Here is a 72,089-nt window from a genome sequence, read left to right on the forward strand (position 1 = left end):
TATTTTATACTAGGTTAGGTTAATAAAAGGTTAAGACTGACCCATAGGGTTAGCACAAGGTCTAGAAACATTCCTTACAGAAATATGGTATTTTATTTGGACTATTCGTAGAAACGTGGGGTTACACAAATTTTGGGGAATACCAATATTCATTGATTTTACTTAATCTTAATTTGTGACCACAAAAACCCCATCCACTCCTTTACATTTATCTTTTTTTAAATGATGGAGGTTTAGGACCTGTAAAGACGTACTTCTACGAGGTGCTATCCCTTCTAGACCTACGGACATAGTAAATTATAAACTGGATGCTCATTGGTACAGGGAACCAAAACTTTCAGCTGTCTATCTTGAATAGTAGCTGTAAAAAATAGATTTTTCCTTTTTCTTATATGCGGATGGACATTTGATTATAGGAATAGCTTCGCTACAAAGAAGAACATTTAAATGGCAAAGCTATCATTTAATTAAATATTATTCCCTTCACAAATTCAGAAATAACGGATAAGGTAGGTATACTTTCGTGCTTTTAAAAGCGAAGCTTTTCTACATTAAGGTACGTCTGTCCGTGACGGACAGCAATTATAATTCATATAGGCATGTTTGAACAGTCCTATTAGAATTAATACATGGTGATTCCTGTAACAAATACAAATTGGTAAGCATAGCGACAAATTAATACCATGATTATTTAATTATATTTTTTTAAATCAACTTATTCACTTGATTTTTTGAAATATGGACTTAAAATATCTAACTAAAAGAGCCTAAATAACATTTAGATTGAAAAACTATGTCTTGTGTAAAATTATTGGTAGAAAAGCTTTGTGCACCCCAATCAAGAATTACATAGTCTCCAACGAATGAGAGAACCTGTTTGTAAAACTTTAGGTACCATACCCAGGGACAAGGGAATTGTATTCTGACAAACAACTCTAAAGGAAATTTCCCCACAACCCAATTCCCCTTTTCCTCCCCTTATTAAAAATTGGAACAAAATTTTTCTATTGTTTGGACTTTTAAATTAAAGTTAATTATTAAAAAAATATCATATTTAGTGTTTTATTGATAATTGTTGTTCATTTAATTTCTAGTTACAAGGAAATGAGGGTACAATGGGTTGTTTATAACACTAGAAACGTTTTGTTATTCGTTGGCTTAACAACTTTGGTGATTTTCATTGAATATCGATTGGTTGGTTTATTAAGTTGAGTATCCAATCCCTAATTGTAATCCACAGAAGGGGTAATTTTGTGTATCCTTTTTTGGGATGTACATTATTATTGTTATTACTGCGCTACTTATGAACCTAATTGTCTCTGTATCTAAATGTTAAATTGTTTACAAGTTATGTGTTAGTTTTTATATATACAAACAAATCTAATGGCAATTTTCCTTTTATTTGTAGTGGACCCCTTTTTAATTGTTAATTAGCAATTAGGGCCTTTGCCCCTTGAGCCTTATAGGGGGCACTTTAAAAAACAGTGGTAAGAGCCTAAAACGGCAACCTACTTTAGCTGAAATAAGTCTTTCCCTCAAAGAACCATCCGAGCACTAAATCCTCCCCTCTTATCTTTTTAAATGATAGGAGTGTGTAGTTTTTTTCCTATGCCTGCCCCCTGCCCCTGGAGGGCCCTAACCCTGTGGAGCCTAACCCAGCGGGGCTACCCAGTCCCAAATATAACTTAACCGAAAGTAATGAACAAAGGAACAATTGTGCTCGACAAGGAACTATATACGTCTGTCTTTACTAGAACCTAAATTTTTAAATTCATCTTTTAAAATATCAAATTTCTTACTTATATAAAACAAAAAAGGTTAGGTTTTTGCATTCAGTATAGAAAAACAAGGATGACAATATCCAAAAAAAAAAGCAAAGCTCTGAAACTGTAGGACAAACAACCATTAACACGAGTATAGTGTCAGAACTGAATAAGCAGAATATTAGAAATATTAAGTCAAAACAAAATTTTAAGTGAATTTGTTGCAAAACTTCTTAAATACAGGATAATGTTTAAGGACTTGATTATAAAGATGCTTCGCTTTTAACATTGTACCTTGTGGTAATAGGAACCAGTATTCCAAAAATCAGATGAAAAGAATAATTATAACATCTAATTTGTAATAAATCAGCATCTTTAAAAAAGACTTGCTGGTAACGGTTATAGAGTTGCAACGCTTCCTAAATCATGCCTAATTATTATAGGAACCACCTTGCAAAGTTTGATATCGATAGGACAATGCTAACCTGTTTAAATAAACGAAAAAAACTAACTGTCCTTGACGGACGGACCGGCCCTAATTAAAGAAAATCTTCTCTTTTAAAAACAGGGAAGGAGTTCCAATCAGAAATAAAAGGAAATTAAAATATTTCAATTCATTTAAAATCATGTTTATTTTAGCAAATAAACTTTGATTCGCATTTTTTTTCATTGATATATTTTAGAAACTTAAAAATGTTAAGATCCTATATACACAGTTACTGTTATATAGATAAACTGGCGGCTGCTGCTCCAAGTATTTAAGAATAACAGAAAACTAGCCTAAAACCAATCTGGGACCAAAGAAGAAAACTCAATCAGTTCTTTATTTGTTGAAATATTAGTAGTGAAATCAGCTACAATATTACTTTACTACTTTTTATAATAGGATGATTGATAGATCAATAATAGATTTATAGTATAGATGTATATACCTCCCCTCCTTTTCAATGACTTTTTTGGTCTGCTAGCAAATTGTTTTCAGCTACTTGGCAGTGTTAATTTTCCCGACACCATAGATGGATTTTCAAAGACCCAATTGAGAGTCGGCACAAGGTCATTGGGTTTAACCCCTTCTCCATCTAGTGTTTTACTATAATGATCAATAGATAGATTAATATAAGGATAAATATATGTTGGATGTATGACACTTTTAAGTAAAAATATTATTCCTTACTATAAAGAAGCTCGCAACTAAAAGAAATAACCATAAAAGTAAATAAAGTTCTTTTAGTGTTAATATCAATATATGATAGATAGATATTGATAGATAGAAAGATAGAAAGATAGAAAGAGAGAGATTGAGACTTAAAGACAGAATAAGATAGAATAAAAGAAACAACAGTGAACTTGAAAAAAAGACATACATACAGAAAGACAGTGAGCGAAAGAGACAGAGAGAGATACAGACACACAGAGAAGGAGAGACAGAGAAAGACGGTCAGAGAATGGGAGAGTGAAGGAGACAGACAGACGGACAAAGGAAGAAAAAGAGAGAGATATAGACAGATAGACAGGTAAACAGGCAGACAGACAGACATTCATATAAACGGACATACATACATATAAACAGACAGACAGAAAAACAGACAGAGACAGAAAAATTGAGAAAGTGAGATATATAGAGAGAGTGGGAGAGCAAAAAATAAGAAAGAGGGAGCGAGAATGGGACATAGAGAGAGAGAGAAAGAGAGAGATAAAGACAGGGAGAGACAGACAGACAGACAGAGAAAGACAGATAAACAGAGACAGACAGAGAGAAAAAATAGAGAGAGAATTAGAGAGCGAGGGAAAACGAAAGAGAAAGAAAAGAAATAAAAATTAAAGTTGTTATATAATTCCATTGATATAGAATTGAACTCCCACCTCCTCAAGTGCCCCTAGAGACGTTGGAGATATATGGAGTGAGTGGGAGAGATAAGACATAAGAAAGTGAGAGAGCGAGAATGGGAGAGAGAAGGAGAAAGACAAAAATTGAGATAGAAAAGATAGAAAAAAGGAGATAGAGAGAGTGAAAGAGAGAGAGAGAGAGATATATATATAGAGAGAGAGAGAGATATATACATATATATATAGAGAGAGAGAGAGAAAAGAAATAACAATGAAAGTTGATGATATATAATTCCATTGATATTAATATCGACAATATATTTAAGTGCGAGGATCATTTGTTTTATCACCTCGTCAAGTAGACACACCACACTATCTAAAGGGTGTACAAAAAATATGGACCTTTTTAAAATTGAAAATGCGCGGCTTGTGTTGATAGTAGAAAAATGTTTTCCATACGGTTGGAAATACTAGTAATATAAAATCGATTCCTGTGCTAAGTATAGTTTAAGAGCTACATGGTAAAATGTCCCTACTGACTTAAAACTTGACTTGCGAGTTAATCATAAAAGATTAAAAGTATATATTGTGCAAAAAAAAATTTGTACATTTTAAAATTTAATATGCGCGGCTTGTGTTTATGCATATCGTTAGAATCGTCTTAAACTAAATTTTTTTAGAAATACAAGTATGCTATTTGTAGTTTGAAGCTTTGTTGAAAGATTTAAGAAAAGTTAAAAAACGTTTTAAGTCAGTTTGGATATTTTACCACCTACCCCTTAAATTATTTGTAGCACAAGAATCTTTCTTATATTTTCAAAAAAACTAAAGCTTTTGGCGGTTCTAACAGTATGGAAAACATTTTTCTACTATTAACACAAGCCGCGCAATTTCTATTTTTAAAAGTCCGCATCTTTTTGCACACCCTTTAGTCAGGCAATTTCTCTTGGTAGGTTAGTGGTACCGACCTCCAAAATAGGTTCAAACCCTCTGAGGACCTATGAGAAGCTACCCTGTAAAGGAGAACCATATCGATTTAACGGTTAGTGAGATCCTTTGGTACAAACAGAAAGACAGACATTATGTTAGTTAATTATAGGGATTTGTAAAAATTGTCTTATCGATTGTCATGATGATCTCTCTAATAAATAGTTACGATTTAGAAATCGTAACAACTCTATAATCGTTACCAGAATGTCTGCACCTCAATTTAAAACATGTTGATTTTTTACTAATAGGACAACAATTTTTGGTTTGATATAATTATCCTGATTCATCTGATTTTGGGAGCAATGATTCCTAGGACAGCAAAGTACAATATCATCATAGGTAAAACTGGCCCCTCCCCCTGAACATCCTCTCCCCCCCCCCCTGATCATTAAGGGTTAAAATCACCCAAATTATCTTTAAAACACCAGAAATGGATGTGAATGGCGAAATTTGGCTTCGAAATAATATAAAATTAAAGTTATGTTTAAAATTTATTTTATAATACTTAAAACTAATAACATTATTAACAAGAAAAACAAAAAAAATGAAAACATTCATTTAATTCTCACTTTAACTCCTTCATATTCATGTAGATTAAATTCCTCAATAATGTCCAGAAATGGTTTGTTAGGTGGGCCAGCAAACTTAATGTTTCCATCATGAATAAACAGTGCAAACCTTGGTCTAGAATTAAGAATTAAGTTTCTACATTTTGCATTGTATCCCTGCTTTTTTCTTGCAATAGCAGACATTTTATTTAACCAATCTTTCTTATCAGTATAAAATAGAACATTTTTTTCCCAGGAAAGAATGTTGCAAACTTCATCTAAATCAAAATTATGTGGAATGTGAAACACTATAATCTGACCAGATTTCTGTAGAAGATTTTGGATTTCATCTAATTTAATTTCATGAAAAAAAGAACATGTAATAGAACTTAATACATAAGAGACTTTATTTTCCAAGTATTTAAACATATCTTTTCCTTTATGGGTAAAAATAACAAGATTGTCAGTAAGTTTATTGTTGAAAAATTTGTTCAATACTGCCATGGTAAGGCTAGAATCATCTAACTTGTATATATTTTTGTAATGAAAACAAGTGTATATATAATTTTGAAGATTTTTGTCTTCAATCATATTCAGAAATGGGTGATTTGTTGGGCCAGTGAACTCCTGAATGTTTTCATCATGTATAACCATAGCAAACTTTGGCCTAACATTCAGTATTAGGTTTCGTAAGTGTGTCATATATTTTTCTGGTATTTTTTGTTTCCAATCTCTATCACCAGAAATCAACATAATATTTTTTGCAAAAGAAAGAATGTTACATACTCTATAGAAACTATCATGATATGAAAGTTCTAAAAATATTATCTGTCCAGATTTTTGCAGAAGATCATTGATTTTACTTTCCTCAGGAATTTCATAATCAGCTAAGAATGAACATGTAATACCACTTGATACATCAGAAACTTTCTTTTTCAATTGATCAAACACAGCTTTGCTGTGAAAAGTCAATATGATAAGGCTTTCTTCCAGATTATTGATGAAATATTTATTTAAAACTCCAATGGTAAGGGAAGATGCATCAAGATTGGATTTATTATTGTAATAATGGCAATCAATTGTAACAATGTTTAGATGATAAAGAAGATTAGAGTCTTCAATCAAATTCAGAAATGAGCCATCAGAATGGTCTTCATGTATAACCAGTGCAAACTTTGGTATAGAATGAATGAAGTTTTTCAGCTCAAGTAGCAATGACCCGTCTTGCTTACCGGCAAAAATTAGAAAAATTTTTGCCAAGTAAAGATTGTTTAATAATTTAAAGAATAAGAAATTGTAGTTTAGAACATCTAAAAATATAATTTGTCCAGGTTTTTGTAGTAGGTCATTGATTTCTTGCTCTTTCTTTTTTATATCAAATTCATAAAAGTAAGAACATTCAATATCACTTGATACTCTAGAGATTTTTCTTTGTAATGATTCAAACTTGTATTTATTTCCTGTTTTTATATGAGTCACAATGATAAGATTTTCTTCAATTTTATTGTTAAAATACTTTTTTAATACTGCCATGGTAAGACTAGGCTCATCTATCTTGTGTATATTCTTGTAATGTTGTCTAACAAGTATATTATCATGAAGATTAAGATCCTCAATCATATTGAGAAATGGGTGATGAGGTGGGCCAGTGAACTCCTGAATTCCTCCATCATGTACAATCAATGCAAACTTAGTGAAAATATTTATAATTAAATTTCTAAAGTATTCCATTTGTGTTTTAAACAACCCAACACCATTTTGAGCAAATATAAGAATATTTTTTGCCAAAGAAAAAATATCACATATTTTGTAGAAATCATAGCCATATGATAATTTTAAGAATACTATCTGTCCAGGTTTTGGCAGTAAATAATTGATTTCATATTTCTCATTCATACCATTTACAAAAAAGAAAGAACATGTAATATCACTTGATATGGCAGAAACTTTTTTTTCTAATGATTCAAACACATCTTTGTCTTCAGGTGTCAAAATGACAAGACTTTCTTCAAGTTTTTTGTTGAAATACTTTTTTAAAACACCAATGATAAGGGAAGATTGATCAAACCAGTATATATTCTTGTAATGATAACAATCATGTGTTAAAATATCGAAATAATCTAAATAAAAATGAAGATTAGAGTCCTCAACCATATTAATAAACGGATCATCAGGTGGGCTAGTAAAATCTTCAATGTTTCCATCGTGTATAACTAGTGCAAACTTAGGTCTAATATTTAGTATAAGATTTCTACACTTTGCATTGAATATCTTTTGTGTTTCATTTGACCAATCTTTCTTAATGGCAAACATTAAAACATTCTTTGTTAAAGAAAGAATGTTGCATACTTGATCCAAATCATAGTTATCTTGAATTTGTAAGAATATAACTTGTCCAGGTTTTTGTAATAGATCATTGATTTCACTATTCCTATTCATTCCATATTCATGAAAGAAAGAACAAACAATATCACTTGATATATATGAGATTCTCTTTTCTAACAATTTAAACATAACTTTTCCTTCATCAGCAAAAATTACAAGATTGTCTTCAAGTTTATTGTTGAAAAATTTGTTTAGTACTGCCATGGTAAGAGTAGGTTGATCCAACTTGTATATATTTCTGTAATGTTGACATGCAATAGTAATTTTGATAAAATTGTGAAGATTATGGTCCTTACAAATTTTCAATAATGAATCTTCAGAAAAATTGGTAAAATTCTCAATATTTCCATCATGAATAACCAGTGCAATCTTTGGTCCAGATTGAAGAATTAGATTTTTACTTTTTCCTTTGAATTCCAGTAATAAGTCATTTGACAAATCTTGCACACCAGCAAACACTAGAACATATTTTGTCAAAGAAAGAAAGTCACATACCTCATCAAATTCACATCCTTCTAAGATTTGCAGGAATATTATCTGTCCTGACTTTTGTAGAAGATTGTTAATTATACTTTTCCATTCTTTGTATTTGTGATTCATAGGGAAGAAAGAACATACAAGATTGCTAAACACATCAGAAACTTTCTTTTCTATTATTTCAAACACATCTTTATCTTGATGGCTCAAAATAACAAGATTTTCTTCAAGATTATTGATTAAATATTTGTTTAACATTCCCAAAGTAAGGCTGGAGTAATCAAACTTGTATACATTCTTGTAACAGTAAAAAACACATTTCAACTTGTTTTTAAGAGTTGTTTCTATTTCTGGTATGAGTTGATGAAGAGTTTTATCTTCCTTGAATCCTGGAGTTGGTATTAGGTTAAAACTAATGTCTCCTAAAATAACAATCTCTAAGGCTATTGTTCTCAAAATAAAGTTTCTACGTTGGGAAACACTAACTGGGCTATCCAATACAACAATACTGTTTCTTGCTTGAGCTCCATGAAAGCTGTCAATTGATGTGCAGAATATCCCTTTGGGATTCCTTAAATATTCAGTCAGAGTATTTAATGAAGAAAGATGCATGCAAGCACAATAGTTTGGTATAATTTTGGTAATTGTTTGGTAGATATTCATTGCAAGCTCTTTTGTTGAAGTTAAAACTACAATATTTTCTTTCTCAATATCAGTAAAATACTTTTTTATGGCAGCAACAGCTAATAGGCTAAAATCATACATACCATTGCTAATGTGGAAATAATTTTGATTTCCTTTAATGTTTTTATTAGGCACTAAGGTAAAGCTTTTATGAAAACTAATGCTATTTGCTGCCTGTAAAACATTCTCTGAATTTCTCATATTTGATTTCAAATGAATATGTCTTGCTGCAAGATTTTGTTTTGAATAATCAATCCAAGTGTTACTCAGTAAACTTTTCACAGCATCAACCTTTATTGCAATACAGATTGTTTTAACAGATGAATTTAGCCAAAATTTTAATGAAGGAACCATTTCATCAATGAAAATGTGTACAAATTCATTTTTGCTAAGATAATCATTTAGTGAATAATTGAGTACCTCTTCAGTTGTTGTGATATTTTCCTTAAAAGAAGCTTGATTAAAGAGGCTATGACAGGATATTACTTCAATATTAACATAATCAATAAAATCATTGTGTGAAATGAGATCCATAATTGTTGGTTCCATATAATCTTTGATGTCAAATTTTCCATTGTCAATCAAAAGACCTGTGAGATTGATATATACTATTTTATCATCTTTGTTCTGATTAGCACACTTTTTAGCTCTTTCTTTTAGTACAAATGTCTTGCCTGTGCCATAGTCTCCATCAATGACAAGAACAGAAGATTTGTTGTGTACTGCATTGTACTGTTCTGTATTGAGCATGTACTTATCATCATATTCTGTTTCACCTGATATTCCTGGATTGTTTCCTGTTATAGATCTCTCAATCATTTTAGAGTTGTCTAAAGGAGATATGATAAGTCCATTTTTTACAAAATCTTGTAGGGAAGAATGTCCTATAATTGTTGACAACAAATTTTCATAGTCTGTTCTGCTCGTATTTTGATCTATATGACAGGTCAAGAATTCAATCCAAGAAGATATATCAAATATGTCTTTATCTCCTAGAATAAATGTTTTGCATTGTTTGCAGGGACTATCAGCATCTTTATCTTCCTTCAGGTAAGGAACACAGACTGCTTTGATGAATTTCCAATTTTCAGAGAGTTTTGAACCAAATAACTTTAGGAAGTAAGAAAAGTGTTTTTCAGCCTGATTTGAGGCTTCATGAAGCAAATTGAGTTTGTTGCCTCTTTTTTTAGGTCCAAGCTTCACCTCAATGTTTATAATAGATTTGGTAGTAGGGAAGATGACCAGTATATCCCACTCCTGTTTTTGTTGTTGTAGACTCAAATTGTAGTATTGATAATTATAGTAGCTGTCTAATTTCTTCAATGGAATTTCTCTAATGTTTGGATTTCTTCCTTCTCCAGTAGACTTTAAGACCTGATTTGAATTATATTTTACAGAATAATTATAATTATCATTTTTTTTTTAAATAATAAAATTAGCAAAATCTGAAAATTTGTATGAAATTATACTTAAGAAAACAAACACATAAATAATGTTATGAATAATGTAAAATATAAGTCCCTGCTTAAACAGCCAGCTCTTAACATTTTTCTTGTTCAATTCACCTTCCTTCCATTTTATATGTTCTTCTATTGTCTGTATTAGCTCTTCCTCTGATATATCTTTAATATCAAGGATATTTTTGATCTCATTTTCAAACTTATTCAATGCAGCAAACATATTTTTCCCTCTGTCATTCTTTGCTTTTTTTAATAAAACTTTAAGACAATCTTGGGAATTGAATCCATTCATCACCAGACATTCCATCTTTGTCTCTCTTGTAAATCTTACAATCTCATGGTGCAGAAGTTCTTCACAATGTTTGTTCAAAAACTCTTCATCTTGAGACTCTCTGTTTGGAAGTCCAATCACTGATGGCTTCTTTGGTATTGTCCAGTTATTAGGAATAGCAATCACTTGGCAGTTTTTATCATAATAAAATTCAGCAATTGTTTCTTTGATTTTATTGATCTTTTCTTTTACTTTTAGGTGTTCACTTGAACCAGCTGGGCCATGAAAGTTTATTGTAGTATTATCTATATCATCAAGTACCTTAGAATATTCAGGTTCACAATTTGTCAAAGGATATATTCCAAGTTTGAGGGTGCAAGTGCAGAAGGAATCATAAGATGGTTCTAATTTCTTAAGGGGATTCTTTTTCACCTGAGTTCTGCTAGGACCTTGAGACTGAGATTCCTCTTGTGAGTAAAATGTTTTCAGTTCTATATCTTGTTTGTTTTCCATCATCTCTATATGGTTGAAAGCTATGTCTGTATGATCTTCTTTGGGATTGGTTAAATCAATTGTCGGTTTAGACATATCCATCTCTTTTTCTAGGTTTACTTCCATTCTAAAAAGAAAACAAGATTATTTATTGCTATTAGTTTTTTTTGAAAATGTATGACTTTTTAAAATGCAAAGAAAATAACTGTCCTTTCGGAAACTGGCATAAAAACTAAGTCAAAAATCATAAATTGGTGGCTGATCCGTATGATGAAATTTAACCTTTTGTACATTAAAACTATTGGTTGAAAATAAGAAATAAGAAATTGTGATTACAAAATTTGGGTGATATCCCAGTATTATCTTTCATAATTTCATTATGTAATAAAAACATTATAACTTTGAATACAATAATAGTTAGTTATTTAATAGAAAATTATCTGTAATATGATGCTATACATGATTTTTAGTATGGCTTATGGCTTTTGAAGACTGAATTTTTCCAAATTTTCAAAAGCATACTTACTGATTTAGTTCTTTTTCTTGCCTGATTATTCTCCATCATCTTAATTTTTCTCTTCTTCTTTTGCAGAATTGGTTAGATAAACTGTTCAGATACATCCATTTCTTTGATCCGGTTTCCTATATTAAAATATAAAAAAAAGAATTAAAAGAAAGAATAAAATGGTAATAGATAGAAAGGAAAGGAAAGAAAGAGGGTTTTGGTTAGTAAAATACGAGTAAAGAAAAGAAAAATGAAATAAAGAAAAAAAGATTTTGTAAGTAAAAAAATAATGAGAGAATAGTTATTTCTCGCATCGTATTATAAACAGCTTTCCGCGTATATAGAATGTACAATTATAAGATTAAAACCAGTTTTTTTAGCCCCGAGGTGCTTAGGGTATAAAATTTAAAAATTCTTTTCTACAAATACACTTTTATCTACGCATTTTTTTAATAGAGAAGCATTTTTTATCATGCTTGCAATGTTGAACTTTCAAAATTAGAAAAGAAATAAATCTTTAATCATTAAAAAAAATTCTTTTAAAAACCTTTTGATATAATATGTTTTAGTGGCGAAGCTAACTTATAGTTCTATGTCTGTCAGTTGTTCAGTTTATTCAGGGGCTGTGATTCAGTCAATTAATTCTATTTGAAATTGCCGAAAATTAGATATTTTGTTGATGTAAAACTTTTTTTAGATGTAGCTAAAGGTAAGTTGGTAAGAAGGGGAGAAATAAGGGAAGAGGGTTGTGGGGAACTTTTCACTAGAATTGTTTGTCAGAATCATATTACCTATTTCCTGAGTTTATTAATCTATAATGTTGTATCTTATTTTTTTCACTTCTCTTAACTTCCCCTACTTCTCTTCTTTTCATTTGTAAAAAAACCTTAAAATTAGTTTTAAATCATAACTTTTATTTTACATCGACATCTGAGGCAAGTTGATCTTTAAACACATTGAGTGACATCAAATACTTACAATTTTCATGGCTAGGCTAAGCAGCTTCTCTTTGTTGGCAGGCATGTACACAAAATCCAGGTATATAAACTTTAAACCCTGAAATAAGTAGTCATAAATTCAACTGACATATGTGTACTTTATTTAAAACCTTACAACAAAATAAATTTTTTTTTCTCGTATTCATTCGAATCCGGTGGATAGGAACCTGTTCTCATCCATACGATAAAACTATGTCTAGCATCGTATTATACCCAGCTTTCTACGAATATAAAAAGGTACAATCATAAATTAAAACCAGTTTTCTTTATCCCGTCCCTGCGGCACCTCGGGGCTAAAAAAACTGGTTTTAATCTTTCTATTGTACATTCTATATCCGCGGAAAACTGTCTATAATACGATGCAAGAAATAACTATTATTTTTGTGATTTGTGACTATTGAACATCTGTCCTGTAATTCTATTTGCCTGTTTCTTTATTTTCAAACAAAAGAATCCGATAATAAAAAATTTTTCAAAATTGCATGAAAGTGCATGACTTAAAACGGACAGTACACCTTTTTGGCTAAAAGTACTTAGAGAATAGCTTGGCTATTTTATATGTTGCCAGAAATGAAACAATAATTTATTTAATTTTCAAAAAAAATCAGACAATTTTTACCCCCTAATATTACACCAGAATTAATATGGAATATACATGGATTTTTGACAGGGGGAAAAATCGGTGTCAATTTAAGTTGCTAAAATGGACATCATTTATTTGTTAGTTCGTTCATCCAGTAGGAAGAGAGAATATGAGGTAATTGGGGTAGATTTTAACTATTTTAACCAGATACGAGTTTCAATTATTGTAGACACTATTGTCCAACACATAAAAATAAAAATGAACTTTAAAAAAAAAAGTATTTTTAAATATACCTCACTAATGATCAAATAATTACTTGAAACCTCTGAAGCAAGCACAATGCTCAAACTAGATACTCTACAAGTCTGGTTCAAAAAACCCTCGGGCAATCATGGGGCCTTAAAGCTATAGTAGTGACAGGGATATAAAGATGGGGCAATGGGTATAAAATGTTGTCTGGGACGTCAAGCACTAGAACTAATGCAACATTTCTTGTTTTGGCTAATTGTAATAAATTAGGTATAAGCGAATATTCCTATAAAAAGTTTTTCTACAAGCAGACAAATCTTACTGGATGTAATCAACACGTAGCTGAACAAAGTGTCTCAAAAATCAGCCATGGGACGTCATAGAAATAAGGGAGTTGCGAGAAGTGGAAAAGGAAACCCTAAAAAAGCAATGGATATATCTTAATTATTATGACGTCACAAGGCTGATTAGTTGAGACACTTTGTCCAGCTACATCAGACAATATTAAAATTTTCAAAAAGAAAATGTTTGGTTATTTTTAAAAGCGAAGCTTTTCTATAATTATTAAAAGCGAAGCTTTTCTATAATTAGGGTCGGTCCGTCCGTACGTCCGTCCGAGATAGATAGCTTTTATTCGTTAATTTAGGCATGTTAGAATTGTCCTATCGATTTCAAACTTTGCATGATGATTCCTGTAGTAGTTAGGTACGATTTAGAAAGCGTAGCAACTCTATAATCATTACCAGAATGTCCGTACGTCCATTTTAAACATGTTGATTTTTCTAATTTTTTAACAGCAAATTTTTATGTGATCTAATTATCCGTTTGATCTGATTTTTGGTATATTGATTCCTGGGACAACAAAGAACAATATTTTAAGCGAAGCAACTCTATAATCAAATCCTAAAAATGTAAGTATGTCCATAAACTCAATAAACATTATCCTGTATCAAGAAGTTTTTCAACAAATTTACTTACAATTTTGCTTCGACTCTTATACTTTTATATTCTGATAATACAGTTTAGACACTATACAAGTGTTAATGTCCGTTTGTCCTACCGTTTCAGTGCTTCGCTTTTATGGATGTTGTCATCCTTGTTATTTCAAAAACTTATTCTTATTCATTTTTTTCTTTTCTCAATTTTGATAAAATGTTACATTTTTTTGTAAATCTGATGTTCTTTCAGACAATATAAATGAATTAATTATCCACTTTCCTATCCCTATACCACTCAGAAAGAAAAAAAAGGAGAAATATAATTTTAATTCACACCTTCCCTTAATGCCATAAAGATATTTTAATACCTACAAAAAATTAACAGAATGTCTGTGTGTACTAAAGGATCTCGCTAACCGCTGAACTGATATATTTTACCTTTACAATGTAGCACCCCTTAAGTCCTGGGAAGATGTATATCTAATTTTAAGGAGGTTTCCACTACCCTTAAGAAATTGCGCCTAAAAAAGATATTTTACTTTTAAATAACTAAACTTGAAAAGGAGGGGTGTTCGACTAGCCATCCCCCCACTTCAAGTGTACTAGAGGCCTGTCTAATTTGTGGATCTTCGCTTTCATTATATTTTCTTCCTTGATTAATGTCTAATTGATCTTAGTTAGTGACAACAGTTAAAATATGTAAATACGTCAAATCCCCCACCCACATCCCTTCAAAAAGCCTTGACAATGACATCCTTTCTAAATATTTTGATCACATTTAGGGTGAAGGTGCACTATCTAAGGTAGAAAATCTCACCCCCAAGCTCGCCTCTTTTTGTTATACACACAGGCAGACAGCAGGAATGTTTAATTTATACATTGCATGTAATTATTAGGGTTGGGCCGGATATCCGGCCATTTTTAATATCCGGCCGGATACCTGATATTTAAACTATCTGGCTGATTTCTAATGCCGGATATCCGGTAATTTTCCGGATATCGAACGTTACCGGATACCGAATATCCGGCATTAGAAATCAGTCGGATATTCGGAATCCGGCCCAACCCTAGTAATTATTATACAAAACTAACAGGATGTATGATGTGAGTGTATGTGTGTGGAGCGAGAAAAACCTCTGGATTCTTATATATGTATGTCCAGAAAGATCTTTTAAATGGCAATACCTATTGATTAATTTTAAAGGGAAGTTAACTCTTAATTCAGTGTAGGTTTTAGGTTGCTGCTAGCAGGGGAGGTTGCGTCACCCCATCCTAAAGATTTCTTGAATGGAAGGATTAAGTTTTCGTTTCAAAGAAAATAATGAATTTTAATTTGGGAGGTTGGAAATACCACAAAATATCCCTCTCCTCCCTCCAACCCTATAAAAAATACTTATTTTTGTATATATGAAGTTTTATTGTTATTGGCCTATCATTGGTTATTTGTATTGTATTACGTCATTTTTTGTTAGGCACTATAAGCTGCTTCAGGAGAACCAAATACCAGACAGACAGACACACATACAAACATTCTATCTCTTCTATATTTGTGCATGCCCTTATAACCCTTATATTTCAAAATTAAGAACTTTAATTCTATTTAAGTTTGAAAGGAGATTTTTCACGAAATGTAAAAATTTATTTAAAATATATTTATTTATTTTTTGGTGAAGCTACTCTATAATTCTCGTTTTTTATTTTCTTATTTTTCTTTCTTTACACCTATGGGATAAATATGATTTTACTGGCTGGTATTAAATATAGGCAGCTGATTTTAGCCTGAAGATTTCTATCTTATAACCTAATTTACTTTGTCTTTCTATTTTTTCATCCTCTCTTGATATTTTAGATAATAGTTTAAATAGCCTCCATTTTTTTCTTTATAATTTTTGTATTTAAATATTTCAAAATCTGGCACGCACAGAATTCCAGCAAACATGTCGGGGTAATCCAGGTATAAAGCAAAACAAAATCTGTTACTTTTATGCCTTTGAAAAAATATTAATCATAGACGTCCAAGGGGGAGGGGGGTAAAGGGGTGATTACCCCTACCTCCCCCCGAATGAATTTGGGGTTGAATTTTGGATTTTCAATTTTTACCCCCCCCCCCCAAAAAAAAAAAATATAAAAAAATGCCTCTATGAAATAAAGATTACCTCCCCCAAAATGAGCTTAAGGGTGCGGTAGGCACCCCCAAAATTTTTATTTTCAAAATTTTACCCCCCCCCCCCCCCCAAATAAAAAAGCTTGGACGCCCCTGATATTAATTGTTGGTAAAATACAAAAATGTCACATATTTCAATGGATATAGAATATACGTGCTAACATGAAATAGGGTGCTAACATGAAACTAATCTTCTATGGAGTTATACCTTTTTTAAGTAAAGATGTACTTTAATATCTGAAAAGTAATTTGCAAAAAATTCCTAGAAATTCTATTTCTTTAAAAGTACACCAAGTACAAAAAAGTACCTCAATGTCCAAAAGTACCGAAGCAATTAAAGCAGAGGTGTGCAGAAGGGGAGAGTATCCGCCCACCAGTTTAAAGAGGGTGGATACAACTCTTTAGAAAAAAATATTAGGGGTAGATGCACTCCCCTTAGCCTGACAACCCTCATACACCACTCTTGACAAAGGTCTAAAACCCCTCTTACACCCCCCCCCCCCACCTCCAAATAAACTTAGGGTGGTGTAAGACACCCCCACCCTCACAAAGTTTTAAAACTGCGATATATTGTTCGTTTGTTCGAAAACTTTGGGTACTTTTGGAATTTTGATTAGTTGGTTTTAAACTTGTAGTGTCTAAACTTTTCAACCAATAATTTTGATCCACAGAAGGGTAGTTTGTTTATCATCATTGGGGATGAATATAAATTTATCATCCATTGTCCTATCCTTTTATATCCCTGTTTATATGAATTAAATACAATCCTTGAAAAATAATATTAGGACAACGACATTTGTAATAGTGTTATACATTTAATTTGTTCATTGATTCATCAATTGAGATTTGCATAGAGAGAAAGACAGACAAATCGACCAATGAAATGATAAAAACAAGATACCTACATGTAACCCAATTTATAATAAAATAATTAAAAATCAGATTTAAAAAAGTTTCCTAATTTACCTATCTTGTTATATAAAATGGTAAGGTTTTTTGTCTTAAGATTTGGATAATTGCTGAACCGATTGAGTTCTACATTTTAAGGAAGCTTAATATAAATTCTAGGATGGGTTGGGGCATTTTAATTTTAGTTCTTAAGATGGTTTTAGGCTACTTCTTTGCTTTCCCATCTCATTTTATGCAGAGCAAAGAAATAAGTTATGCAGAAAAGTCACACTACTGGTTCGTTGGCTTAAAAACTTTGGGTACTTTTAAACTTTAACAACTGAGAGCGCTTAGTACTGTTTGCAAAGGAAAAAAATAGACGGGGAGGGGGGGGGGGTGGTATTCATGTGGTCTTATCTCGTTGGGGGTTCACCTACCCCCCGTTCTCTAATATAGCCAAAAATATTTATTGTACCAATTATAAGCTTTCCTGGAAATTATAGTTCATTATTAGTGATTGGTTCAGCTGTTTAAAAGATCTTACTAAACAAACATAAACAATCACTTGCATCAAATCAAGAATGACCCGCGACCGTAGTTTGCGTATCTGCTCGTTGTCTTGGGAGGTGAGGGGTTCGAAGACGTTAAAAATGGTTCATCAGTTGCGCGAAATTAATAGTTAGAGTAGGGGATGCCCTTGGCCAATAACAGGCCCAACGCATTACCTTTCACAGTTGTAACTTCCACTTCCAGATAAATGTCGTGCAATCAAAGAGTTAGTGGTCTGTTGGGGGATACTTAAAATAATTCCCAGGGTGTTTGGACAGAAAAAGGAAGCATTGTATAGTGTATACTCCTTTAATTACCTCTTGGTTCAAGGACTTGTAATGGATAGAAAGTAGCCTCGCCCTACAGACCAAGGCCCGTGACGATACCCCAAATTTAAACCAGGTTTGATGTTTTGATAATGGTTTTGAAGAAAGGAATTTGGGTCAATAGACTTTTTCAAAATTGTAAAATGTTGATTTACATGAGGCTTATATGTGTCTGATAAATTAAAAGCAATAGAGGGGGGAGGGGGTTTAATATCTGTATATCCCAACTCCGAGGACCCTGTACCGAATTTCAATTGGATCTTAGAAAATCAACCGATGTACGTCGGAAATATTAACACAGCTACAAAAGAGAAGAGAGCAATTTGCTAGCAGACGAAAAAGGTCCCCTTCATGGGGATCCAGGTAGTTGTCTGGTTGTACATTATATTCAGCAAAAAAAATGGGGGATTGTTTTGTTTTTTGGGGGGGTTGGGGGTGTCCCTCCCCCTCAGAAAATAGCCTAAAACCACCACAGGACCAGTAGGTATATTCCACGAAGAGTAGAATCCGATCGGTTCAGTGGTTACCGAGATCAAGCTACTTTGTATTATAGATAGATGTACAACAATGGAACAGCAAGCAGAAATAAAAACAAATATTTTCTGAACCAAAATTTATTTCCTCATCATTATTTAAAATTTATTACTACAAAATAAGTTATCAAAAAAGGAAGGCGTAGATTATTAAAATAAGTATAAATACAATACATAAAATTAAAATTAAGTCTTATTTTAATTACAATAAAATTAAAACCATATATTTGTTAAATTTTGTAAAAATAAGATACTGAAAAAATCAGTAAAACTTAAAATGCCCAAATAAAAAATAAACAATAATTAAGTTTATAAGTAGCGCAGCAATGACTAACCCATGAATAAAAACTAAATATTCAAGATGAAAAAAGCAGGGTTCTAAAGGGGGATAAGACAATGGCCAATATAATGATAAAAAACCCCAATAATTAACAATATTACCCTTTCTATAGATCACAATTAGTGATTGATACGTTTGGACACTCAACTTAATGAACCAACCGATCAAAATTCAATAAGAGTCCCAAAGTTGTTAGGTAAATGAATCAGAAAACGCTATTTTAAACTTTTGGGACTATAGTATATTAAACAGATCAATGTTCCCTTACTCCCTGAAAAAGAATCACTTAATAGACAGTTCCTAATTATAGAGCCGCTACGCTTCTTATATCACTATTAAATACATACATATTTATATATAGATTCCATTGGTTATATAGAATAGGATATACATAGATAGATAGTATTAAAATGTTAATTTGATCCAAAAAAATAATAATCTTAAATTGTGATAACTGAAAAAAAAATTCATTTTATTTCAAACATTTAAAAATCAGATCCTTTTACAAAAATAACTAATTTAAAATAATTCAATTTAAAACACGACTAGAAAGACTATAACATGTTTATAAGTATCGCAGCAATTCTTAAAGCTGTTTGTTTTAGCAGGAAAAGAAAAAAGATCTTAATCCCAAAAAAGTGAAATATTTCCACGCAAAGACGTCCAAGCTTTTTTTGATGGAAGTAAAATGTTTGAAGGGGTAATCCAATGTATTTTTGAGAGGTGCAAATGAAAGGTTTAAATTTTTGAGGGGGGGTACACACCCAGCTCATACCCATAACGAAATTAATTCGGAAGAAAATCACGAAACCTATACGTGTTTTTCAGCTGTCGTTGGGGGGCAATACATCGTAAAATTGACGACCTCTCCATTTGCCCCCCAAATATTTTTTTAGATTTATTTTGCTTGTTGGTTATTCCTTATTCCTGGTAAACACCCCTTTACTCCCCTTGGACGTCCATGTTCCCATAACCATTTGCTTGCTGCTCGCGGATGTTATCATCCTTGTTTAAAATCTAAAAATACACATTTGATAATAAAAATTACTTAAAATGACTTAAAAACTAAAAAAGTACAAGCTACCATTAATATATGGTAGCTTAAATAATAAGAGAGAGAGGTAGATGTAACATAAATACAGGGGTAGAACAATGGACAATAAATAGATATATTCCCCCACACATTAATATGTGTAAAAATCTGTCTTTGGATAACTTGTATATTCAATTGGGGGAAGAATGGAGCTGGATCTTTAAATCATTTTAGTGGTGCGCCAGATCAGGGTGAGCTAACTTTCCACCAATGAGAGCACAGCATTTTAAGAAATGCCGCGCTGTGATTGGCTGAAATTCGGCGCACCCCGATCTGGCTCACCACTAAAATGATTTAAAGATCCAGCTTGGGATGTATTGCCATTGTCATCCCCCTACCTACAATTAAATTTTTTTAACTTAACTTTTGATTTAAAGGATTTTTTGGTGGTTGAAAAATTAATAAATGTCCATTTAAGTCAGCCACGATCACTTTTATCTAATATCATGTTGTTGACAAAAATAATTATATTAGGAATATAACATGGGTCGATAATATGTCAGTCATAACTCATAGTCGACATAACATTGAAATTATATCGACAGGCACTTTAGCATAAAGCTATTGTAAGGGAAATTCTAAAAAATATCTATAATATTATCAATTAATGATATGCTTAAAAATAATAATAATAATAATCTGGTTATGATATTTTTTCTATAGTAATGCCATTTAAGAACATTTTAAAATAGATTAGATCATAAAACAGAAGTTATTAAGCGATTTTATTTCATTAAAATCTTTTTTTTGTGAAAATTTATTAATTTTAATCATTGATCCAAGTTTAATTCCATAGAGGAGAGTTTAAGCTTTCATTGACATAATTTCGTTTCAGTTAGAAATCATGGGAAGATGAAACTATGCTCATTGAACTATTCATGCATGCATAATTATACATAATATAGGATTTAAATAAGATTAAAATCGCAAAAAAATCTGCCACTTTTAAAATGTACTTTATTGCTATTTTTGGGGGGATTATAAGTTTAAAAGTATTTGTTTTTCTTATTGGTAGTTGAATATCCACAAATTTTCCCAATAGAAGCTGTTATCCAAAATTTACCCCAATAGCAGCTGAATATACACGTGGATACTCAGCTATTAAGGAGCCTAAAGCAGTTTTGGCGACTGATTCATGATTTTCTGATTATTTTTCAAGAATTGACCTTGCTTATAAATTAATTTCCATTATTATTAGAATCACTATAGATATATTGGAAGGATAGCAAAGTCAAACTTTTGTGCTGTTATGTTATCATATAAACAGAAGACACTTTATAATAGTTACTTGAATTATGTCATGGCAATATTACATGTCAGCCAAGACCACTTTTATATGATGTCATATTGTTGTCAGGAAAGGGAAAGTTGTAGGCCCAGAACCTATGTCCACATGGTACATTTCTGCATGGGCATGATGTCGGGACGTTTCAACAGCCGGGGCACTCTGAAATAAAAAACAAGGATGACAACATCGAAAAGCAATTATAGGCTATGTTTGTCTATCTGTATGTCTATCTGTGTGTCTATCTGTGTGTTTAGTTTATCTGTCTGTCTATCTGTGGGTCTCTCTGTATGACTATCTGTGTGTCTATCAATATGTCTATCTGTCCATCAATCTCTCCATGGTCTGTCCAGTGTCCATCTCATCTATTTGTCTGTCTACCTGTATGTCTATCTGTGTGTTTATCTGTGTGTTTATCTGTGTGTTTATCTGTGTGTCTATCTGTGTGTCTATCTGTGTGTCTATCTGTGTGTCTATCTGTGTGTCTATCTGTGTGTCTATCTGTGTGTCTATCTGTGTGTTTATCTGTCTGTCTATCTGTGTGTCTATCTTTGCGTCTATCTGTGTGTTTATATGTGTGTCTATCTGTGTGTCTATCTGTGTGTTTATCTGCGTGTCTATCTGTGTGTCTATCTGTGTGTCTATCTGTGTGTCTATCTGTGTGTCCATCAATCTGTCCATATGTCTGTTCATCTCACTGTTTGTCAATCTGTCCACCTGCTGTTTGTCTTTCAATATGTCTGTCTTAATATATTTATGTCTATCTGTATGTTTATCTGCCTGTTTACCTACATGTCTACTTGTCTATCTGTCTATCTATCTAACTATATTTCTACTCACCCATTGCATTGGAAGGCATACTAGAATCATAGCTTGAATATTTTCAACCTATGTCCTTACTTATATCTATCTATCTTTCTATATATCTATCTATATGTCTGTCTGTCTGTCTGTCTGTGTATCTATCTCTCAACTCTCTCATTGGAAGGCATAGAATGCCGCGTTATTCTCAAATTCAACAGAAAATGTCGTCATCACAAAACACATTTTTTCTCCACATAAAAACTCCTTTTTTTCAAATTTTATTTTTCTGATAACACTCATACAATGTCCAAGACAGTCATTCTATCTACTCGCCAAGGAAGAAATACTAAAACCATAGCTTGAATTTGACATAACTAATTCTATCAACCTAAGTTCTTTATAACTTTCAGTCTATCTGTCTGTCTATCAATCTATCTATCTTTCTATCTATTGATATACTCACCCATTGGAAGGCATATTAGAATCATAGTTTGAATTTGGTATAACAACTGCTTGAATTTCTATCATCAACAAAAAAAACAAAGTAATATAGATAAAAAGAACAGTAAACTAAAATAAAGAAGAAGTGTTTGGTCTCTACAGGTGAAATGATAGCTTACGGGACAAAGTGGGAGTATCACGAATGGCTTTAAGACTTTATCCATTTTTTAAAAATCCCGTGGAGACATCGGACGACATACAGACATGCCCTAATTATAGAGCAGCTATGCTACCAAAATTTCAATTTATAATTCTCGTTTTTGTTTGTTTTTAAAAGTCCATGACATTGCACAAAAATGTTTAAATGTCAACAAAACTGGAATTTTTTTTGTATTGAAAAATAAAGTTGGCGTGCTGGAGATATTTTTTGTCACTGTACCCAATATTAAATCCCTATATTAGCTGACAGAAAAGTTAATAGTTTCTGCAAAGAAGAAGTATGATATTCGGCTGTTCTTTTTTATACACATTCTATAGTGCTTTTTTCACTCCATTAGCAAGAATTTTTTCTTTTAATTTTACATTTTAATGGGACATAAAATAAGACCACACCTGTGTTGTAAACTTGGGACAGACTTACGGTTAGACCAAGTGTTTATAGAATAGCCGCGCTTCTCGGACGAAATACAAATAGAAAATTGAAAACAAGTTTATAGAAAAAAATATTTTTGCAAATAACAAGAAACAGTACGTTTTATATTAGCAAAGATGTTTAGAATTATAAGAAATGGAGAAAATAGACAAGGCATGTGACAGACAAAAAGAAGGAAACATAAGGACAGACAGAAATACACATGGAAAGACAGATAGATAAAGGGAAGGACAGACAAACAAATGAAGGAAAGAAAGTCAAACAGCGGACAAAAGAAAAGACAGACGGGCCGATAAAGGGTCAAACGGACTGATAACAGGACAGACAGGCGAGAGGAAGGATAGCTAGTTAGAAGGAAGGTATGACAGACAAGCGGACAGGTAAAAAGAAGGACAGGCAAACAGGAGCAAGGCCAAACAGACAGGACAGACAGGCATGATTAATCTAGTTTTAACTGTAGATAGATTAATTTACAAAAAGTAAAAGATGTTCAATAATTGTAATTGATTGAAATCTTGTAAAATTCACTTGTTTTTCATTGTTTTGGTTTGATATACAACTTGTAAAGTCTTAACTTATACTATACACAATGAACTATAGAGTTGGTAGTCTGTAATCAAACAATTCATCAGATGAGATATAATCTTGGATACCCATGTATAGGATAAATAGTTTCGAAGGTGTAATATTAATACTACTTTGTTTTTTTCCTGCAATAATCTGTTGTTGTCTATGCTCGTTTTCGCGGGCTTTGTGCGCGGCATACTGTTTCTCCATCTCTTCCTGTTAACAGGCAGTGACAGGGTTAACAACTTTTACTTTACTTTTTCCAATTAAAAAGAAAAACTGGATTTGTGTCTTGAATGGTATAAAGTAAACTAACACAATTTAATTAAATTCATAGTACCCATAAAAATTCATTAACAGACTTAATTATCTTAAAACTTTATAAATCTTCTGAAATAAAAAGTTGTCAACCCCAACTTTCCTCTATCAGCTGTTGTTGAGCGGCGAACTGTTCATGTGAAATACCATGGTGCTCAAGAAAACTCAACAAAAATTGATGTTTCTCCATCTAAAATAAATACATATTATTATGTCTCTGGTGGTGTTACAATTCAGTTTACAAAGCAATGGATTTACTCTGTGCTATTTAAGATGGTGTGAAGATATTTTTATTAACAGAGATTTACTATAAAACTCAATTTATCCATCCTTTAGAGATTGCTTTAAAGATTCATTAGCACAGTATCTTCTAAGCAATTTAGTTTATCCGTAAGTTTTGTTTTTCTTAATTTCATTTATCTATGTATACCTGTTCAGCTAAGGCCACTTCTGAATGATCATGTTCTGGGGCTAAAGTTGTGATGTGGGCTGCCATAGATAGATACACAGGATCCCTTCTCTTCTCCTCCTAGATAGATAGATAGATAGAAAGATAGCAAGAGTTGTGATGTGGGCTGCCATAGATAGATATACTAGGTCCCTCTCCTCCTAGATAGATAGATAGCTAAAAATTTATGTATGCTACCATAGATAGATACACAGGATCCCTTCTCTTCTCCTCCTAGATAGATAGATATATAAATAAGACAGATAGCTAAAAATTATCTAAAATTATCCTGACTGAAAGGATTGCATCTCTCATGCATAAATTGGTTATAGGCTTGATTATCTAGCTATCCATCTAACTATCTATCTATGTAATTATCTATCTAACTATCTATCTATCTATTTATCTAACTATCTATCTATCTATTTATCTAACTATCTATCTATCCAAGTATCTAACTGAAAGGATTGCTGTCCTCATTATTAGCACAACATCTCTTATTGATTATAGGCTTTATCTATCTTTCTATCCAACTATCTATCCAACTATCTATCCGACTAAACTATCTATCTAACTATCTACCTGGCTGAAAGGATTGCTGTCCTCATTATTAGCACAATATCTCTCATTGATGTATTGATTCTAGGCTTGATTATCTATCTTTCTATCCAACTATCTATCCGACTAAACTATCTATCTAACTATCTACCTGACTGAAAGGATTGCTGTCCTCATTATTACAACAACATCTCTCATTGAAATATTGATTATAGGCTTGATTATCTATCTTTCTATCTAAGTATCTATCTAACTATCTACCTGACTGAAAGGATTGCTGTCATCATTATTAGCACAACATCTCTCATTGAAATATTGATTATAGGCTTGATTATCTATCTTTCTATCTAAGTATCTATCTAACTATCTACCTGACTGAAAGGATTGCTGTCATCATTATTAGCACAACATCTCTCATGGATGTATTGATTATAGGCTTGATTATCTATCTTTCTATCCGACTATCTATCTAACTATCTACCTGACTGAAAGGATTGCTGTCATCATTATTAGCACAACATCTCTCATGGATGTATAGATTATAGGCTTGATTATCTATCTTTCTATCCAACTATCTATCTAACTATCTATCTAAGTATCTATCTAACAATCTACCTGACTGAAAGGATTGCTGTCATCATTATTAGCACAACATCTTTCATGAATGTATTGATTATAGGCTTGGTTGCAAGGCATCTGAAGTAAATAAACAATTAAAAATCTATCCATTAATAAGTTCATCTATAAAATTATTCATTTGTTTGTCTATTTGACTTGATCTATCTATTAGGAGTTTGATCCATATGTTTATTCAAATAATCCCTTTTCAATCCATTTATCTGAGCTGGATCTTTAATTATGTCAATGATGCGCCAAATCGGGGTGCGCCGAATTTCAGCCAATCACAGCGCGGCGTTTCGTAAAATGCTGTGCTCTCATTGGTGGAAAGTTGGCTCACCCCGATTTGGCGCACCATTGAAATGATTTAAAGATCCAGCTCTGTTCATTTAACTCATAATGAATGTATATCTATAACTTGTATGTATGTATATATACATATACAACTGTCAATCTAACAAATCAATCAATTATCTGTTTATAAATCTATCTGTAATGTTTTGCCTTTCTGTAATCATATATATCTATCTATGTTATTATCTATCTATATATATAAATACCTCCATTGTATCTGTCTGAACAGTCATATCAGTCATAGCACTTGTTAATTCATCTAACTGCATCTAAATATGAAAACAAGAATATTATAGAGTGGCTGCGCTCTTAATAACAAGGATATCAACATCCTTAAGTAGCATAGTTCATGAACAATAGATACAGAGCTGGATCTTTAAATCATTTTAGTGGTGAGCCAAATCGGGGTGAGCCGAATTTCAGCCAATCACAGCGCGGCATTTCATAAAATGCTGTGCTCTCATTGGTGGAAAGTTGGCTCACCCCGATCTGGCTCACCACTAAAATGATTTAAAGATCCAGCTCAGATTGTACTTGTATAAAAGTAACAGAATCTCTATCTGTCTGTCTGTGTGGCGGTCTGCACTGAAGGATCTCGCTTACAGCTGAAACGATATGACTTTACAGGGTAGCTTCTCATAGATCCTGGGAAGGTTTATACTATTTTGGGGGAATGTACCACACCCCTACCAAGAAAAATCGCCCTAGAAAAAATCCCCCCCACAAAAAAAACTTTTTTAATCTAAAAAAAGGGGGGTAGTCGACTCCCCCATCCCCTCAAATAGAGTTCCCCCAAGAGGACTCTATTTATATGTTTTCTCACTTCTCTATTAATTTAACCAAATACATTTTTTTAATATCTTATAAAAACTCACGAAACCTTTCAATTGTGTTTTTTGTTAGTATTTAATCTATGTACTTCATACAAACGCAAACGTACTATTATTGTTAAGCTTCTTTTCAGAGAAGCTTGGTAAAAGCTATTTGTTAGTAAGGCAAAAGATCAAGGTTTGGCAGCGACCAATAAACCACAAGAAAACTTACTTTTAAACTTTAATTATGTAGCAATACATTAGTTTCAGGGATCTTAAGGGATAGGAAAAAGAACAATAAAGGTCTACACCTCAAATTACAATAAACAAAATCATCCCTTTTTAAGATTAAATTCATTAGTGGCAATGTTTGGTCACTCAAGATTTAATAAAAGTTCTGAAATTTTCTTGATAAAAATTAGGATTCAATATAATTTACATTCCAATGTCCCCTTCCTCCCTGGTTAGTTGTGGAATAATGTTTAGCATCCAAACGGGTTTAGATTAACGGCTGCCGAGCCTTGCAGCAAAAACAAAAACTTTACGGACCTGTAACTGTTGGCCGTTTAGCGGGAAAGATTTGTTAGTGGAGGGGACGAATCGGCCGCCGACCACCGTCATGGCGGGCGCCGATTGCGGCCGGACGGGCGACATAAACAGCCGGTCTTCGTTGGACATATGCATCTCCTGTAGATAGATAGATAGATAGAAATGAAGATAGTTAGAAATATAGATAGATAATTAGATAGAAAGCAGTGTTAGTAAAAGCCTATACGGATATTGGATTGGTATACGTGGATATATTCACAGGGGAAAATTTTTCGTCAATTTAGCTACATAGTTAATATGGACCTCATTTATAGGTCAGTTCATTCATCCAGTATGAGGGAAGGGGATGGGTTGAAGGGAATTGATGTGGGGTATCGTTATTTTAGCCAGCTGCAAGTATTACTTTATCAGAGTACATGAAAATCTGGTGATACTTCCAAGTAATAATATAATAAGCCTTATTAGAATAATTGAGTTATAATAGGTTAAAAATGTAATACAGAAAGTAGCTGAATGTATGTTTGTGAGTCCGTGAAGATCTCAAAAACTGTTAAACTGATAATTTCACAATACCTAAGCGCGTGCACAGGAATTTGCACATCACCTAAACAATTTTCTAAGCCCCAAGAGTTATTTTTCTTAAAAATTAATATTTTTTAGTAGGCACTGCTTTAAGTTAACGGACGTATGTAATTACCCTTATTTTAGAAAAGCTTCGCTTTTTGAAAACATAGGCAAAATAAAAAAAATATGTTAGTATAAGCATAAAAAAGTACATTTCTAAATGTATAAAAACAAGGATAAATATGTAGCATAGCTAAAAAGCGCAGAATTAATAAGTTACAATATTGTTTATAGGAAGAGGATAAAGAGATCAAATCTAAGCAGGGAACCAAAGGGATAAGACAGTGGCCAATAAATTGATCTACAGCTCTAATAATAATACACAAAAAATACCTATTCTGCAGATTACAATTAATGGTTGAAACGTTAGGATACTCAACTAAATGGACCAACAAATCGAAATTCAATAAAAGTCCCCAAAGTAGTTAAGTCAACGAATAAGAAAACATTAAATATAAAACTTTTGGGACTAGTGTAATATACAGCCCAATGATTATTATCGTATTAGGATATCTTTATTTTTAAAATTTTGGTAAAGTTTTTGGTTTTAGGGGAGGGGAGGGGAGGGGACAATTAACTGTAATTTATATTGCCCCATAAAATCTGATTGATAAAAATTTTGTAAGGAATAAGATGAAATCTTGATTTGTTAATAGTGTCCAATCTACAAAAGGGTTAATTTTGTTTATTATTATTGAAGAGAAAGATCTAGAGGGGCATAAATTTATCGTCCAGTGTCTTATCCCTTTAAATCCCTAATAATATTAATTTTTAAAAGTTGAAAGAACGCTTTACTTTAAAAAAAACACACATTCAAAAACTATTAAAAATCGAAGCAACTGTATAATTTACCTGGTTCATATTGATGTTTGTCAGTCTGTCTGTTATCTCACACTCTTGAACTCTCATACACTGAATTTCATAAGCCTGAAAACAAAAATAAATAATTTTTGAATTTTGATTTAGCAGATTTTTCCAATTAAGAGTTGCGGATTTTTAAAACAAATCCTAAATTGCAAAAAAAATATTTGGGATATTTAGTGGAATTGTACCACCCTCTAACAAAAATAAAGAGAGTGTACTACTACCCCTCCCCCCTTCTTCTATATTATTAATTGAGTTAAATTCTCTTAACCCCCCCCCCCCCCCTTGATAAACAATTTAATATACCCCAATATTAGTAAATAAATTTTCTTAAAATATGATGAAGTTTTAAAGTTTAAAATAGCTTGTTTCAAGCTTAATTTAATCAATTAAAATTATTAAAAACACATGTTTAAAAGACTTTACAAGGTCAATTACAGAGGTTAAGACAAATCGTAGCGAAGCTACTCTAAAATATTAATTGTCTGTCCGTCAGTAAGGTGTAGAGTGAAATTTATTCTGAGGATATGCAATTTAAATTGTTGTATGTGAAAAATAAGTGATATATTATCGAAATGCCTTTTTCTAGTATTATTAATGTCTGTTTCTATGTGTCTGTATCGGTGGGCCGATAAGATTCTCCTTTACAATGAAGCTTCTTATAGGTCCAGGGAAGGTTTATAACTATTTTTCTCAACCAATCAAAGAAAATCACTACTAGAAAAAAATCAACCCCCCCCCCTCCCCCAAATTTTTATTTGGTTTTACTTTTTCATTTTAAAACTAAATTAAAAAGTGATTGATGACTTACCCCCAGCCCCCCTCTCCTCCAACGTGGCCCTAGGTGTGTAGACACTAGTTCTTATAATAGTAAGAAATCATCCATAACGGTCCTTATTGCCTTTAGACTAAATATACAATATACATATATACATGTACAATTTATGATAGAATTTGTAGCGAAGCTACTCTTTAGTTAGATTGTATGTTTACCCTACAATCGTTCTTGAGTCTTGACAGATTTATTTAAATATCAACTTAGTCATATTTTATAATTTATTGAAAATTTCTTTTTTCTTTTTCACGTATATGCTTTGCTTATTTCTTTCTTAAAAATTTGTTTATAAATAAAATATATGAATAGATAGATAAATAGCAACAAAGAATGACAACATCCATCAAAAGCAAAGCTCAAAAATATATGTCATAAAGTTTTAAATAAATCAGATGATTTACTTTAATCATAGAAAAGCTTCGATTATTTATAGATATTTAAACTTTAAAAGTACATATTCTAATAATTTTCTGACGCAATTTACGCAAGGCTTTGTGACGTCATCACTAGCTACGCATTCTTACGCGTAATATTAAAGGTGTTTCTACGCATTAGCGAATTGTTAAAATAGCCTGAAACATGAAATTTAACTGGAATAAACTAATATTGTTTTGAAAAGAGACATTTTGATTTTTTTGTGTTTTTAAAAATTACCTAATTTTTTTTGCTATTTTGATTAATTAGTTGAAATGTAAAAATATAACTATAATCAAGTGCGTAATGAAATGAGTCATACGCATTTGTACGCATGTATATACGCATCATGACGCGCGATTTAAATATATTTGAATCATTTAAGGTTTGTTTAAAATGTTTGTTTTTAAAGCGAAGCTTTTCCATAATTAGGGTCGGTCCGTCCGTACGTAAAGGACAGTTAGCTCTTTTCGTTAATTTAAACAGGTTAGAATTGTCCTATTGATTCCAAACTTTGCGCGATAATTCCTGTATTTGTTATTTACAATTTAAAAAGCATAGCAACTCTAATCTTAACCAGAATGTCCGTAAGTCCATTTTAAACATGTTGATTTTTAACTTATTTTTATGCGAGCTGATTTTTGAAAAGCTGATTTATAAAACAACAAAGTACAATGTTTTAAGCGATGCATCTCTATAATAAAATCCTGAAAATGTATGTATGTCCTTAAACAATATTCTTTATCTAAGCGAATTTTCAACAAATTTACTTATAATTTTGTTACGGCTTTTATACATTTAAAATCTGATTATTCAGTTCAAAGTGTATATGTTCATTTGTCCTACCGTTTTAGAGCTTCGCTTTTGTGGATGTTGTCACCCTTGTTAAATCAGAATATCGATAATATGTCAGCCATGAACACTTTTGTTTGACGTCATCTAGTCGACAAAATCCATTAAAAATTGTATATGGAAAGTAAGCAAGTTTACCCAGGGATCTAAAGGGATAAGACAGTTGCCTGTAAATCAATGTACTTCCTCAATGATAATACACAAAATTACTCCTTATGCAGATTACAATTAGTGGTTAAAACGTTATGACACTAAACTAAATGAACCAACCAATCAAAATTCAACAAAAAGTCTCAAGGATGTAAATACAATGAATAAGAAAATGTATTAAAAGACTTTGGGGATTAGTGTAATAAACAGCCCAATGTATCCGACCTTTCTGGGTTTTACCTGTGATTTTGGCGGCAATTTAAAAGTAAAACAGCTAAGATGCGGCGGCGGATTTTTAACTTTAACTGATGCCGCTTTGACGGCTAGCGCTTTCAGCCAATGGCGTGCGGAAGGGGGGTGTAAAGGGGGTGGTCAACACCACCCTTAAAATTGAAGTGCCTAACGGTTTCACAATTCTCTTGTTAATCGCAGGATTTTTTTTGCCAGCTACAGACTTTCTTAAGGCTGTTAAACATTTTATCCACATTTTGCATTAAATAAAAGTAGTTATTACTGACATTATAACGAATAACTATACTTCAATAGAAAATTGAAAATCAACCAATGGTGTCGGTTATATTAACACAGCCAAGTAGCAGAAACAATTAGGTAGCAGACGAAAAAGGTCATTGAAAAAGGAGGGAGGTTGTTATATATACATCTATACTATAGATCTGTTCAACACACAGTGAATAAGTGATTAAAATCGATTAATAACTATGCCTATTTTCATACTTTTAAAATGTTTAAATAATTTATAACTTAAACTGAAAGTTTTGAAATCTTGATAAAGCTGGTTTAAAGTAACATTTAAAGGAAGATATTTGAAAGAAAACTTAAAAGAAATTGTGCTGATTTCATTAAAACAAGGATGACATTATACATAAAGGCTCAGCGTAACAAAACTATAAAAAGTAAATATATCCTATTTTATAAAGTTGTAAGGTTTTTTGCCATAAGATCTCGGAAAATACTGGTCTAAATTCTTCATACTTTTCTGGGACGCTTTATAAATGTCTTTAGTTGGTTTTAAGCTATTTTCTTAACCTATCCTGGAGGTTGGGGGCAAAGCAACTAATATATATCCTATAATGTTTAAAAAGGTTTTTTGTCTAAAGCTAAAGATCTCGGAAAATACTGGTATAAATAGGTTGCACTTTTCTGGAAAGCTTTATTTATGTCTATAAAAGGTTTGAGGCTATTTTCTGAATTCCAGAAAGGCTAGGGTATAATCATCTATTTAAAAAGCAATTTCACATGACAATTCGCTTAAAATAAATTATTATTGATTATGTTTATTCTAAAAAGCATGAATTATCAGCGCTAACAGTCACAGATATACAGACAGAAAAATAATTATAGAAATGCTTTGTTGATAAAAGAAATAAATCTAGTTTTTCCTCTAACAATTGCATAATATTTTGATTACGTAGCTAAAAAAGTTTTTAAGCACTTTATTAGGCTTGCATTAATTTCCACTAGGGATAAGACAATGGACAATAATGTTATACACCCAAATTCCCTTATGAAGAATAAAATTATTGTTTGAAAGATATGTAAACAGCTAGTTTTAACCAACCAATCAAGGTCTAATATGCAACAGTGAATTAATTTTATTGAGGGAGGTACCCAAAGTTTTATAACCACCCCATCTTATTCGTTGGCTCAAAAACTTTGGGTACTTTAATTGGGTACTTTGGGTAATTACGCCCCCCCCCCCAAAAAAAAAAATTTTGAAGTAAAAATTTGTACCACCCCCCCCAAAAAAAAAAAATTAAAAGCTTGGACGTCCTTGCCTACATGATATAAAGATTAACCACCACCAAAAAAAAAAGCTTGGATACCCTGGAAATAGATGTATATATATACCTATATATTTTGAAATTATGAGTATCTGTATCTATCTATCTAACCTCCAAAACGTACTTCCCCCCCCCCCCCCTCCCCCCTTGGATGAATGGAAACAAAATATTCTTATTACGCACAAACTTTGTTTAAAATCTACGCACAATATTTTCTGTGATGTGCATTCACTTATCCAGGGAGGGAGGGGGCATTGGGCTGTTTATTGACCAGGGATCTAAAGGGATTAGACAATGACCGATAAATTGAAGTACATCTCTAATAATGACACACTCAATTACCCCTTCTGTAGATTAAAATTAGTGGTTAAAACGTTTAAACACAGAACTTATTGAATAAACTCAAAATTCAATAAAAGTCCCCAAAGTTGTTACGCCAATCAATAAGAAGACATTAGTATAATACTTTGGGGACTAGAGTAAAGCCTACTTCCTCGGTGCAGAACCCCCCCCCCCCGCTAGGACGAAGCACCTATTTCAATAAAAACTAATAATAATCAGTTTGTTACAAAAAGCTAGACAAAGAAAAAACAAAAAAGTTCTCGGAATAAGAAAAATAAATAAAGGCCTTTGTTTTATACAAATTTATTCTTTTTGCTTCCAAATTATTATTTAATCATTATGCATTTAAAAACTTTACTTCTTTGCATTAATAAGATTTATTAAATAAATTAGTAAGGTTTTTGTCTGTCTGGATTATTTCTAGTCTTAGGATGGTTTTAGGCTGTTATTCCCAATAAATAAGGAGCCCTTAGATGCTAGGGGCGAAGTCACTATAAGAATAACTCTGCTGAAGACAAACGGAAAACGTATTTAAAGAGAAAGTGCTTAAAAGTAAGAAGAAACAGCTCTAAAATTACACTTCTATTTAATATAACATCCGAGAAAATCAAATATTCCCTTTCTAGTATTACCGACAAACCGAAGGACAAAATACTAATTGTACAGAAGAATTTACACAATAATATGTTTCCTTCAAAACGCATAAAACGGACAAACAAACATGTATTTTAATCTAATAGTGTAGCTTCGCTACTTAAAAAAGAGAGAAATTTACAGAAAACAATCTGAAAAGACAAAGATAAATAAATATTGAAGTAAAAAAGAGGAAGAGAGAAAGAAAACAAGGATGACAACATCTATTAGTAGCGAAGCTCAAAATATCAGGGAATTGACAAACGGACAAAGTGTGTCATGTAGCAGATGTTCAATTTTCATAACTAAGAAAACAACGTATAGACTAGATGCACATATGTCATAACATTCTTCACTGAAAATTTCAGCTGACTATCTTAAATACCAGCCAAAAGAATCACATTTCCCCCCATAGCGTAGCTGACTGCCTGACGGACAGACTGACAAAGTGACTTATATACCAGGTGTTCAGTTTTATTAACTAAGAAAACAACGCATAGACTAGATGCAAATATGCCACAGGTTTCTTCACTGAAAAATTCAGCTGAATATCTTAAATACCAGCAAAGAAAATCACATTTCCCCCCGTAGCGTAGCTGACTGCCTGACAGACGGACTGACAAAGTGATTTAAATACCAGGTGTTCAGTTTTATTAACTAAGAAAACAAAACATAGACTAGATGCACATGTCATATCATTCTGCACTGAAAAATTTAGCTGACTACCTTAAATAGCAGCCAAGAAAATCACATTTCCCCCCATAGCGTAGCTGACAGCCTGACAGACGGACTGACAAAGTGACTTATATACCAGGTGTTTAGTTTTATTAACTAAGAAAACAACACATAGACTAGATGCAAATATGCCACAGGTTTCTTCACTGAAAAATTCAGCCAAGAAAATCACATTTCCTCCCATAGCGTAGCTGACTGCCTGGCGGACAGACGGACAAAGTGAATCATAGAGTAGTGTAAAGCCTGCACAGATAAGAGAAAGAACAGAAAACAAAGAGAAAACCACCAAAATCATTTGTTTCAACACAAAATAATTACACGTTTCATTGAGTTTCAGGGATTTAAAGGGATAAGACAATGACTGAAAAACTAGTATACATCTCCAATGATGATTCACAGAATTACCCACTTGTAGATTACATTTAGTGATTGAAACGTTTGATCACTCAACAGAATGAACCAAACAATCAAAATTCAATAAAAGTTCCAAAAACTACGAAGCCAACGAGTAAGAAAACGTCATTATTAGGGGATTAGTGTAATAAACAGCCCAATGCCCCCTCCCTCCCTAAACTCAATAAACTTAATCTACAGAATGGGTATTTTCTATTCTAATAATTGGGGATGTATAAAATTCCTCGCCCATTGTCTTATCCCTTAGAAACTTTATTTCATATTTAGTTAAATATAAGAAGCTATCCTAATAGTTGCTAATACAGACTTCATTTATTGGTCAGTTCATCCAGTAGGATGGGAGTGGTGGGAAAAGCGGTGGATTTGGGGTATCATTATTTTGGCCAGCTGGGAGTATCACTTTAATAGAGTACATGATAATCTAGTGCAACATCCAAGTAATAATATATCGATTAATATTCATGTAATTTGAACGCTACCTACTTACATTTACCAGAGTTTAATAATTAGAATAATCGAAACCTTATAAATATTCTTTGATGTCCATATGCAAAGGTGCTAATTTTAATCACGTTTAAAACTTTTTAAATCACTAAAATTTAAAGATGATATAATTATCAAAAGCCAATAAAAATGATAAAGCAAAAAAATCTATTTTTTCATTTTACTCTTTAGGTAGATTTGAAAAGGTCCTGGTCAGGTTTTATGCTAGAATTAAAGAGAAAAGGAGTGTTTAACCCATGGAAATTATCCTAACCCGATTCTATTTCTTTACAACAAGGCTGTAAATTGGTTGGGTCAAGTTTTAAGCTAGTATAATAAAAAGATTAAGCTACTAAAAACTTTACAATATGCTTTCTATGTTATTATCTAATTTACTATAAAATTATGAATATTTGATACCGTTCAGTTGTTATTCATACAAAATTGACGATATTACAAATTGAAGTGACAACATTCATAAAAAATATATCAAAAAAAAACAATTTCCAGTAAAGCTTCAAAATTGCATCGTATTACAGACAATTTCCACAAATATTAAAATAAAAACTCTTACAATTTTTCATTTTAATATCCGCGGAAAGCTGTTTATAATACGATGCGATAAATAACTATTATAACAGACACACGAACATTGGACTTCGGACGGACTGACAGACGGACAAAGTAAGTTATAGAGAAGATGCTTAGATTAGTCAGAGGAATCTACTCAAATAAATCAGCCGCTTATCCTAGTAAAATAATAGTTATTTATCGCATTGGATCATAAGACAGCTTTCCGCGTAAATTAAAATAAAAACCAGTTTTGATGGCATCGTAAGCCCTAAGGCCAGGGCTAATAAAACTGGTGTTAATGTTACGATTTTTATTTTAACATTTGTAGGCTCCAACACAGGATTTTTCAGTATTGCTGAGAACCGGTTCTAATCCAACAGATAGCAATCGGTTTCGAAGCTGTAAAGAATGTTATGCTATTATCAATATTATTAATTCAGTTATTTCAAAGAAACATAAATTAGCAATGGGGGGAATGCCTCCTCCCCTCTAAATAATTAACGACACCCCCACCACCCCCCTGGTGTTTAAAATCAATAACTAGGCAATTATCACGATGATTCATTTAAATCATGGCTTTAATTCGTTCATTCTATGTAAATTGATATACATATAGAATACGTTGACATACTGACGAGGGAAAATTTGTTGTGAGCCCAGTTTAAGCACTGCACTGGTGGGAATGAGCGAAGAAGGCAAGTCGACAATCCACCTTCATCTTCCGTTTTAAAAAGAAAATTTAAGGGGGTTATAAACCTTCCCTCGTCGAGTAGGTTTTGCAATTTTAACAATTTTAAAGTATTTTGAACTAATATATTTATAGCAGTTTCGCTACTTTTAATAATCAGATATGCTAATCCATATATTATTACTTTGATGTTGCACTAGATTTTCATGTACTCTGATAAAAAGATACTTTAAGCTTTCTAAAATAACTATACCCCCCCCCCCCCTCTTATCAACGCACTTTACCCTATTCTTTCCCTCCTTCAGGATGCTTAAACTGACCAATAAATGAGGACAGATTTTCCCCTGTCAATATATCCACGTATATCATATATCCATTGCCCGTGGCCTTGGGCTAAAGATAACATTACTGGAAAATGTGCACAAAAAAAGTGAGTCGCAAAAAAATAAAAATATTCAATTACGAATAATGAGGCTACATTATAAAGAACTTTAAAATTTATTTGGATATGGATTAATTGGTTTATACTCGTAGTTTCAAAACCCAATAACTTAAATCTACAGAAGGGGTAAAATTTAAAAAACAACAATCTTACTTAAAGAGAAGCTTTACTGCTAGAAACTTGTTTGGCATCTTCTTATCCAGGGATATAAAGGGATAAGACAATGGACGATTAATTGATATACATCCCCAATGAGGATAAACAAGAGTACACCTTCTGTAGATTAAAAGTATTGGTTGAAACATTTGGACACTTCTAGTTTGAGGGACACTAATCAAAATTCAATCTATAATACAAAGTAGAATGATGTCTGTCCGTCCGTCTATTAAGATATCGGTAACCACTGAACCGATCGGATTCTACTCTTCAGGGTATATACCTATTGGTCCTATAGTGGTTTTAAGCTATTTTCTTGGATGGTGAGACATCCCCAACCCCCCCCCCCCCAAAAAAAAAAAAAAAAAATGAAAAATTCCCCCCCTCCCAAAAAAATTCCTGGTGCTGCCCATAAAAATTACCTCATGGGGCAAAGCCCCTAGAGGCTAGGGGCGAAGCCGCTAGTGATTAAGATAAAGTGGTTAAAAAACTTCGGGCACCAATATAATAAACAGCACAATATCCCCTCCCTCCCTGCTCTCTTATCATAACTCTTTAAAATGTAAACAAACAATTAAATTAAAACAATTAAGTACTAATGTAGCGAGGCTTTTATAGAACTATGGCTAATTTTTATGGAAGGGGGGGGGGCGAACAAATATAAATATATTTTTTTAAGGATAAAACGTGAACTTTTTAAAGCAAATAAAGTTAAATATTTTATGTAATACTAGCGGCTTCGCCCCTGGCCTTTAGGGGCCTTGCCCTAAAAAGTTTGATAGACATAATTTTTCGTATTTTAGAATTTCGGGGGGGGGGGCTCAACCCCTCTTTTTAATTTTAGTTTTAAAAAAAAATAGCTTAAAACCATCACAGGACCAATAGGTATATTCCCTGAAGAATAAAGCCCAATCAGTTCAGTGGTTACTGAGATCTTAAGTTTCAGACAGACAGACAGACATCGTTCTACTTTGTATTATAGATTAATCTATTCTTAAAGCGAAGCTCTTATAATTTGTTTCGATCCGTATTTCTCTAAAACACATTATAATGAAATAATCATTAATTTTCTTTCTATAAAGAATCTATATTTAAAACTGTTAATGCAAATATTTTTAAGCATAATACAGTAAAATGTTTTTGCAGGAAAATGTTAATTAAAACAACAACAATTTTAAAACTTTTTGTTTTATTCGGGGAGGAAGGGAACATTGCCAGTTAAATCATTCGGCAACCCTTTCTTTCCCCCAATAATTTCACCAGAGAAAGAGGGGAAAATAGGCTGTTTATTACACTAGTCCCCAAAGTTCTATGATAACATTTTCTTATTCGTTGGCTTAACAACTTTGGAGACTTTGATGAATTTTATTTGTTTTCTTTTATTAAGTTTAGTGTTCAAACGTTTCAACCACTAATTTTAATCTACAGAAGGGGTTAATTTTCTGTATCATCATTGGGGAATTACATCAATTTATTGGACATTATCTTATCCCTTTAGATTCCTGTAATTTCACACTTTAATTTTGCGAGGAAGATTAATTTATCATCCATTGTGCGATCCTTGACTTAAGTAAAATGTACGCACAGAGAAATTTTAAATATTTGTTGTGCACATTTTTTGCATGTGGGGTGTTTTCAATTCTGCAAAAAAAATATGCGCAAAAATCAAAGAATCCAGATATCTGATTACCAATAAATTGATTTTTACAATGATAATACACTAAATTAACCCTACTTTAAATTATTATTAGTGGTTGAGACGTTTTAAAAGTCAACTTAATGAACTAAATAAACAGATCCAATAAAAGTCCTCAAAGTTGTTGAGCCAACAAATAAGAAAACGCCACTCTTAAAATTCTAATTTATAAATATTTAGTAATTATGTAATTTGAAAAAAATAACATTTATTTCTGATTATTTTAATAGAAGGATAAGTAGCGCACAAAAAAAACAGCCTAAAATCTTAATTTTTATAAAACTAGGATTTAGAAATTTAATTTTATTACAGCTTTGTTTTATTTTATCTTCAAACAAAGTAATATTGTAGGGAATATACAGTAAGTTTTTTTTGAGGGGAGGGGAGGAATAAATAAAGGTTTTCAAAGATTTTTTGAGAGAGGGGGGGTTGTAAATAACCCCCCACCATGAACGTCCTTGGAATAGTCCTATATTTCTAACTAGCGGCTACGCCCCTAGAGGCCTCTAGTGGCACTTTGAATGTTTTTTTATATAAAATATTTAATTAGAGAAATAATTGGTTTATGTTTCGTTCAAGTCTCTTTTTTGGGAAGGGGTAATTTTTTTTAGGGGTGATTTCTCATGGGAGGGTGGTGGTACCCTCCCCCAAAATAGTTATAAACCTTCCCAGGACCTATAAAAATCTACCATGTAAAGGAGAACCCGATCGGTTCAGCGGTTAGTGAGATCCTTCGGTACAAACAGACAGACATCCTGTTACTTTAGTATAAGGATATTTTACATCTACATTGAAATAATAAAACAAAAAATCTAACGACAAAGGGACTTGTAATATTAAATATATTTTTTTAGGCACTGCTTCAGTGCTTCTATGCAAGTTGTCATCCTTGTTTGTCCTATAAATTGAGAATATAATGTTAGCACAATGACCTTGGACGTTAACCTTTGCGGCCTTCCTGGAGATATTTGAGGCCGGATGGCCCTGCTAGGAAAAAAATTGCTAGAGTCCGTAACAATACACACACACACATACACACACACAAACACACATATGCACGCACACACACACACACACATACACACACATACACAAACACACATATGCACACACACACACATATGCACACACACACACATACACATACACACACACACATATGCACACACACACACACACACATAATTTATCTGTTACTTGTACCCAAAGTTCTCATTTCGAGACCTTCCTAAAATTTTGGGAACTTTTTATTAAGTCCCAATTTGATTTTATTTAACATTTAAATTTTTTTTTCATCATAATTGGGATATAAATCAAATTATCATTCATTGTCTTATCCCCCAGGGTTCCTGATTCATTTAAACCTCGACCTAACATAGCAAGCATTTTCAGTGCCCATAAAAATTTGCGTTCTGCCAATTTTTTCTGACCATAAAAATAAGGATAGTTATTTTAAAACTATTTCAAACATGTTTATAATATTGTTTTTTTTTATAATATCAAAAGGATGAAAACAATAAAAAACGAAATTCTTAAATAGAAGGACACTTATAATTTCTCATTTTTTATAAATCAACCATTAGAGTGAAACAGTAGAGGGGGAGGGGATTAAATAATTGTATGTCCCCTTCCAGAGGACCCTGTGCCGACTTTCAATTGGTTCTTTGAAAATCAACCAATAGCGTCGGGAATATTAAAACAGCCAAGTCGCTACAAAAAAAGAGCAGGAAGCAATTTGTTAGCAGACGAAAAAGGTCCCCAATAGGGAGATCCAGTTAGTTGTCTGGTTATACCAGGGTGGGCATACAAAAAACAACACCCAAAAAACCCCCCCGGGTTTTTTTTTAAAAACCAAATAAAACCCCCAAAAAACCCTTAAAAACCAAGGGTTTTAAGGGTTTTTTACGGGTTAGGTTGGGCTTGGCTTTTTTAAAAAACCCTGGGTTTTTCCCCACCCTGGGTTATACAGATCTACATACATATTATAGATTTATAAGTTTAGAGGTGAATTTCCCCAAGTGGCTAGAGGCACAGCCACTTGTAACAAAAAAAGTAATATTCCTAACCTAATTATGATTAATAAGCCTATTATTATAAACATTGCATGATTTTTATTATATTTTTTTGAAATTTATATGCACGTTCAAGTTAATGTTATTTTTACTAGATTCAAAATTTCGCTTTTATTTAGAAATCTTTAACAAAAATATCAGCTTTATTTCTTTAATAGAAGCTGAGAAAATCACATTTCCTTCTAGCCGTACAAACGGACAGATATACGAACAAAGTGAATTATAAAGTAACATTGCTAACTATAAAAAAAAAACTAACTTTAAAAACAACTTTATAGACATATAATTCCCATTATCAGGGAGGGAGGGGACATTGGGCTGTTTATTACACTAGTACCCAAAGTCTTTTCTTATTTGTTGACTTAACACCTTGGGGACTTTTATTGTTTTTTTTTTATTGGTGGGTTCATTTTGTTCAGTGTCCAAGCGTTTTAACAAATAAATTGTGATCTACAGAAGGGGTAATTTTTCGTATCATCAGTGGGGGTGTACAGTACATCAATTAATTGGCCATTGTCTTATCCCATTGGATCACTGACCCATTATACACATTATATTAATGCAACTAATTTTACACTTTTTATTTTTATTAGCACAGCTACTATATACCTAGGTTCTGACCGTACGTCAATCCGTCCAATCATAAAACTATACCAATTTTGTTGGCCCGGCCCGATGGCCTCAAGGAATTAGCTATCCGTGGAAATCTGTCTATAATACGATGCGATAATAGTTAATTCTCGCATCGTATTATAAACAGCTTTCCGCGGATATAAAATGTACAATTATAAGATTAAATCCAGTTTTTTTAGGCCCGAGGTGCAGAAGACACGGGACTATAATTTTTATATTCGTAGAAAGCTGGATATAATACGATGCTAGATATAGTTTTTTCGTATGGATGAGAACCGGATTCGAATAAATACGAGAAAAACTATTCTAAAATTGCCTGTCGATAATATATCAGCTATAAAACTTTTATTTAACGCCAATCTTTAAATCTTCTTGCTTCTTAAAATCTCTGAACTTTCTCACCTTGTTAAGTAAAGACATCGATTGACTTGTTTCTGCTCAACAATTCATTATTTTTAATAATCTTAATAAAAAATTTTTAAAAAATAACTTTATTTGTAAGAAATAATTCTAGGGAACATTGGACTGTAAATTTTACTGTACCCAAAGTTGTTATTTGGCTCAAAAATTTTGGGGGCCTTTATTTTATTGATTGGTTAAAACTAGCAGTTTCCAAACTTTTCAACCAATAATTTTGATGTGTAGAAGGAATCATTTTTTAACCTCAAAGGGGATGTTCATCAATTTATCGTCCATTGTCTTATCACTCAAGATCCCTAATAATCAGCGAAGCTTATAAATTTAAAACAAGTTTAAACCTTGGACACTGGAAATTCTAGACATCTATCTCTTATAGCAATCAAACAAATCACATTTCTTTAGCTTTTCAAAACAACATAAAGTAAAGACAAACGGACAAAGTTAGATAAAGAGCAAATGCATAATGGGAATTATAGAGATTTTTCACTAAAATTATATGGTATTTACCCCCCAACCAATAAGTATCCACTCTATATTTCACTTTGTCAGTCTGTCTATCTGTTATACACGCTCGAGAAGACATCAAACTACTATGTAGAAAATGTTTGATTTTCTTAAAATAAATATTGTCATTTTCAGTAATTTATTGGCAATAATTATTATTGCTGCGCTTGGAAATAATTAAACTTGCTATTGGGGGGGTCGAACTCGAACACACACACACACAAACGCACACACAAAAACGCACCCCATTTATAAAAAGATTTTTGGTATTTCAAGTATATTGAAATGAATGGAAATTTTCTCTAATGTTTTGCAATGAACGTGATTATTTGTAACTTATAATTTTTATATTTTTACCTTGTTTTTATCTAAAATTCACCTTTTTATCAATTTTAATCTTATTATATTTTCAGATTTTTAAATTTTATTTAAAAGTTTTTCAACAGAGAGGCGGCGGCGGGTTTCGGCCCAAAGAACTGAAACGATGGTACCGAATCCAAATAAGTAAGTAGTTTTTATTAATTATAATAATGTATTAAAACGTAGAAAGAAAAGAAAATTTTTATTTTAATTGAGGATTTTTATTTTCTCATATTTTGAAATCTGTTTTTGAAGTTTTAAATTCGTAATTAATATTTGCACATAAAATTTTATGTTTATGTAATCTGACTGTTTATAGTCAGAATTTATTTTTAAATATTAATGGTTAATATGAAATTTTACTCTTTATAGTAGAATTCATTATTAGTTTTATTTTTATTTTAAACTATTTAGTGTATGACTTGTTTTATTTTAAGGTTGGTCCAAACTGCTGATAAATTCGGTTCTTATTATCCAACAATTACACCTGAACTGTTGAAACAAGGCATAAATTCTATTTTATCTGTTTGTGCTGTAAGTGATGGAAAGTCCTTGTCTGGAGAGTTTAGAGTTGCTCTGGGTTCAAAGACACCTCTAAGAATACCGTTAGATCTTGAACTTGTTTTAGGGTGTAACCCAATACCTGAGGTTCAGTTTTTTTATCCGGTGCAAGCTAATAATCTATTGTTCATGAACAACAGATGGCACACAGAATGGTATTCGTTTCAAGACCTGCTGGCTGCTGGACTTCTTGCTTGTGATAAAGCAAAAACATCCAAAGAATCTTACGCAAAGTTGGTGGATAGGTGTAAATTGAGTCTTATTAAAGAAGAATACCAATGTGCATTTAGAATAGAGGTGGGTTGTCCTTCCGATGGAGATGTGTTGGACTTGAATATAAGATGGCTTCCTTGTTCAGCCCACTATTTGAAGAATCATTCTAGATTAAACAGCGGTGATGTGGCTACAATCAATGGTGGAAGTGTAAATGTTTACTGTCCATTATTTCCAGAATCATTGAGAGATATTATGCATCATTTCCCAGTTCCGCCAACTTTATTTATTGATTCAGATATTACATTAGATGATTATTCTACAGCTGTATTGGATGGATTTCCTGCCATCTTAAGTTTCATTCAAGGTCACGTTGATTTGACTATTGAGAATGCTAGAGAATACATTAAATCTCCAACAGCGCACTCTGGCAATGTTAAGAGGTTTAAACCGAAGAGAAAGAATCCACCAACATCAACATCTGAGTTAGCAGCTCAATCTCATTCTACAGGTACATTCACATTGTCAAAATTTGGGACAAAGAAAAATATATGGCAATATATCGCCTGCGTTCCCTATGCACAGAGGAAAAAGATTTCACTGTCTAAATCTGGGTAACTTGGGATAGTTACATGACTGCATGGCGTACTTTTACTAATTTTTGTATTATAAAACGAAGAAAACCTTACATTCCTGTTGAGCCTGATATCTTAATTGATTATGTATGTTTTTTGGATGAGGATAGAGGTTTACAATATCCAACAGTTAGGTCTTATTTGTCTGCTTTGAAGAAACTTCATCATTTGAATAATGTTTCTGACAAATCTTTTGATTGTCCGAGGTTGAGTGATGTGTTGAAGGGTATATACAATGAGTCAACTTTGATGAAGTCTGTTTCTACTAAGAAATATAGAGCGGTCATGACGTGGACAGTTATGAAGATTCTGGGCATGAAGATTTGGGGATCAGCTGGTATGACCGATTTCAATAAACAAGTTTTTTGGACCATTAGTTTGTTCTGTTTTTTTGGGGCGTTTAGAGGGGGAGAGATGATGTCCTTGGATGCAAATTCATTTGATCCTTTTAGATGTATCACCTGGGCGAAGATCAAGAGACTGAATCAGAATCAACTTTTAATTGATCTTGTAGTTCCGAAATCTTCAGAAGTTCCTGAAGGTACTGTAGTTGACATTTTTCGATACCCTGGTGATAAATCAATGTGTCCTATAGAAAACATTGATTTTTTGATCAAGATGGTGTTGAAACTTAGAGGTCTGGATTTGAACAAGCCTGTGTTTCAATTTGATAATGGCAGCATGATGACACCAAAGTTTATGAATGAAAAGTTAAATGAATATTTAAAGCCATTATTTCCAAATGTACAATTTTCTTCACATAGTTTTCGTGCTGGAATACCTAGTCATATGGCTGCAAACCCTGAGTTATTTTCTGTTGAAGATTCCATGATTGGTGGTAGATGGACTTCTAATACTGTTAAGAGATATCAAAGACTTCATGGTGTCGCTCAAAGAAACATATTTTCCAAGTTTAATAATTTTTTGCAGGTGCAAATTTAATTTCTATTTTTATTAAAAGGAATGTAAAAGGTTTTCTTCGCTTTATATATTAATAATATATTGAATTTTATCATTTAAATGTTATTATCTAGACTCTTTATTAGTTTAGAAATTTTATAAGATATATCTAAATTTTTTATTATTTAGAATATTAACTGAAAATATTATTTGTTTAATTTAGAATTTAAGAACAAATATATCTAGACTCTTTATTAGTTTAGAATATTGATTTGCTTTTATGTTGAATAATTTTAGATTGAGGAGTTACTTTAAAAATATCTAAATTTTTTATTGATTTAGAATTTTGACATACATATATATATCTAAACTCTTTATAGTTTAGAATATTGACTTGTAATTTATAAGATAACTCTTAATGTAGGTATATTTATAAGATATCTAATAGGTTTTATATTACTTTTTATAGTAGTGTAAAGTTTTTAAAAAAGTTTCTTTTTTTATTAAGTAACTTTTAATTTTAGAATTACCACCCGGCTACAGCCTAGTCAATCCAGATCAATTATCTACAGATCAATTTAATAATCTTGTAAATACAGCAGAATTAGAAATAAGTGATCAATTGGGTCATCAAATTACTGGAAACTCAGCTATTTCAAGTGTTCCATCAGTAATCTCGCTACATTTACAGAGCACTAATCCACCATTGCCAACTAAAAGTCAGGAATCTTGTCCACCTCCACCTCCTCCATCAACACAAGCAGTTACTGATAACTATTCTTTTGATGGGTTTTATCAAAGTAGTAATGGAGGTTTAAGTAACAGTAATGGAACAAGTCAATTGAGAAGACAAGGTCATGTTTATCATACTCTAAATTCACAGGATAGATTAATAATAATGTTATTTTGTTCTATAAAATTAAATTTTATAGTTTGATCAATGATTTTTATTTTCTTTTAAATATTTAAAAATGAGATAATTTTTATTTTATTTTTTTTTTTTTTATCTTCTTTAAATAAGTCATACATAAATTAAATAGGTTTTAATCAAAAAGAAAGGAGTTTATATTTTATGGAACTAAGTATTTTATTTTCATTTTCATAACATTATTATAAATTTTCGACTAGTCTACTGAAAAAGCTCCTGTTTATTTACCTTCCGGTCCAACCTATCAAAGTTATGCTTGTTCAAGCAGCAATCTTCAATCACAATCAAACAATAGTCATTTCTTAAATTTGCCGTCAAACTCTGTTATTCAAAATACTTCAAATTTTGTTAATAACAACAGAATGAACTATAAAAGATCTGATGTTCTTATGGATACAACAATGTCAGCATCAGAATTCCGAACCATTTTTCCTGATTTAGCTCCAGGTGAAGGTCCAATCCCTGAGTGCTATTTTTACTTAACAATAGGTGAATTGGCTATTGAAAACTGTAAGGCGAAGAGTAAAGTGATTAAGAAACCTTCTACACTAGAAACCAAGTTAAAGGATAATGCTATTAAAATACACACTGTCAAGTCATGGGATAATAATACTATGGATAATCTTAAAGATAAACTTCATCCATTGAGATTTGATCGCTGTCCAACTATAAGCTCTGAAGAAATGTTTGTTAAAGCGGCTCATTTTTATGATGACAAAGAGTTACTTCCCATTAATACCTATGATCTATCTAGGCTGGATTTGACAAATAAGATATCAATGAAGGGTTTTGAAGAGCTTCATAAACCGGATTCCACAATTCTCTCTGTAAAAATGTTTTCCCCTGAAAATGTAAAGAAAACAAATGGTGGACTATCAAGTTTAAATGTGGTGCGAGATGAGAGTGGAAATCAAACTGTTTTAACTTCTCTTTACTTAGAAGACATTGAAAATATTAGAAATTTCAAGGCTGCATTTTTTGGTTTATATGTTGCGAAGGACAGAGTTGTTCCTTGGGACAAATCTCTTCAACCTCTGTGGAAATTTTTCCTAGTACATGATTGGTTAAAAGATATTCCTAACTCTTTTGGATACAATACAAATGAAGACCAAGGGAGTTTTTGTACTTCGTTCACTGATAGCGTACTGCAAACAAATGCAATCAGATTTTCTCAGAAACAACCGCATATGTCATTTTCAGAGCTAGATGCTCATTTCCGAAGTTTTTGTACTTTCAATCAAAAATGTTCTTTTGTTCAGCTGGTTCCCGTGGTTAATAAAAATGTTGATGGGAAAATGAAACAGGTTAACAAAGAAACTTGGACACCTTCAGAACCTGGTGCTTCTTACATTGCAGTAAGAACTATTTGTCGTGTGTTCAATTCTGACAAAAACTGCAAAAACTCTTTTGATTCTAAGTCTAGAAAGTGCCACGACACAAATGGAGGGAATAAATACCTTCACATTTGTAATGTTAAGATGCCAAATGGTAGACCTTGCGGCCAGGGACATAAAAACAGCAGTCATCCAAAAAATTGATTTTATTTATTGTTTGTTTATTTTAGCTTATAAATAAGAGTTTAAGTTTTTCTTTTATTATTAGCTATGGTAGTTTTCATTTGTTTATGTTATATCGAGCTTAGAATTAATACATTTATACAGATTTTATTTTTGTATTTTATGATATCTATTTTTGATAGATTTTTAAAACATGTTTATCTTTTTATAGATTAAGCATTTTATTATTCCATTTTAATCTGTTTTTATTTATTTAACTATTTTATAGTTAAAGAGTTTTATTGATTTTAATAGTCGTTTTTTATCCCAGTAATATATATATATATATAATATATATATTTATAAATCCATAGATTTATTTTATAATATTTATCATTATTTTGAAATTGTCAATAATAATTATGTTTATTTTCAGAAAAAAATTTGGAATATTAATTTTATTGGGGGGCTGGTTTTAAAATGACAATGTGAATGTTTAAGGAAATGTTGAATTCAGTCATTTGGGTTTACCTGGAGATGTTTTGGAATCTTGGTTAAAGAAGAGGAGATTTTTTCCGGTAAATAAAGAGTTAATCAAATTACCAAAGCCTTTAAAAAATACTGAAATTCCTCTGTTGGAAAATTATAATGATGAACCAAATGCTGATTTTTGGGTTAAATTTCCTTCTAGACCGTTACCTGGCAGATATAGTCCAAATACTCCGATTTGTGCTAATTCTTATGAAAGTGAGTTTTTACAAATTAAAGAAAAATTGTCTTTACCTCAACGTGAATCAGTTTTACAAACTATTAATGATTTAAGATATGGCGCAAATTCACTAGTTGATTTTGACCGTATAGAGCCTCTTTTTGATTCAAATGCACAGAATATGGGTTTACAAAAAGTTGGTTGTCAATTCACTGATCAGTTGGTAACCATGATAAAAAAAGGTTATGTTTCTGGACCTTTTGATCAGCCACCAATAGTGAATCTTAGAATAAATAGTTTGTTTGTTGTTGAACAAACAGACAAATTTAGACCCATCTTAAATTTAAGTGCACCAGAAGGAAAAAGTTTCAATGATGCAATAGTAGACAATTTAATGACAAAAGTAGTGATGTCTAGTCCGTCTTTGGTGGCAAAAAAGTTGTACTCTATTGGAAAAGGAGCTTATTTGTCAAAAATTGATCACCAGAGTGCATACAAACTTGTTCCAACCCATTTTGATCATTTATTCTTGCAAGGTTTTTTTTGGTTAAACAAATATTTTCTTGAAACTTCACAAGTATTTGGTGCAAGATCAGCTGTACCAAATTATGACAGGTTACATAAAGGTTTTTCTGACATTGTTAAAGTTAAAAGTGAAACAATAGAATTGTATTTAGAACGTCAATTAGATGATCAGATTGTCATGACCAAAACATTAGCTGAGAATAAAAAGTTTGTTGAAGTTTATTTGGATTTAGCTGAAAAAATCAAGTTACCATTAGCTCCGTTAGACAAACCAGACAAAGCTTTTTTATACCAACAAGAAGGAGTGATTTTAGGCATTTATTTTAATACTATAAATATGTCATGGTCACTTCCTGAAGAGAAAAGAATCAAGTATAGTAATTATATATCAGATATTCTTACTGGTGGAAAAGTTTCACAAAATGAACTTCAGAAACTTTTGGGTATGATAAATTTTATTGTTCAAATGTGTCCAGTTTTAAAGTTTTTTAGAACTCCTGTAATAGATGATTTAAAAAATTCCTATGAAATGGAACCTCTGTTCTTGGACGCTGATACAATTGATCTTTTACATCAATGGTTGTATATTCTAGAGGAGTTGAAAGATGGTTTCCCTATATCTGATATGAATAAGTGCCCCCCAGCAAAATCCATTGTGTTTGTAACAGATGCCGCAGGTTGTGCTTCTCAAACAAGTAACCATGAATTAGGCATAGGCGCAGTTGGTTATGTTATGCCTCATAGTGAAATGTCTGATTTTTTCTACATTGGACAATGTATGTGGCCAGAGAAGTTTATTTTACAGTTATTCGATGAAGATGGAAAAAAGTTTGGAAACAAGACAACTTTTTTAGAAGCAGTTGGTGTCCTTATTTCAATTTATCATAACTACAAGTTGATACATAATAAACATGTCGTATGTATGGTGGATAATGTTGCTGTTGTTTGGGCCTTTATCAATGGCAGATCTCGTCAGGATCCTTTTACCAGTCTCATAGTGTCAGTAATAAATCATATCGCTGGTTCAACACCTTTTAAATTATATGTGGAACATCTTCCAAGAGTGTCAACTTTGCCAGCTTTAATAGCGGATACATTATCAAGAACAGATCCTAAAGGCAAATATCTTATTGACAATATTGGCAAGCCTGTTAAAACTGATTGGCCACCTGCTTTGAAATCATGGTTACTAAATCCTGTTATAGATTGGGATCTGCGATCAAAAATTTTAGCTGATTTTCGTGCTTCTCTTTGGGTTTGACTTCTTTTGGATATTTTTCTTACTGTTTTTGGTATTTTTATGTTTTAATGAACCAGTACTTAAGCAATAAATATTAGGTAAATTAGATAAGTAAGGGGTTTGTTAGTTAAATATATTTGTTAAGAAAAAGTAGTATCTTAAATTGTTTAAGTACTGGTTTCTATAAATCTTTTCTTTAAAATAAAATAAAATAAATTCCAAAAGAAGTTCAACAGATTTAGGTCGAGAGCTGTATTCCTTAATGAAATCAAGAGTTAGTAATTCATAAAATAAAGGTGAGAAAATTTCCTTGGTATTTCAAGTATATTGAAATGAATGGAAATTTTCTCTAATGTTTTGCAATGAACGTGATTATTTGTAACTTATAATTTTTATATTTTTACCTTGTTTTTATCTAAAATTCACCTTTTTATCAATTTTAATCTTATTATATTTTCAGATTTTTAAATTTTATTTAAAAGTTTTTCAACCCCACCCTCCATCCCTGTATTTTTATGTTTTAATGAACCAGTACTTAAGCAATAAATATTAGGTAAATTAGATAAGTAAGGGGTTTGTTAGTTAAATATATTTGTTAAGAAAAAGTAGTATCTTAAATTGTTTAAGTACTGGTTTCTATAAATCTTTTCTTTAAAATAAAATAAAATAAATTCCAAAAGAAGTTCAACAGATTTAGGTCGAGAGCTGTATTCCTTAATGAAATCAAGAGTTAGTAATTCATAAAATAAAGGTGAGAAAATTTCCACGTATATAACATCAACAAAAACTGGTAAAAGCTAGATTTTAGCAACTAACATATTTTAGGGGCTTTCAGATAAGTTATAAGCAAATTTGGGGGAAAATATATATACGGATGCCAACATCCATAAAAGCGAAGCTTAACAATTAAATCAATAAAATACTAACAATTTAAGACTTTAATATAGAGATTTTTTATTTTGGGGGGGGGGGTATTTACACCCCCAAAATTGTTTGGGGGGGGGGGTAAATACCCCCGCCTAAATGGTTGGGGGTGCCTACGGCACCCCCAGGGTAGGGGTAAATTTTGAATGGGGGGGGGGGGGGGTAAAATGAAAAAAAATTTGGGGGGGGGGGGTAATCGCCCCATTACCCCCTCCCTTGGACGTCTATGGGTGGGACACCCCCAATCTCCCCCCCCAAAAAAAAAAATTTAAATTTTTTAACTAAAATTAAAAATGATAGGGGAGGGGGCACTCCCCCCCCCAAAAAAAATTTCTAAAATAAGAAGTTGGGTTATGAAATTTGACTCCCCCATCCTCAAGTGCCCCTAGAGGCCTCTAGAGGCGTAGCCGCTAGTACATATATAAACTATCAAACATATATCTAAGAAACCAAAAATATTGTATATAATTGTATATAAGATATTTTAAGTTTTAAAGGGTAATTTTAATTTCAAACAAAAACAATTATATTTTTAAACAAAGGACCCCAAATTTTTTACCAATCCCTATTTTTTAGTAAATCGTAGCTCCTCTATAGTTACTGTTTTACATACACGTCTGTACGTCTGTAATAGCTAGAGTTTCAGGGATAGGATCCTGTTGTCCTAGGACAATCAACAGTAAATTAATCATTTCCAAAAATGATGTGGGTCAAAATATGCCCTACATATAATCAAAAAAATGTCCCTTATTAATATTCGATTAACACATGTATAAAGTTAAAAAAAACAAACTGACAAAATTTTAAAATTGTCACTTTATATGAACGTACAGACCAACAAATACGTTGGATAAATGTAGAGTAGCTACGCTTCTTACATAACATATTATATAAATTAAATATTATATTCACTAAAATATTTTTTTTATTTTTACTTCACAAGCTTAATTAATAATAACATCAATTTTTTCTTTGTCACTTAAAATCTCTGAAACGGCTGAGCACCAGCTGTTTGATGTGTTAGTGTTGATAATTTGACAGAAACTAAAGAAGAAAAAAGAAACTAGTATACACTACTGCACAGAAAAGTACTCTATAGACTCTCTTGCTATCTAGCTATCTTCTTAATGTGGGTATCTATCTATCTTTTCTATGTGTAGACTCTCTCTCTCTCTCTCTCTCTCTCTCTCTCTCTCTCTCTCTCTCTCTCTCTCTGCACATTTCATCATCAGACTTGTGTAAACACACACACAAACCCCCCACACAAACACACAGAAAAAGCCTCGCCCCCCTGCCACACAGACACACACAAAATTTCTAGTTGTCAATAAAGAAATTTCTTTCCCTTTTCGCCACCCAATCTTATGCCCCTAAAATATTTACCATTCTCTTTTAACCCCCCCCCCCCTAAATTTGTTGCCCCCTGGATCAGCTGTTTATAAGTTGTCAAACCCAACTCAGCTGATTGCCAAAACAAAGAGGTGTCCCCGTCAAACAGCATAAAATACTCTAATGCCCACTATAGGGTATTATGATAAGTAACATCTAACAGACAACCAACCTTTTGATATGACGAAGAATGCTTCAAGTTCTAACTGTGCATGGTAATGAATTGCACTAATCATGGGTTAAGGCATTCAGTCCCCCTACTCTAAGCTTCAACATTGACAGGGTTAAAGAAGGAAGAAAAAAGAGAAAACATGGGAAAAAAGAGAGAATAAATTAAATATAAAAAGCAAGAGAATATTGAAGTAAAAAACTTAGAAATATATTTGATATATAAAGATATAAGAGGTTAACTCACAAACAAAATATGAATTTTACACTCATCAGACATTACAAATTGTTTCGTGCATGTTTGCACTCTTCAGATGTCAATGTAAAACTAAAGTTTAAAACAAATTTAAATTTAAAGGATTTTTACAAATATTTTATAAGATTTTTTGAACATAATATTTGAAAAAAAATATCCATATACAGCAGCACCAGAAGTTCCGTCGAGGCAGAGTAAGAAATGTTTCTTTCTTGAAATTCTTCTTCTTGATCTTGTAAGTCTTGAGAGGACCAGTCTTGCCAGGTGCTGCATGAAGTTGGTCATAAGGGGGGGGGGGGGGGGAGTGGGCAGATTCTTCTTCAGGATAGTGGTTAAAGGAAATCATTTTTGTTTCAGATATAAAGATATGTATATTGATATAAAAGGTAGTCAGGAAACTAAAGCAGAGCCAAGCCATTCCAGGACAAGGGTTGCACATTTCCTGCAACCATATTTTGCTCATCATATCCAATTTAACACACATTCACCAAGCAGAGTGGTACTTTTTTGTATTATCCATATAAATTTTCTACAAATATATGAATACAGTTTGTTTTTTTATTAATGGAACAAAAGCATTGGTGATCTAACCTACTTTCCATTGACAGAAATTAAAAGGCAACTCTTATTTTCTTCATTTCCTTGGGGAGTTTTGTACAAGAAAAAAATATTTCAAAGTTTTCAAGTAATATTTTTTATTATTCATTGGCTTTCCCTTATCTCTTTCAAAGCCTAGCCTAAAATCCTAAAAATTAAAAAAAGAAAATGAAAAAATCTGTAAAAATTGTTTGTTAGGATAACTACTCTATAGATAGGGGTTTGTTTGTGTATGTTTTCACAATGTACATTTACTGAATATTCTTTCACTTTAATAAGGTTAGGTAAGGTATTATTTTAAAAACTGGGAATTAGCATTTTTAGTAATTTTGGCTGTTTTAGTAACTACAATAGAATTACAGAATAAAAGAGAAGGATCTAAAGCAGAAAAAGGGGTAAGAAATAAAAAGAGGGGAGCATTGAATGAATGTGACTCACAATCTGTGTGGGAGCAAGGGGGGGGGAGTATTGATTTAAAGGGAGTGGGGACAAAATACGACGAAGTTGTTGGATAATTCTCTCTAGGCCTACCCCTAAACCTGCCAACGCATTGCAAATAATTATGCCATTTTTTTGGTTTATGTCTTTTCAGTTTTCATTTTAGCTAATATTTTTTATTTTTCAATAATTCATTTTTGTTTAAGAGGTTTTATTCCTTCCCAAAACAGCCGGAAACCTGCCTAGAACCAACCTAAGGTTTGAAGAGTATTGGTCTATATTTTTGGTAAAATTTCTGATGGGTTGGCGGTCTGTAAGGCCTAGTCCGCGCCCTGTTTTACCCTCGAAGTTGCCACAAATTCATAAACACACACACACACACACAATCAAACACACACACACACAGTATACTTTTAGCCAAGGCAATAGACTAAAAAATCTAGAAGAAAAAACACCTTTTAATTATAATACCTAAACAAAGCCTATATTTCAAGAAAGAAATCATGTAAATTTTAAAACGATCTGGCTTTTTTTTCAATAGCTTCAATTCTTTGTGTTCACATTTGGGTTTGACGGGTTATTCCCCTATTAACAATTTAATGAGGGTTGTCCAATCCTTTTTGCTAAATTCTAACAAGGGGCAATAAATTAACAACTATTCCATTTGGGATGGAGGGGGGAGTATTTTGCAATATACAATAATAGAGTGAAATTTTAATTTTAAATACAGACAGACAGACATTGGCAACAAATAGAAAAGCTTTTGCTTCTATTAAAAAAGATCTTCTGATTACTTTTTTCTAACTCTATAAAATGACTTAGTAGTTAGAGAAAAATCTACTTTATATCCCCTCTATGTATATAATATATATATAGCGAGGGACATATATAGATTCTCTATAATTCCAGATATTCGTATGAATGTCAGCCCAAATATCAATTCAACTTTCATCAGAATTCATATAAACCTACCTGAAAAGTTTTTGAAGAAATGTTAATTTCTCAACTGCTAATTAAGATAGACGTCCGAAATTTTTTAGTAGATTCCTGTATGTAGTCTACATCTCACTGTGTCTGTCCGTCCGTCCGTCCATCCGTCCTATATTGTGCAAATTTAGATAAATAAATATACTTTATAATTTACATTGTTCGTCCAACAGTTTTGCTTGTTTTTTTGTTACAGCTAACAGACAACCAATCCTTTGTCATGATAATTGATAGCCTGTTTGAAGGCCAAGGCATTTTCCCTACTCGATATCTATTTTTTTAAAGAAAGTGTCCTAACTTTTTTTATTATTTAAAATAGCTAGTCGGTGTTTTAGTAGATGTAAAATGGTCCATAGAATATAAATATGCAATCGTTTTTTTTATAAAAAGTTAGGACACCTTCTTTACAAAGGTTAGGTTTTTGGTCACCTGTCAATTATTAAGCAATGTGTCGATATGAAAATTCAATATTTAATTTTGACGAAATAACGTTTATTTAAATGTTATTTTCGTTGACATTGATAGAAACCTTAGGTCGATATAATATCAGCACAAAGACTTGACAGGATCTTTGTCTGTCTGTGTTTTACAAAGGATCTCGCTAACCACTGAACTGATATGGTTCTCCTTTACAGTTTAGCTTCTCAATGGTTCTGGGTAGGTTTAAAGCTATTTTGAGGGAGGATACCACCATCCTCCCAAAAGAAATCGCCCCTTCCCCAGTAACAATTTCTTACTTTTACTTTTAAAAATCAAAATTGAAAGTAGGAGGGGGGGGGGTGATATCGTTTCCCCCCAACCTTCAAGTGACTCTAGAAGCCTCTAGGTGCATAGCTGCTTGTGTTTAAAATTCCATTAAAATCACTGAATATTTTTCCCTGTTTCTTTTTGCGTCGTTTTTTTACATCCATTTTCCACACTGCTGTTTTTTCATCTACAAAAAATACGCATTAAATTCTGTAGCATTTTTTCATACTCAAACATACATTTTTGATATAAGACATTTTACATTTAGGGAATTGAATATACCCGTCTGTCTGAATGTCCGTTTCATGACTAATACATTTGATTCGATGATGATTTCTGTAACAATAAGGATTTTAAAGCAGTTTTGACAATTGGCGATTCTTTAGATATTTAAGTACAATTCAAGGTGTAAAATATCTTTAATATTAATTATGCATAATACACTTGTATTGGCTCAAGGAAAAGGGAATTTGATTATGACAAACAATTCTACGTAAAAATTTCTACACAACCCTCTTCCCTTCTTATACACTGTTAAAAATAATTTTTTTATTTAGTATCAATTGATACTCTGGAGAGTATTGGAACCGTAAGTACGCTACAACTATATAATTAATATATAACACTATGTAATACTATATAACACAATAATTATTACTATACAGAACCCATACATTTTTTTAGTATCGATTGATACGCTCTTGAATACTGGAAAATACGGTACAGAAATGTTTATTAAAATAGTACTATTTGATAGACTCTAGTGTACTGGAAAATACGCTGTAGAAAAGTTTTTTAATTTAGTACTATTTAATACGCTGTAGCGTATCAGACAATACGCAAGAGAATGGTTTATTAAGATAGTAACTATTCATACGTTCTAGGGTACGAATCTGTACTGTATAGAATAATTGAAACAGACACCATTGGTGCATACCTCTCATAGAAGTGTTTCATTTTTAATTTTTGTAATTATGACTGACCATAGTTTTTATTTTTAAGGATTATGTTTAGTCCTAAACATCTTTAAAGTCATTTTTTTTACTAAATTTACATTTAAATTAATGTTTTATTGCTCTGCTTGGTATGTTTGTTGATATAACAAAATGTATATGTACATATAATAACCATATATTATAAACTGATCTTTCATTCAAAGTAAAACAGTTTCATACTGTACAGCGTATCAAAAATTATGATAGAGGATATCAAAAATTGCAAAGGAGAGTATTAAAAACTTACTTCTACCATATTGAATTTTATTCCCAAGAGCGTATTGGATAATACTCTACAGACAAATACATTATTTATTACTACATGTTACTTCACAGAACATTACCTAATACTTAATACAGCATTGAAAACTTCCTTGTATCGTAATGAGGTTTTTTTCCTAGTACGTACGGATTGATACTATACATTAATGTGAAGAATATAGAGTATCATCTGATGCTAAAAAAAAAAATTATTTTTAACAGTGTATACTCACTTCCATTCAGTTACATAAAAAAGCAAGTTTTACGCCAACTCTACGCCAACAAAAAATTTAATTTTCGGCAATTTTGAATGGAATTAATTGACTGATAGTTTCCCCTGTAAGTCCCTGCTCCTGTAAAAAAAGTAAAATTATTTTCTCGTATTCATTCGAATTCGGCAGGGGCGGTCCGTCTCATCAACAATTATTCAACAATTCTTGGAAAATCACGAAACCTACCCTGGTAATCGTCAGCTGATATAGCAAAAAGAAAGGTGCAACTATGTCTATAATGCACTATTGTTCATTTCAGATAGTATAAATCATAAGCTATCACCAAACCTCGTTAGCTTCTGAAGTTCTGCTTCTTAAATCAAAACAAAGATTTCTTACTAAAGAATTTAGAATTAGGGAGATTTAAAAAATATTCTAAGATACTTCCTGAAATTAAAATCTTTACATTTTTTTCTTATTCAAGATATTTGTAACTGTTTACAAACAAAAAAAAATATTTTAAAATTTTTTTAATCAAAAGCACTTTGATCAACACCTTGATTAACCCCTTGAGGCAGGTTAAGGCAAAAGTTTCAAAACAATTCAATAACTAAATAATATCTCACTTTATGAATCTATAAAAAATTAAATAGGACAAATCCAACCCAATACTCACAGCATCTTGGATCTTTACAAAAAAAATAAAAATTCGAACTTATGCCTAAAGCTCAAAATTAAATTCATTGTTCATTACTTATCAAACAAGGATGACAACATCTATGGGAGCAAAGCTCTGAAACGATAGGACAAATGGACATTAACACTTGTAGAATGTCAGAACTGGATAATCAGAATTTAAATGTATAAGAGACGAAGCAAAATTGTTAGTAAATTTGTTGAAAACTGCTTATTACAGGATAATGTTTATGGAAATACTCACATTTCTAGGATTTGATTATAGAGTTCCTTCGCTTAAAATATTGTACTTTGTTGTCCTAGAAATCAGTATACCAAATCAATAGGATATTTAGATCACATAAAAATTTGTTATTAAAAAGTAAAAAAAAATCAACATAATGTTTAAAATGGACATACAGACATTCTGGTAACGATTATAGAGTTGCTACGCTTTCTAAATTGTACCTAACTACTACAGGAATCACATGCAAAGTTTTAAAACAATAGGACAATTCTAACATGCCGCCCCTTTGATCGTTTTTTTTGTTTTTTGTTTTACAAGGCACTTTGGGGGAAATTACCCATATTTTAAATGATTAAAAAAGTTTGTAAGTTGTAATATTCGGAGGAGATTAGAAGTTTTTAGGTTTGATTATTGCAGTACTTATTAAATCATGATTTCAGGGAAGCTTTTTTATTTTAGATTCCTATTTCGCCACTTTCCTCCAACGTGTTTAGCCATTAGATACAAGAAGTTGCTAAGAAAGGCAAAATTAAACTACAACAAATATTGTAAAATGTATGATTGTGAAAATACATAGCTATGTAGTTCCGAATTTTATTGCTAGGTGTCTTAAAAACCTTTTTTGAATTTAAATTTGTATATGAGATAATTATTTAAACAATCTTAAGTAATTTTCAAAGTATTACAGCTATTCATTCTTTAGGATTTATAATATATTTATTCACTATTTAACATATAATTTACGATTAGTTTATGATTTAGATAAAATACTTAAAAGTTGTAAAAAGGCGTTTTTTCTGCTCATACATCTTCAAACTGAACGGGCAGATAAACTCTGACAATCCTTTTAGCATGACTTTTAGTAAACAAAGCAAAAAGTGCTAAATTAAAGCTTTAGTTTCTTATCAAATTCTGCCAAAAGTTGCTTTATCTCATCATCAAGTTTAAACTGGAAATCTAAGAAATCAACTCTAAAGCATTGTTTGCCAGAATAGCCTTCCCTTGTCCCTGGAATTCGGTGGATAGGAACCGGTTCTCATCCATACGAAAAAACTATGTCTAGCATCGTATTATATCCAGCTTTCTACGAATAAAAAAATGTACAATCATAAGATTAAAACCAGTTTTTTTAGCCCCGAGGTGCCGAAGGCACGGGCTAAATATTGTACATTCTATATCCGCGGAAAGCAGTTTATAATACGATGTGAGAAATAACTATTCTATCTTTAAAAGGTTGCGTGATGTTTTTATAATTAGCTTAGGTTAAGTTATCCCAAACCCAAAAGCAAAAAAGGATGAAAACATCAATAAGTAACGAAGCTCATAGTTAAAAAAAATTATGAAAGTACTTCAGAGAGAAGACGGACGGATAAACTGAGCCATAGAGATGATGATCGTTGATTTTGTGAATCTCTGATTTAAGATTTTAAGAACTATCTTGATTACCAGCTGAGAGAATAACATTTTCCATTTTAACCTAAAAGCAGCCGAGCAAAGGCATATTTAAAGGACGAAAATTATGCTTATGAAGTAGCCCCCACACATCAAAAAAAAAAAACTCATTATACATATATTTTATTACAATTAAACTATATAAAAACACAAAAAAAAACATTATTAATATTTATATGTACATTGAATATATATTAAGACAAGAATGAAAATATTCTTAAAGTGATTATAGAGTTGCTACGCTTATAATATCATATTCGTCCTAGAAATCACCAGAGATGCTAGGGGTGCAGCCGCTAGTCTTCATAATGATGTAAAGATTAAAATAATACAGGCGGGCTAAACATAAATATAAAAAATTATCCATGTGACGTCATAAAAATGAGGGATTACCCATCTCTTTTTCAGGGGTTTTCTTTCCCATTTCTCCTCTCATTTTATTACGTCACATGGATCATTTTTGACACAATTTTAACACAATTTGGGCTTTGTCATAATTTAAATTAGCTAGATTAAACAAATTAAATTAAATGAATAAATTAAGCCATAACTTATAGAAATTAGGACATAGCGAACAATTTACCAACCCCTTAAGTTTTTAAAAGCGAAGCTTTTCTATAATTAGGGTCGGCCCGTCCGTCCGTCCGTAACGGATAGCCTTTTTCGCTAATTTAGACATGATAGAATTGTCCTATTGATTTCAAACTTTGCATGGTGATTCCTGTAGTAGTTAGGTACGATTTAGAAAGCGTAGCAACTCTATAATCATTACCAGAATGTCCGTACGTCCATTTTAAACATGTTGATTTTTTTTACTTTTTTAACAAATTTTTATGTGATCTAATCATCCGATTGATCTGATTTTTGTATACTGGTTCCTGGGACAACAAAGTACAATATCATAAGCGAAGCAACTCTATAATCAAGTCCTAAAAATGTAAGTATGCCCATAAACATTTTTCTGTATCAAGCAGTTTTTCAACAATTTTACTTACAATTTTGCTTCACATTTATACATTTATATTCTGATTATTCAGTTCTGACACTATACACGTGTTAGTGTCCGTTTGTCCTACCGTTTCAGTGCATCGCTTTTATAGATGTTGTCATCCTTGTTTTTAGAAGTTTATTGGGGGAAATTTTGGATGTAGATCTTGATTACAATTGTTCTTCTGTGTACATTCTTTTATTTTCCATACATTTTTATCTTGGAACGATATCCTAAAAAATAAATCAACAAATTAGTTCAAATATTCTAGTAATCAGGAATCTAAAGGGATAAGACAATAGCCAATAAATTAATGTACATTCCCAATGATTATACACAAACTTACCCCTATTGTATAATAAAATTAGTTGTTGAAACGTTTGAACACTCAACATAATGAACCAACCAATGATTATTTGTAGGCCTTCTTATGCCGCTTAAAATGGTGTGCGGGTAGGATCTGTACGTTCAGCCGTTTGGCAGCTAGCAGCCTTTGAAATTCATAGATTTTTTGAAATATTCGTTACCAGCAATATTTTACTGTGAACTGCAGTAGATCCGAAAACTCTGTTATTTAGAAATCAATTTAACCAAAATTCTTACAAACTACAATTATTTATTTGTCCATCTACTATCTATACATATGTCCGATTGTTTATCTATCCATCACTTACTGTGAGAAAAGTTTGTCCTTTTGAAATCATTTTATCCAAAATACTCATAGCTTCCATTTTTCTTTGCTCATTGATACAATTCTAAAAAATACAACATGGTTGAAAAAGTGATTTATTCATTTATTTTTAAGTAAAAGTAACATGATGTCAAACGTTCTAAGTGTTATAAAAATTTTTAAATTTTCCACCCCATCCCTAGAGTTTCAATTCTTCTTGCGTAAAGAGAGAGAATACATTTTGATGTGATTTCCTATTTCATTTAGTTCAAAGTTTGGCCGCTAGGCGTCTCTATCTCACATTAGAAAATTTAATCGTACAGTAGAACTTGTAAAAAATGTAATAAGAATTATATTTCTTTGTTTTTTTAATTTATACATAAAAAATATAATATGAATAAAGGCTATATTTGTACTTCAAAATGAGAGGAATTTCTTAGACATTACACATATATTCTTATTAAATTAATAAACCTTTGTTGGCATTCCAGTGACCTGGTGTACCGCAATTAAGGCAATCCTAGTGACAATTTCTATTGGCCTTTAAAGCCAAATAGTACTTCAAGCAGTTTACTTTCACAACTTACAAGTTACACTGTTGTTTTCAGGGATCTTAATGGATTAGATAAAGGCAGATTAATTAATGCACATCCCTTATTAATGATACACAAAATTACCCCTTCTGAAGATTTCAATTAGTATTTGATAATCAAAATATGATATAAGTCCTAGAAGTTGTTAAGTCGACTAATAAGAAAACATTTTTAAAAAGATTTTGTGACTAGTGTAAAAGAAAGTCCAACATTCCCTTTCTCCCTGCAATTTTAGCATCACGCTTCTCTATAAATAGGGAATAACCGTCGTTGACAGACATTTAAATATTTTTTATTATTCATTACAATCCATTTCTAGATTTCGTCGGAAGTATGTTCAAAGTTGTCCATAACTAAAGACGATAATAAAAATGGCTCCTACTGCTGATATGTCAGGTGTGCGACATTAAAAGTCGAGTATGGGGAATTCCTTGGCCCAAAACAGGTGCGACTCATTACTATGCCCAGTCAGGACTTCCAGACAAAGATCGTGCAATAGTAGCTGCACTGCTAAATAAAAACCTGGAAGCTCCGGATAAGGTCCCCGTAGGTGTCTACAGGATCCAGCAGGGACGGACAGACGGACATTCCCTAATTATAGAGTAGAACTGCTGATATAAAAACCTGGAAGCTCCGGATAAGGTCCCCGTAGGTGTCCACAGGATCCAGCAGGGCTGCTACTTTCCTGAAACAAGGACAATTGTGTTCTGAACAAGGATAAAAAAACATCTGTAAAAGCGAAGCTCTCAAACAAAAGTTCACACTTGTAGAGTGTCAGAACTTACTAAATATTATATCTAAACAAAATTGTAAGTTAATTTTTTGCAAAACTCTTATTATAGAGATCCTTCGCTTATAAAATTGTACATTTTTGTACTAGGAATTGTTATTACAAAAATTTTGTCACAAAACAACAGAGGAATAAATCCTGGTCAGGTTTTCATATATTTTGAGGATGCTAATGATATACCATTCATAGAAATCATACAACTATCATAAACCAGGGAGTAAGGGAGGGGACAATGGATCGAATATTCAATTTTTAAGGAGTCTCAGACTTTGGGGACTGGCTTAAAGGGAATGTGCACGAATACAGCAGATTCTTGCTGATTTTGGGGACTTGCGCATCAATGCCCCGCTAACTAGCTGAGCTAGTTTTGAATATGCAGACAGAAAAGTTTGTTATTTATCGCTGGTTTTAACAAAAAATTTTTCCCAAGAAAATGTCTTTTCATGTATAGAAACTCTACTGTGATATTTATGTATTAAATAATCTAAGAACCGCTTGAATTTTGGGGTCAGTTATAAATATATCAGAAGGGTTGAGGTAGTTCTAAACAAGATTTTTCTAGTGATTAATTACAGAATGTGTACTACATTGTGATGTGTTGATAATTTAATTTTCAAGTAAATGATTTTTTTCTTAGAACTAATTTTGTTCTAAATTAGGTTACCATGATCCCTTTACAATTTTGGTAAAATTTTCTTGATAAATCTGGTTTTCATTGCTTTTCAGCGAACCCTCTTAAATTGAATTAATTGCCCATTGTCCCCTCCCTTACTCCCTGATCATAAACACATACGCTAATTAAACCTATTGCAGACGTAGAGACACATACTAGTTATAAAGTAGCTACACTTTGGTTTTACCTTGCTGTAGTGTTGGGGGATGGGGTCTTATCTTGCAAGGGATCTAAACAAATAAAATTATTTTTTGGCGGCTATGCCTCTAGGGGAACTTTTGGTAAAAGGTTGGTTGGGAAATAGACCCCCACCCCTCCTCAATATTCAATTTTAGTTTTAAAAAGAAAAAAAATTATTTTAAAGGGTGTGCATAAAAAATGCGGACTTTTCAAGTTTTAAGGCAATAGGGACATTTCACCATGTACCTCCTAAATTATACGTAGCACAGGATCCGTTCTTATATTTCCAAAAACTAGAGTTCATACCGGTTCTAACGATATGCATAACATATTTCTACTATTAACATAAGCCGCGCAATTTTAATTTTAAAAAAGTCCATAGACCTTCCCAGGACCTATGAAAAGGAGAACCATACCGGTTAAGCGGTTAGCAAGATCCTTTGGTACAGACAGACGCAGATCCTGTTACTTTTATATAAGAATAAATCCATATATGTACCTGAATCTGGAATGGGAAGTAAATCAGGCAAACTATTGGATCTTGTAATTATTGGTGGTTGGCCGATGTCAAAACTTTGTCTGTCATGAATAAGATACAATATACTGTCTAACTCGACAAGAAAATGGTAAATTCTTGGACAATTTGGGATAATGTTGATTTTTTATACTTCAAAGATTAAAGTAAGTCAATAGAGGGGGAAGGGGTTTAATAAATGTATGTCCCCACCCTGTGTACCCTGTGCTGACTTTCGATTGGGTCTTTAGATATCAGCCAATAGCGTCGAGAATATTAACACAGCCAAATTGTTACAAAAGAGCAGAAAGCAATGAATTCAGGTAGTTGTCTGGATTATTCATACTGTACATTTATTCTTCTTAGAACATGAATATAATTTTATATATTAAACATTAAGCATTTTTAAAAGTTATGCATGTCCGTTTGTCTTTCTTAGATAAATTGTATATGTTTCCCTAGAGGATATAATTGGCTGGGCCAGATCGTACAAGGACTCTCTAAATTTAACTATCTCATCTCGAAAACTGAAAATAGATTAATAAATAAATAAAATAAGGATGAAAACATGAAAGGTAGCGAAGCATAAAAAAACCATGGATAAGAATACGGAAAAAGGATTTAAAGACCAAATTAAGAATAATGAAGAAAAAATCACAAAACCTTCTTACGTATTTTTTCTAAATTTTTTAAATGTTTATATTTTATATGATGACTGACAAAGTGATGGTCAAAGTAAATTACATACTGAAATAACAGGGAATCCAATTATGATACTTTGATCCACAAAAACTTTGTAAATCGGACCAAAAACACCAAAGATATAGGAAAATATATAAAAAAAATTAAAAAGCTATTTGTCCTTTCATCTTTGACAACAAAATTACCTCAGAACAACAGGAAATTAATTTTTTATACTGTCCTTCAAATAAAATTTTAAAATCAAACCAAAACACCAAAGATATGGGGAAATATGTAAACATTTAAATTCCGCGAGTTGGCTCCTAATTTTTAGTGGCTCCCAATATCGAATATAAAAGTAGCCAGAAAACTGGCTAAAAGCAGTCTGACCACCATATTTAATCCTTAATTATGATCCATATTGATAGGAATTTTGACAAGAAATTTCAGCCTTCTATCTTCTATAAGAGTCGAGAAAATCACGTTTCCCCCTTTTTGTCTCGGACAGACGCTCTGACATGTCGCATTATATTGTAGCTTTGCTGCTAAAAAGATAAATGGACTAACATATAGTTGAAGGATGTACAAAATAAGGGTCCTACTCTCCCATCACGCAAGGAAGGGGTAACAAGATACATAGATTAGATATATATAGATTGCAGGATAGAGAGGTAAATAATTAATTGGTATAAAATGAATATAAAGCCACTTACTTAGTAGGCTTGAATAAGTTTGGAAAAGGACTGGTGTTCGACTGCAAAGGAACGTCACTTAAATATACACAAATTAACATATCTATTACATACATTATATAAAGCAGTAAGGTTTTGTTTTGGTTTCGATAACTAAAGGGTGTTCAAAAAAAACAATCATTCACAATTTGTTGAACCCTCTTAAATACTTCAAATCTTGGAGATAGACCCCATAATGTTTAGAGTTTTTGATGGAGCATGTAAACACCTTTCTACAGACACCTTTCTAGCTCATATATTTTGTAGTACAGACCATTAAATACATTATACAGACATTATACTGCTGTTCATGACAATATAAAAACAAGGATGACAACATCCATAAGTAGCGAAGCTCATAAATTATGGATAGATATCCTGAAAAAATGACCTTGAGCAATTTCATTAAACTAAAAATCACGAAACCTTGTAAGATTTATATGTGAAAATCTAGGAATTGATCTAGCACCTCAACCAATAGTTAAATCTTAATGGAACTTTGTTTTGATATGTAAATTGTTAACTTATTTAATCCCTAAAAATATCAGCCTACTTTCTTGAATAGGAGTAAAGAAAATCATGAAAACTTAAAAATCTAGGAATCGAACTTGCACCTCAACCATTAAGCAAATCTCAACAAAACTTTAAAAAAGTATGCAGAATATTAAGGTTTTCAATCCCTGAAAATTTCAGACGTTTAACTTGAATAGGAGTTGAGAAAATCATGAAAACTTAAAAATGTAGGAATTGATCTAGCACCCCAATTAATTGACGAATCTTAATGAAACTTGGTGAAAATATGAACAATGTTAACATATTTAATCCCTGAAAATTTCAGTCTCCTATCTTTTATAGGAGCTGAGAAAATCACGTTTCCCCCACTTCGTGATTGACGGACAGACGGACGGACGGACAAATGGACATTTCGAATTATAGAGTAGCTTCACTACTAAAAACAAAGTAAAGCTAAAAAAAGTGACCATAGCTGACATATTACCGACATATGACGACATACCTGTAAGAATGGTCGACAGTCATGGATCTTTTCACAAGTGGAATATTCTAAATAAAAATATGGATCATGTAAAGGAAACGATGTTGCAGGTTTCGTCGTATTTTCACAGTAGCCTTTGAAAGGTATTTTAGGTTAGGTTTGGTTAAGTTGGGTTAGGTGATTGCCCCGCAGGGTTAGAGCACCCCACAGGGACTAGAAATTGGAGAAAAGGTACTGTGAAAATGTGAAGGAATCCACAACTTCGTTTCCTTCACTTGACCCAAAAGAGGGGACAATGAACTGTTTATTACACTGGTCCCCAGAGTTTTATAATAACGTTAACCTATTATTTGGCTTATCAACTTTGGGGACTTTAGTGAATTTTGATTGGTTGATTCATTAAGTTAAGTGTTCAAACTTTTCATCCACTTTTCTTAAACTACAGAAGGGTTAGTTTTGTGTATTATCATTGGGTAAGTACATCAATTTATCGGCCATTGTCTTATCCCTTTAGATTGAAAAAAAGCAGGTTAATATTATTTTTTTATTAATAATCATGAATTTCCACGGAAGGGGGGTACATTGGGCTTTAAATATACTTGTACTCAAAGTTTGTAAACATGTTCTCTTATTCGTTGGGCTAATATCTTTGGGTACTTTTTATTAATTATTGAATGATTGCATAAAACTAGCAGTGTCAAAACTTTTCTACCAATATCTCAAAATGAAGAAGTTTATCTTTATCTTTAGTTTTGAGGACGTAAAGAATTGAACTAAAAAACCTAAGCTTTCTTGCAAAATTGTTTAATGATTGTTATGTAGTTTTAGAATTCTTTTTGTGCTTAAGTATACACACACACAAACACACACACACACAAACATACACACACTTACATACATACACAAAACACATATACACACAAACAAATACTTACGTGGGAATATTTTAAAATTGCATAAATATTTTTGCAAATTCTAACATATCTTTTTTGGCTTCATCTAACGCCTTTATGCAAGGATTGTACTTTGACACCTCACCATTTTTAATAGTGAAGCTATTAATAGATTACTGTCAGTTTGTCCGTAGTTTGTTTTGGGATTCATAAATGATTTTTTGTGGAGATTCTTCAAGGCAATATTTTAGATTTAAAGTTAACATATAGACAGTGGAATCTCCACAAATTTTAGAGGTCTATCCTATATAGAAGCCGAGTAAACAATATTGTTTCAAATTAATACCTTTTGACAGGGATCTAAAGGGATAAGAGAATGACTGATAAATTGATGTAACTCTAATAATCATACACAGTAAAACCTTCTTTAGATTAGAACCAGTGGTTGAAACGTTTGGACACTCAACTTAAAGAACCAACAAATCAAATTCAATAAATGACCCCAAAGTTGTTTAGCAACAGCCCAATGTCTTCTCCCTCCTAGCCCTTTTGACTTACAAGTATGGACTGACAGATATCATAGAAAGTGAGTTATAGAATAGCTTTGCTACTCTTACAAGCATTAATTAAATTGTTATTTTATGTCTTTTAAAGTGTTTCATAACAAATGTGTTATTAATTTTCCTTTAAATGCATTTTTCACATTTGTCATGATTGTCTGTCCATCTGAATAACTTTTTGTTGGTGATTTTCTGTCAATTTACGACAACCCCCTTTTTTTAGTTAAAAAAAAAATATTTTTTAGGGGTGAGGGGGGTAATTTTTATCTAGGTGAAAATTCTCCTGGGAGGGTGGTGGTACCCTCCTCCAAAATAGTTATAAACCTTTCCAGGACCTGTAAAGCTACCCTGTATAGGAAAACCATATCGATTCAGCGTTTAGCGATATCCTTCGGTACAGAAAGACACACACATACACAAACTGTTACTTTATTATAAGGATTAAAGTTTTCATTCTACATAAAGATATTTAATGACAATACCTGCAAATAAGGATTTCCCTCTTCGTACAATGAATGCCTAAAAGTAAATATGACAATATTTATCTACTCTTTAATTTTGTGATATTCAAATCTTGACGGCATTTCTTTAATCTTCCATTTATATAAACCAGTGTCCCCAAATTAATATTTTTTATGATTTTTCTTTATATAAAGTGCTTTATTATTAAGAAAGGATAGAACAATGATAAAATTAATCTACATCTCTTTCTCCCCCTTATTCCCCTTTTATTGGAAGCTACCAACAGCTAAATCATGTAAAACCTTTGCGTACACATGAATTTGGTTTGGAGGAAGTTTATCGCCCTTATTCCTTTCCTTTTAAAAATAGAGGGTCTTTGTGAGAAAACTTCCCCCTCCCCACCTAAGAAATATTTTGAAAAATTACCTGGGACCATAAGAGTGGCCAGGGGGCGGCCATACTTGATATTGGGGCGGGGGGGAGCAGTACAGTGGCAGCTGTCCCACAACTTCCCCATATTCATCAACTACAACTCTAGATAGAAAATTAAATCATCCTTTATAAAAAGTTACAGGATGTATGTATGTGTATCTTCTCATAGGTACCGGGAAGGTTTATAACTTTCATGGGGGAGGGTAACTCTCCATCTTTCCAAGTAAAATCGACCCTGAAAATAAATATCAAAAAGTATGCTACAGGCCTTCAATGACGAAAAAACATTTAAAATTTTTGCTAATGGCTTCTAGGGCTGCTAGTAAAACGATAAAATAATAAGTAGATAAATAGTTAGACAGAAAAGATGAAATATAATTATTTAACTCACTCAGGATAATTTTCAGAATATGGAGGTTCTGGTATTTCAGCCAGAGTTGGGTACATCTAAATTGAGTCAAAAATCAAGGTAAACTATTGATAGCACAAAATAAAGTAAGTACCGTTTAGGAAACTAGAATTCCTGAGCATTCCCAAAGTAAGTTATGAAAAAAAATTCATCAATCCTCAATCTGATGAAATATTTCCCAAACTGCCAAGTGCTTAAGACAAAAAACCTTACTGCTCTATGTAAAAGGATGGGCATAGATTTGTCCAATTATTTAGTATTGTAATAGCCAACTTGACATGATTTCCCTGATTACTTCTTCTGTAACCAGCATAAGCATCTGAATCAAATCTCAAAATGTAAAGACTTTAATTAACCCATTAGTGCCGAACCGGGCACTAAAACCCCGTTCCGAAAAATGGAAAAAAACCGGTTTCCGGCTTCATAATTGCATCATTCTCAGAATGAATCCCCCCTCTACTACCCTGACTTTCATTTCCCCCTGGAGCAGGCAGTTTAGCTTACTTCCGTTTGCTGGTATAGCTCAACAAAATTTGAAAATCATGAAAATTCAAAATACCCTTCTAACTTTTTTGTTTTTATAGTAAAGTCGCTGATTTTTTTTGTGAAATCTAATGTTTATTGACAAGTACATCTATTTGTGAATTCGTTTTATTCAAATTATAATTTTTTATATGATTTTTTTATCGTTTTTTTACGCCCTATTATGACCCGGTTCAGCTTGGCCATAAATACCCGAAAATTTTAAAACCCGGCTCGGTTTCGGTTTTTATTACCCGGTTTTAACTTTTCAACCAATAAAAAAACAGTTTACGTCATTAGTAAGGGTTTGAGCCACCCTAATAACCCTAGTAATCTCTATAGATGTCACCCAATAGTTTTATGCTCGTTTTCTGATATGTAACATCCAAATTTTATATGTTCTTTTTTTGTAGTGTGTGTCTTTTAAAACTTCGAGCAACGGGTTTTTTTACCCGAAAACGGCGGCACCTATAGCCGAAACACTAAATTTGAAATAAATCGCTTCGTATTATACTTGTAGCTCTTTAGATTACATGAGGTTGTGTAGTTTTCAATTACGGATCGTATCAAAGTTCCCAAAAGTGTTCATCTCACTTTTGGCGTTCAAAAATTACATTTTTCGATTTTTGGTCAAAATAACCGGGTTTATACAGGTCAACCGGGTTTTAAAACTGGGGGAAAGCACCAAAAACGGGTGTTAATGCCTGGTTGGTATTTATGGCCAAGCCAAACCGGGTTTTTTTGCAACTTTCCTGTGCACGCCACTAGAGCAAAACAAAAAAATACGAATTCCGTTTTGACCATTATAAAGCTTCCCTGAAACTTACAGCTCGATCGGCCCATAAAAGTGGCGCTCGGCACTAATGGGTTAACTCTATGTCTATTGTATGTCTGTATCCCATGGATAAAAGTAACAAAACGTGTAACACCATTTAATCTAATGATACAGTTTATTGAATGTTTTTGCCAATACCTTGCAAAAGGGTGAGTTCTGATTGGGATCATGTAAAGTATCCAAGTACTTTAATACACTTGGTAATAGGTAACAGGCAACCATTAATTTGATACTATTGCCAGCAAACACGTTCATTTTGCTAACTGCACTAGTCGTACATTAATTTCACAATTTGTCCCTGTTCCATCCAGATTCTAAACTATTTCTGTGTTACTTTTTGAGATTCCTTGTCTAAATGAGGGAGGTGGTGGTTGAGGTTGTCTATATTGATGTCCAGAAATAGGGGCTCCACTAACTTGTGGAGGGTAGAACCTTAAATAGAAATAGTAGTACATAGGATCGATATTTAAATCATCTTCTGGATTTCAAGCATTTTTTAAAAACTTTATTCTTTTTGATATCTCATTTTAATACCTCTTTAAGTATATAATTTTGAGTACCCTTGTTACAAACATTATCTTCTGTCATGATGTTGAGATTTTCTATTATTTCTCTATTAATGAACAATGTATAATCCATAATTTCTTTAGATATGTTACCTTCTATCTCTACCAGAGTCAACACTGTGAGATCTTCTACTATCTCTCCGCCTTCTCTGTTGTTGCACATTGTAGAAATCCTCTTCTTGATCATAATCTCTTTCTTCATATGTTGGTCTGAAATTATCAATAATAGAACTGGCAATTAAGTCACTCAATAATGTTCTTAGTGACTTAATTCTGTACTATACTTAAGGTGATCTCCCTAATCTTACTGAAATCATGCATAGCCAGCTATTTATTTGGTTTATGATGAAAAGGGTAATCAAAAAAAGTTAAGCTTTAGAGTGTAAATTGATTATTGAGATCTGTATGGTTTCCTTGTCAAAGTTTCCTAGAATTCACAAATACAAGTATATTGGAGTCGAAGAATTCAAAAGTTTACTTGAAATTATCAAACTAGAGTGGTTTTGTGATACTTTAAGTTGCTGAGCTAATCAAAATAGCTTTATACCTGGTATAAAAATTATCCTGTTCCCTGTACACATTGTCCTCTCTGTATTCATCAATTTCCCTGAAATCAAAAATGGTAATTACATTGAATTTCAGATATATAAGTTCTACCTATGCTGTCCAGTCATACCCAATCTAACTGGTCTAGGAATAGTATAAATCATATATGGAAGGGTAATGTATTATTCTCCTTCTAAGAAATGTAACCCAACTTACAGTTCTTAGCTGTATATATCTTGTCTGAGTGGATAGCATCTTATTCTTCCAAAGTGTCTACTGTATAAATCAGGTCTGGGAGGGTATTGTATCATTCTTCTTTTGGTATACATAACCC

General features: G+C 32.1%; 3 protein-coding genes across 6 annotated transcripts; 1 reads left to right on the forward strand and 2 right to left on the reverse strand.

Moving 5' to 3' along the window:
* Positions 1–9,659: 9,659 nt before the first annotated feature.
* On the reverse strand, positions 9,660–12,458 carry LOC145335242 (uncharacterized). The gene is made up of 4 exons (XM_080180977.1): positions 12,381–12,458; positions 11,424–11,539; positions 10,200–11,024; positions 9,660–9,666 (listed from the first exon to the last, which is right to left on the reverse strand). The coding sequence occupies exons 3-4, from the start codon at positions 11,021–11,023 to the stop codon at positions 9,660–9,662; spliced, it is 831 nt and encodes a 276-aa protein (XP_080037103.1). The 5' UTR covers position 11,024; positions 11,424–11,539; positions 12,381–12,458.
* A 6,235-nt stretch (positions 12,459–18,693) lies between these two features.
* On the reverse strand, positions 18,694–42,589 carry LOC145335074 (uncharacterized). 2 transcript variants are annotated; one of them, XM_080180783.1, is made up of 10 exons: positions 42,280–42,589; positions 28,946–29,020; positions 27,470–27,607; positions 26,315–26,377; positions 25,752–25,832; positions 24,561–24,659; positions 24,230–24,320; positions 23,956–24,024; positions 22,616–22,673; positions 18,694–21,510 (listed from the first exon to the last, which is right to left on the reverse strand). In XM_080180783.1, the coding sequence occupies exons 1-10, from the start codon at positions 42,295–42,297 to the stop codon at positions 21,447–21,449; spliced, it is 756 nt and encodes a 251-aa protein (XP_080036909.1). In that variant the 5' UTR covers positions 42,298–42,589; the 3' UTR covers positions 18,694–21,446. The 2 variants fall into 2 exon arrangements, with proteins under 2 accessions (XP_080036909.1, XP_080036910.1); XM_080180784.1 differs by lacking the exon at positions 27,470–27,607.
* A 121-nt stretch (positions 42,590–42,710) lies between these two features.
* On the forward strand, positions 42,711–51,135 carry LOC145335073 (uncharacterized). 3 transcript variants are annotated; one of them, XM_080180781.1, is made up of 4 exons: positions 42,711–43,305; positions 43,599–44,446; positions 48,396–50,383; positions 50,605–51,135. In XM_080180781.1, the coding sequence occupies exons 1-4, from the start codon at positions 43,286–43,288 to the stop codon at positions 50,608–50,610; spliced, it is 2,862 nt and encodes a 953-aa protein (XP_080036907.1). In that variant the 5' UTR covers positions 42,711–43,285; the 3' UTR covers positions 50,611–51,135. The 3 variants fall into 3 exon arrangements, with proteins under 3 accessions (XP_080036907.1, XP_080036906.1, XP_080036908.1); XM_080180780.1 differs by having other exon boundaries at positions 48,396–51,135; XM_080180782.1 differs by lacking the exons at positions 48,396–50,383; positions 50,605–51,135 and adding an exon at positions 45,995–46,422.
* Positions 51,136–72,089: the final 20,954 nt, after the last annotated feature.

The sequence above is a fragment of the Acartia tonsa genome, chromosome 13, assembly GCF_053477335.1.
Source record: "Acartia tonsa isolate MP-2025a chromosome 13, ASM5347733v1, whole genome shotgun sequence".
Taxonomy (NCBI): domain Eukaryota; kingdom Metazoa; phylum Arthropoda; class Copepoda; order Calanoida; family Acartiidae; genus Acartia; species Acartia tonsa.

Excerpts from the sequence above, each read along its gene's own strand:
- LOC145335073 (XM_080180780.1), top strand. The coding sequence starts at position 43,286 with ATGGTACCGAATCCAAATAA. Across the intron at positions 43,306-43,598 it reads ATGGTACCGAATCCAAATAA|GTTGGTCCAAACTGCTGATA; the intron begins GTAAGTAGTTTT and ends TTTTATTTTAAG. Across the intron at positions 44,447-48,395 it reads AGCTCAATCTCATTCTACAG|GAAATGTTGAATTCAGTCAT; the intron begins GTACATTCACAT and ends TGAATGTTTAAG.
- LOC145335074 (XM_080180783.1), bottom strand. Across the intron at positions 26,378-27,469 it reads TAAACGGCCAACAGTTACAG|ATGCAGTTAGATGAATTAAC; the intron begins GTCCGTAAAGTT and ends TTTCATATTTAG. Across the intron at positions 21,511-22,615 it reads TCTAATATGCCTTCCAATGG|AGTGCCCCGGCTGTTGAAAC; the intron begins GTGAGTATATCA and ends TTTTTATTTCAG.
- LOC145335242 (XM_080180977.1), bottom strand. The coding sequence starts at position 11,023 with ATGGAAGTAAACCTAGAAAAAGAGATGGATATGTCTAAACCGACAATT.